The sequence below is a fragment of the Mugil cephalus genome, chromosome 11 (assembly GCF_022458985.1).
Source record: "Mugil cephalus isolate CIBA_MC_2020 chromosome 11, CIBA_Mcephalus_1.1, whole genome shotgun sequence".
Classification (NCBI taxonomy): domain Eukaryota; kingdom Metazoa; phylum Chordata; class Actinopteri; order Mugiliformes; family Mugilidae; genus Mugil; species Mugil cephalus.
Genome location: NC_061780.1, coordinates 1,968,021 through 2,040,109, shown reverse-complemented (window position 1 = coordinate 2,040,109; position 72,089 = coordinate 1,968,021). Strand labels below are relative to the sequence as shown.

General features: G+C 38.7%; 2 protein-coding genes across 3 annotated transcripts; both read right to left on the bottom strand.

The window, feature by feature from the left end:
* Positions 1-51,081: 51,081 nt before the first annotated feature.
* Positions 51,082-54,480, bottom strand: s100a1 (S100 calcium binding protein A1). The gene is made up of 3 exons (XM_047599823.1): positions 54,355-54,480; positions 52,904-53,053; positions 51,082-51,459 (listed from the first exon to the last, which is right to left on the bottom strand). The coding sequence occupies exons 2-3, from the start codon at positions 53,042-53,044 to the stop codon at positions 51,277-51,279; spliced, it is 324 nt and encodes a 107-aa protein (XP_047455779.1). The 5' UTR covers positions 53,045-53,053; positions 54,355-54,480; the 3' UTR covers positions 51,082-51,276.
* An 897-nt stretch (positions 54,481-55,377) lies between these two features.
* Positions 55,378-71,722, bottom strand: tlr18 (toll-like receptor 18). 2 transcript variants are annotated; one of them, XM_047599821.1, is made up of 4 exons: positions 71,546-71,722; positions 63,174-64,169; positions 57,887-59,069; positions 55,378-57,312 (listed from the first exon to the last, which is right to left on the bottom strand). In XM_047599821.1, the coding sequence occupies exons 2-4, from the start codon at positions 64,157-64,159 to the stop codon at positions 56,860-56,862; spliced, it is 2,622 nt and encodes an 873-aa protein (XP_047455777.1). In that variant the 5' UTR covers positions 64,160-64,169; positions 71,546-71,722; the 3' UTR covers positions 55,378-56,859. The 2 variants fall into 2 exon arrangements, with proteins under 2 accessions (XP_047455777.1, XP_047455778.1); XM_047599822.1 differs by lacking the exon at positions 71,546-71,722 and adding an exon at positions 65,816-65,887.
* Between the last annotated feature and the right edge of the window lie 367 nt (positions 71,723-72,089).

Below are 72,089 nucleotides of genomic sequence, written 5' to 3'. Positions count from 1 at the left end.
GACTTCAGAGGGAGGCCAAGAGTAGGAGCAGCAGAGCAGAACACTGAATATTATGAATTTGGAGGTAATCTGCTATGGTCTGTATGTTTCACACATATTATTCCCATCTGCAGTGCCGCAGTAAAGCATAAGCACCCACTCAGTTACAAGTCTGCATTGAATTGTATTATAACACATTTGATTTCTACTCAGTAGTTATGAGCATCAGGCAAGGGTCGATTACTTTATCATGATGTGTTCAAATGTAGCCTTTTTGTTATTGGTGGGACATTTGAATAACCTAAATACTAAAAAGTAAGTAAAAAGACAATTTAGAATTTTGGACCATTTGTAATGATTTTGGGAGGATTTAAATACTTTTTGCCTGACATGGGTCACATGACTCAAATGAGCTTGCCCTCCATTTCTGTGTATTCAGAAATTTTGTACTGCAAGACTAGTCAGTTCTTCATCGTTTTTTTCCACGAACCATAATATTTAATGTTGACAAAATGAAATACATTATGGTACAATAAACCTTTATGCTGTGGCTGCTTCATCTGAGTTTGACCCTGCAGCAGACCCTAACCCAGTTATGGATACTATAGCATGCAAAGCAGACTAATGATACATAATTTACCTAATAATACTCTGACTCATAGGTTTGGTTAATCCTAAAAAGTAAAACAAATTGGGTGTATTACATCAGGCACCTACAAGAAAAATAAAAAACTGAAAAAAGAAAAACATCATAATAAACAGATGTAAAAAAAGTGGCAATGAAAAATCCTGGGGTATAGTGGCCCACGTCGATATTCTTTCAGGGGACCCAGAATTCCTGTCAACTGCCCTGTCTACTACTGTTTTATAATGCTAGAGTGTTCAAAGCCAATTGAATCTGTTAAATGACAGCCTACTGCGTTAATACAGCGCACTGAGCTGTTATTAATCAGGTTTAGCAGTCACAATGTATAAAGTGCCTTGCTGACAGTGAAAGGGCTCGCTCAGCACTCAGGCCACATTTGCGCACACACACACACACACACACACACACACACACACACACACACACACACACACACACACACACATTCACAGCAATCTGACTTCCTCTGTTCAGGCCACTGTCTCTTTCAGCTTCCTGCGCGCCTGACAAAATGAGTGAAAAACATTCACTTTCAACACATTTTCACTTCATCTTCCTGCAAGATTTTGTGTGCTGAACGAGCACACGCAGCTTAAAAAATGGAGAGAACGCATGAGAAAGAGGAATTAAGAATAGATGGGTCATCTGCAAATCTACAAAGTCATGTTCGCCATACTCGCATTTATTCAGAGAACAGTTCAACCTGCCTGTTGGTTTTAAACTATAATAACATGCAATAATTATTCAAACACTGAAAAACCTGAAACCACTGAACATAATGCAACCTGACTTTTGAAGTAGAAAGCAAATCTGATAAATGTGTAATTCAATACAGAGATGTGCATTCAATGTTGCAACATGGAGCCCAGCTAATGCCACCAAACTATGTGTGAAACATATCTCAGATTCTTAGCAGGAGACATGTGGAACATTTGTCTGCTATCCTTTAATGTTTCAGTCTTGCATTGTCATGACCAGTCTCCATCTTTTCACAAAAGTTTGATAGATGATGTTTACATAAATTATGTGATTTAGATATGGAAAGCCTCAATAAGAACTTTTGCAAGTAGCATGTTTGTTTACTTAAAACTCCCCCCTATGGTTTTTTTATATATTAAAACAAATGGTCCTAGTCCTAGTCTAGCTGGGGCGTATGTTTCCATTCCACACTGTTCACTAACACACACACACACACACACACACACACACACACACACACACACACACACAAAACACACACACACACACACACACACACACACACACTCACACACAGACACTCACACATCGGTGGTAGAAGCAGCCATCTGAAGTGGTGCCATTCAAAACAATTTCAGATTCAGTGTCTTGCTCAGGGACACTCTGGCATGTACTGGGGCCGACTACAAAACAGTGGACAATCTGCTCAACCAGCAAATCAAAATTTTAGAAAAGTAGAAGCATTACTTCATGTTTCTCCATTGTGGTCGATCTCTGCATTGTTAGATGACTAGATGAATGCAGGGTCCAAAGAGTGACATGACCATGGCCCTTGCAGCAGAATGACAGGACCTCACACTCAAGATGACAGTGCAAATAATATGACAGACAGAAGACAGTACATACAACTATAAACATGCATTCAGTAGCATCATCTGTGTGAGTGGCAAGTAAGTAGTCAGAGAAGACAAGATCAGAGAGTGTGGACCAGATGACCACACTATTGCTATCACAATGAGATCCTTATGGCACGACTCTTACTGACAAATCAATTATGATCTGCAAAAATATGATAGAAAAGAATGTAACATTATTTTTAAATCTTGATTTTGAATCTTCATTTCCTTCTTTTGGTAAATAATCACTTGAAAAAATCACTTGATATTCACAAATTGCAGTGCACCATTTCTCCATCCAATTACAGAAATCCATAGGTGGCTTCATTTTTTAAATAAATTTTGAATACAAAAATACTTAAATGAAGTGACTGAGTTCAATTCATATTCCCATAAGAGAAGTGGCTTCAATCGAAGCTAAATAACAATTCGCATCCTCTGACAAATCTCCTGTTAGCCATATGTCTTCTTTATTTTGAATTGATTAACTTTAGCGTTATAGTGCAGACAACTGTAACTGTAAACCCCAGTCTATTTTGATGCATGGAAGCAGCAAACAGCTTTTGCAGTGAGAGGAAGTTTGACAATCATTATGCAAAAGTGAAAAGTGTTGGATTGCAACTGCGTGTGGCATCTGGTTGGCTAACACAGTGTTGAAAGTGAGTGAAGACACAACCAATAGTGAAAGACAACACAAGCTGGGTTACAGTTGACACACACAGCCCTTTACACAAACATCATAGGGTCCCTCGCTGTTTCCTGCTCAGGGCCCACAGGAAGTGGGTCAGTTGTCCGCTTTCGCGTGCGAAGAAGAAGGAACTCTTTTCAGTGACGTTATTCTCACGCAGACAAACTGAAATAACACGAGTTGTATTTTTGCTTTTTTTCTCACACTCTCCATCCTCCACACACCATTAAAAGCAGAAGTGTTTTAAAGAAGATGTTAGTGACTCAATGTCTGCATGGTTAGTGCTGTCTAGCATTCGCTCTCCCATTAGTCAGTAAGATTTAGTGTTATTTTCAGTCTTGAATATTTTTGCTGTTACTATGGAAAACTGTTCACGGCAGGAGACGGATGAGTTACTCTCTAAGGTTATACCAGAAATTATACTATTAAGATATGAGAATTTTATGATCTTACTTTTATTTCATGTGAAACTGCATCCTATAAATTATAAATCAATAAATGAAGCTTCATCTATGTTGTGGATCAGATATGTTTTGCTCATTTACTGGACCAAACATTAACTTTATGTTAATCTATATTCTATGAGTCATTGACACACCTGATGCTCTGCTAATCAAGCTAAATGCTAAATTGATCCTCATCATCTAATCCCTAGATGAAGTCATAAGGGTGGCTTATGCCTTGCTAATTGCTAATTGAGCTAAGTGCTAAATTCATGCTAATCCTCGCTGAGGAGTTTAATGAGTCACTTTCAGGCGCCGCGCAAAATCTACGTTGGTTAATCCGTGAGAAGCAAATTAAGAAATTCTTCTGCAGCTGCTCTGTGCGTCTTAATGTCAGTGTGTGTGTGTGTGGGAGACCATTGTGAAATAATCACCGCAGATTACAGACGTACGCTGGGTCATCATCATTTTCAGTGCTAATCGGTGTTAAGTTCTTATCAGCAGTGACAATGACGTAATGAAACAGAAGATGTGTCTCACCCATGGAAAATTACCTACCAGTCCATTTGACACAGTGCAGATTTTTATGGTGTAAAAATGGCCTTATTTGCGAATTGTCACTGTGTTTTTGTCTAAACACTATAATGATCATGATGTTAGTTAGATGCTCTGGGTCTAACTGACTGGTGAGACTCAACCAGCACATTATGTTTCATATCAGTACTATTACACATTATGACCAATTTGTCCAAAATATATCAGTCAATCAAACTTTATATAGGCTGGAAAACTAAGCATGGGTAGAGTAGTCCGTTTGCTCAGGTACATTTGTTAATAATTTGCCCACATTTCTAACTTTGATTTAATAGGTTTAATCCTGTCTTCAGGTTAATGTCAGTAATTCAAACCCTACACATTTTTCAAGCAGTACATGAAGTAGACCGAACCTATATATACGGTATTCAAATGTCGTGAAATGTACTGTTCTCAAACTATCCACATATGTTACACTGAAGAAGACTATACATTCTGCACAAATGTATGCACAAAAGAATTACCATCAGATTTACCATCACCAAATATCCTCTCATGGTTGTCTGTAAGAACCACAGTATATCTGGGTTAAGTGGTACTGCAGTGAACGTTTACCATCGGCCTCTTGTGAGAGTGGGATTAGAGCTAACAACAGGCTAACAATGACCCATGTGAGAGTGATTTAGCTGCACACCAACTCGCACATGTTTGTGTCTGTTTTGTAATCTGTATTTTAAAAGACGCACAGAAAAGGAACTAGACAGTGTTGCACACACCACATGCCAGTCACTCACTGCTTTCTCCTTTTTCGGCCTCTACGGGCCTTTTGGGCTGTTGTGGTTCGCAGATCTGAGGAGGAGGGAAATCCCCCTTAACTGCAACCAGGTTATTGATGGTAAAATGGGTGGCAGATTAGAGAAAAAAAAGATTAGACAAAAAAGAGAGGAAGCGACATATAGCTCTTTGATGGCAGTGTCGACGATAGTCTCTGCGTGTGGCATGTATATTGTTTGTCTGTCAGTGTGTGTATATGATGCTGTGTGTGTCTGCATCAGTGTGGGTGAATGTGACTATATTGTATATATGTGTCTTTGCACGGCTTGTTGTCTGTCATTCCGCCCATGAGCAACCACAGTTTATATACACAAAGCTGAGCAGGGGTGGTACTGTATGTGTGTGTCTGTTAGTGCTGGTGGGGAAGCAGGGGTGTTAGCAGTCATTGGGTTTCAGCGGTTAACCCCTAAACTTTTTATTTTTCAGTGGAGTTAGAGAACGGTGGGGGGCACTTTAGCATTGGCGCTGGTGTGTGGGCACGTTATGTTCTTTATGGGCCAGGAACAACCGGGAGGGAAGGAAGTGGAGGGAAAATGAGAGTGGGAGGAGAGCATACGAGGAAGTAACTGCCACCAGCCCCCCAATACCCAACATGTACCCCCTTCCCTTTAACCCCCTCCCAAAAAAACACCCTCATACCACCACCGGAGGGAGAAGAGGAGGCTGCTGGACCACAGACCACCCAGAGAGATGGAGACAGACATCTATACAGACCTAAAGACAGACAGACATGAAGATATAAGATGACCAGACAGTCAGTGGGAATCTGAAGAATGAGAGCAAACACAAAGATTAAAAATGAACAAAAAAGAGAAGACTGAGAGAGAATTAAAGAACAAAAAAAAAGACTTAGATACAGGCAGTGAAAGCCAGTGAGCATCGGTTCTTATCTCAAGCAGATCTCTCTGCGAGACCTTCATGTTTACTTTCTTCCTGGACAGGTTTCATACACAATTAGGTCACTCAGAAGATTTTCAGGTCTTTCTAAACCAGACATTAACAGATGATGATGATTAACACTGGAACCACCAGTATTTTATACACACATATTTTGGAAAACAAAAAACAACAAAACAAAACAAAACAAAGAAAAAACAAGAGAAAAATTATTATTGTCCAACCTTCAGCTCCAAATGTCTGAGCTCAAACCCAGGGTTAAAAAGTGAGCTATCGCTGAGAGAAGGGGGGGATTCAGTAAACAGATGTAGGAATTACAACACACAGATTCTCTCACAGTCTTTGCAGGAAGGCATTAGTAAAATATTAATGAAATAGTTAAGGAAATCTAAAAAAGAGAGAGCTTAAAGATGAAGTTAAGTGTAAATGTCATATATTCACCAAAAGCTTGAAAGGTTCGTGGGGTTGGCGGGTAGTTCTGGTGAAGTGCACAGGTGCATTAAAACTGCTGCAATCACCAGTATTTCTGGTGTGAGGTGTGAGATTAATATTTGACATTAAGGTGCAGGCCCATAACATCTAGCCAAAGCAATGCAGTTTTTGACTTTGAGGAGAGGAAGAGTGGCCCTCATTAATGAGGTAATACATTCCCTTACACGGTAACAGCTCCATCATTTTTTTTTTTTTTCCCCTCAGGGGAAAATGTAGATGGTCTGCATGACCACTCAAGATTTTCCCTCACATGCAAATACAACTGTGCTCAATGTTAAACATAGGTCTTAAATAAATGAAAATACTAAAAAGATAGCTTGGAGAAAAATTGCATGAAGGAATAATAAAAGAAAAAAATATAAAAGGAACACTGTAAAAAGAGAGACAAAGAGACGCCAGAAAGAAATTAGATGCACACACTGACTCTAAATGGACGGGGGATCAGGACTGTGACTTTGTTTCCATGCTCTGTATGTCCCAGGAGGAATAACAAAATCTGTATTGTTGTCCTTTATTTCAAACATGTTCAGGAACAATAGATGACTGTCTGTCCACCAGGCCTGTTTTCATTCTCTGCTCATTCTGGACGAAAGCTGCACTTCAGGATGGAGACAGAGCTTCACAACAGAAGAAGACGCAACAACAGGATCAGATTTATCCTGCTGTATATTTGACATTGTACCTGTCAGACATTAAAGGCCTACCCATCCTCCTTCACTTCTTGCACAAGCAAAAACAAGTACAGATGACTTCACAAAGGCGTTTTGTCTAAGAAAAGTACGTTTTTAGGACTCAATAACCCAAACAAAAAAAAACTATTCACACCTGTGACCTTTCAAGTGCTCGGGTTGGAGTTCATTATTTTTTAATATTGTAACTATTAAGGTAATTATACAAAACTCTATGCATACTGATGTCTCTACACTGTATGTATATGTGGGTGGATGACAGAGTTCTGTGTTAACCACATCAGTGTTCCCTCTGCTGCATGCGTGTATGGTTTGCTTCTACTGCAACACCACCTACTCCACTCAGCCTTTTCCCTCCTATGTTTTCACTCTTTGCTTGATGTTGTTAATATATATATTTTTTTTTCCATTGCGGGTGAAATCAAATAGTATAATGATGCTGTCACTCATTGCATTCTGCTGCTTGGCATTTTGACTCAGCTGAGGATTTTACTCATGATCTGAGAGTCTTTTAGTACTTCAAGAGGCCTTTCGTACTCATTTTACTACGCAATGTTTCCATCAAGCTACTCTACCCATGACAGTCAAATAATAAAAATAAAATATCACAGTATAACATTTCGATCCTGACATGTATTGTTAATCCGCCTTTCTAAATGTCAAATGCAATTCAGTTTATTGCAGAAAAACTCAATGTAAATTAATGTGTGTATGTGCCACATACTGAACAGCTATACTAAATATAGAGGTTCTATAGCAATAGGTTCTAGCAAATAAAGGCAAAGATTGGGAGAATGAAGATGGAGACTGATGTACGTAATGTTAAGAGTCCATAGTCTGTCTGTTCTCAAAAGAACTTTAGGAAAAGTGGGCAACTTTGAGTCACGTAACAGAAACAAAATGTAAAGTGTTCAATAAACTCTGTGCATCTATCATGTTACATTGTTACCAGACAGAAGAAGTCAACATCATCTGGAAAGAAATTATATTCATAAGCCACAATAACAAGCCATGGAAAATACTTTCCAAGCTTCATCTCTATACTGCAAACACCTTCTTCTCCTCGCTTTCTTCTCACTCTTCTCTGTCTGGCAGGAATGCAAAAAATCTTTTTTTGGGCAAGGGAAAGGAGGAAGGAGTGAGGGAGGAAGAGGAGAGCTGGAAATTCCCTCTGTGGATCCAGGTCAGTTACTTCCACATGTCCAGCTGTCTGACTGTCTGATTCACACTGCTGTCGTACAGCAGACACAGGTCACATGGTCAGTTACATAAATGCAAGTAGAGAAGCTAAATTTGAAATATGTGCATTTGCTGGCAGTGATATAATGTATACACACACACACACACACACACACACACACACACACACACACACACACACACATATATATAATATAATATAACTAGTGAAGCAGTACCCACAACAGTCGTGGGTTTATGCATAATTATTTAGATTTTTTAAGTGCATGTTCCGGCATACTGCATATATTATACTATATGTCAAAGCCCCAATGAAAGCTGGGATATCACTTAACTTTTGTCTCATGTGGAGATAAAATTACACGTTTGTTGGATTACTTTGAAGTGTGATCCCCAAGATGTGAACTGTCATACTGTCAAGCACTGGACTTAGACTACTGCAACTCCCTTCTTGCTTTAAGCTTGCATACTTCTACAGCTGTTCTCTGATGCTTTGCAAATCTCAAACATAACTCCAACTCCCCATTCAAAACTTGTAAAAAGAAAAAAAAAAAAAAAACATTATATGAAGCGTAAAGGTCTCCTTGTGTGATATCATTTAACATCTGCTAAGTTTATGGGCTGTTAAACTAGATCCAATTCAGTAGTGATTATTGTCCCTGCTTGGAAACCTAAATGTATACATTACTTAGTGATAGACAACCTCCTTGTTTCTGTGACATTAACAGACTGAGCAAAACATCTGGTAGAACAGATCAGCATTGGTTTTCAATTGTCCAGGTTTCTTGTAAATTTGCTTTATTCTCTTGAAAATAGCTCTTTTAGAGAGCAGCCAATTTCAGCAAATGATGGTGTGTGTGCAGACTTACTGTGAGAGAGAGTTCCAGCATATAGATCCAGTTCTGGATCTGTTTGTGGGCCTGAGTTGCATGTGATTGTGTGTGTATGTGCACAGACACATGTTTGTGGTTCTTCTGTGTGTGTGGGCTTCACCCTGCTGTAAGTGATTGTTGCACATGATCTCTACGCCCCCCCTTCCCCCACCTCAGGAGTGCGCTTTTAAGTCATTGTAATCTTTAAATCCTGTCTTTTAAGTCAGTTCAACAATTTCAAATATACATGTACAGTATGTCCTAGGAGCCAATGTGGCGACAGAGGGTTTGCTTGTCAGTTGTGGTACCAAACAGATGTAATGAATAGGGATGAAGGACAAAGGCAATTCCTGTGATCCAGATCAACAGAGAGTATGTGTGTATGTATCACACAGAGCAAATGATAAATGTTATTATTTTAAACCTTAAATGAATTTGTATCTCTTTAAGTAAGCAACTATCCATTACTACGGCTCCTGAATTAGTATTAAGCAATTTTTGGGGATTTATTTTCTATATGAGCTTATTGTCTGAATTTTTTATTTTTATTTTATTTATTTATTTTATTTTTTTTAAATAAAGCATTCATAGTTTAGGAAACAAGAGCTCTCAGGTCAAGACTAGGAGAATATTAAATGTCCTCCTTGAGTCTTATTGTGTTATTTAGTTTCAACAACTTGCTAAATATATCATTTAACATAATTTGCTCATTGTGTTGATAGAAAACATAATTTCATTTTCTTCAGAACACATATGCTGTTCCAACTAAGTTGGATAATAACAATATTTGCCAAAGACAAGGATGTTTAAGTATAATTTTCATAATTTATCTGATGAATAAATGAAGGTACACAAAGTAACAGCTGTGACAACTTATTATTTTGAATTTGTTTTATTTTATTTTATTTTTTAACATTCTTTCAGACTTTTACCTGCCATACCTGGGCAGTATGGGTGTGTGTGTGTGTGTGTGTGTGTGTGTGTGTGTGTGTGTGTGTGTGTGTGTGTGTGTGTGTGTGTGTGTGTGTGTGTGTTAGCCTGTCTTTGCCTGTCTGTCTTTCAGTCTGTCTGTGTCTGTTTTTTTTCTTGTAACGGCAACACACCTACTCAGGGTGTGTTTTACTTTGTTGGCCCTTGCTCATTCCGATTTCTGTCTGAAGAGTAGCTTTGTCAGTGTGTGTGCATGGAGGCTGGAGAGCAGGTTATTAGTGCCAAAATCCCTCTTGCTTTCGATTGTGTCTGTCTCTTCATGACTCATCGTTCGCCATTGTACCTGGCTAATACCTGTAGCATTAAATGTGATTAGTCCTCATTGTAGCTCTGGTTGGGCAATAGTCGGCGGTTTTGATAGGGAAAGGAGACGCAGCGTGCCAGACAGACGGCTGCGGTGCTATGGTTACAGAAATATGTGATTTTTAACCCCGTCTGACTCCCGTTTTAGTGTTTCTCAATAGGACTGCAAACACAATTTATTGCAAAAACGTATGTGATGGTGATGCTGGTATGCCCACAAAAGAAGAAATCACTTTTAATTTTGGTATTGATGAAGTTTTGACGATAGAAGCAGGTTTAGGTTTTATGCTCCTCACAGAATTTTTAAAAGAATCACATGAAACTATGTCAGTACTAGGGGTTAAGTGTCTTATGTGGTGAAAGTCTAGTCAACATCGACTAGTTGTCAATGTTTTCACTGATAAAATCACAGTAGAAAGTAGTATTTGGCAACAATGAAATCTATATTATTGACCTAAATTCATATTGTAGCGTCTCAAAGGAAGCTATGGAGGGTTTTCTGCAAGGTTTTTTTAAAGCTTGAACATGGGCTACTGTTGGCCCACGGCACCACCGTAAACACCATCAGTCTGACACTTCTAATATGTGGCTCTGACTCAGCAAACTCCCAAACTACCATAGCTTCCATCTCTCTTTCGTGCATTCACTGACATCACACTCTACAACCACAGCAACAATGTTAACAAATACATCATATGAATTTATCAACACTATGCACTACAGATAAGTATAACATGTATAAATTAGCATCATCAATAGCATTTAATAATAATTCACAGCATGTTGTAAAATAGGATAATGATGCCATGATAAAAAAAAAAAAGCGGTATATCCTTTTCCGTGTATAGGACTTGACTACTGTCAAGGGGATTTAGACAAATTGGTCTGTTAGAGGATGCCTTTTCAGATTATTGTGCATTGGCACAACCACTAGTCAGTATTGACAATGGCTCAAAATACTATCCTTTATTTCAAAGGGGAAATTACTTGGGATTAGTAAGTATTTTTGATCTCAAGTGAAGTGTGTTTCATTTGTTTTTGTTTGTTTGTTTGTTTGTTTAAATGTCTATTACTGTCAAAAAGTACGTAATGTTCACGCTACTTCTGGTGCAGGTAAGATATGCGCTATCCCTCAGACAGTTCTTCTAGCATCTCCGTTCCTCTTCTTCTTCTGTGACTGGCTTTCTTGGAAGTTTTTGTTCTGGGGCCACACACCAATGCAGTGGTTGTGGAGCATGCATGAAAGCTCCAATTCCAATCACATTATCTGGGTGTCTCAATCGGATAATGAGAACTCTTTTAATTGGAGTAACGTGTCATTTGCAAGCTGTGCTAAATGGATTTAGATTGATAAAAACTGGACAGAGGTGTGGAGATCTTCAGCAAAATATATACTCAGACGCAAGATTCAAGTATTTTTTGTTTGTTTGTTTGCTTTTTGGTATTTTTCTCTTGTATTTTGTTATGTAACTTGAGAGAGCATAGTAAATACTAGCCAAGACTTTGTGGTGACTTTTGGGTGCTAAAAATGTGGGAGTTTCCCACATTATTCTGATTTATGCCACAAGCAAAGCTTGTCTGGAGTTGATGGACAGGATTTTACGACCATATCTTTCCAAAGAACTGAAAGGATTACTTGCGTTCAGATAAAACTCTGGGATCAAGATTAGCAGCACCGCATGAGTTGCTCAGAGATCTGTTTGTGTTCTCAGATGGATGCTGTTTAGTATCTTATAGCAACATTCATTGGGTAATTCAAGGGGGGAATCTACCTGAGATAAACTTCTGAAGAAAACCCACAGCACAGTTGGTACATCCAAAAGATTAACTTAGTCTTAATGCACCTTCCACACCCAAACACAGAGCAACGCTCAACTCAACAACTCTGGATTGTGTCGGGGTATTTTTTCCATGTATGTGTATATGGGTAAATACAATATGTCACTCTGATCTGTACAGATAATGTCTGTCCATCCTGGAACAGATAGCAATGCTGTGTTTTATGTGATCCATATCATGAATAGAAAGTATGAGTCTGTAATATTGAGCTGTACAAATGACAATTGTAGGTAATTGAAGCAAAACTTTCCCAGCTCTTCTGTAATCTCTGTAGGGTTTGGACACTTATTTGCTTTTTAATACATTTGCACAACGTGCTGCCTCAGTTTGGAGAGTGGTTTGTGCGCACCATCAGAAATAAATAAAGAAATAAAAATCCAAGGCCATGTCTGCAATACGATGCGTAATTGCACAAATACACATTTCAGCTGTCAGAAGATGAGTTGATGCTTGGTCTAAGTTCTCTCAGTACAACAGAGGTAAGTATGCAAACAACTACAAAAGAATGTGGTTGGTTATCTAGAAAGCATGTGGTGAAGAAGCGAGGAGATCTCTGGTTTCCAAAGAAATGTTTGGAGAGACTTTAGCACAACAGTGAACGTTAAACAACGAGGGAGGAGCTGTGTCCCATTCCATGTGGAAATAATGCCCTCGCCTAATCATTTCAAGAATCTCTGACAAACTTTTATGAGAGGCTATCAGTTTTTAGTTCTTGCCCAGGGGATAAAACTTTGAATTCAATTTTGATTTGATTACTTATGTGTGATTCATTTTATACATGCATACTTATATTGTATTTTATATGTACATTTTCCACCACTGCTTTTCTTTCCTTTTCATTGACAAACCTGACAGATCTCTGTAGTCAGTGGGCAGATGAGTTAACGGATGATTAAAACCTGATTAAAAATTTGAAAATTTTATTCATCATTTTGATTCAATAGATAACGATCAGAAACTTGATGTAGTTTCAATCACTAATGAAAATCATAAGATGGGATTGTACAACCAGAAAAACACATATATATATATATCAGTGACCATAAGGTCAGATAATTCATGTCCACCTTTTCATTTGTATTTCTGTCATTTGTGCTATGATCCTCTTCTAACATGCTTTTTTCCTTCTTTCCTTCCCCTCTTTAATTCAGTCAGTGCCACCACACTCCCGACCCCCCTGATCACCTTCCTTCTCTTTCTCTGTCTGTGTTATGTCTTCCTAGTTCGTCCTTTCATCCATCAGAGGATGAAGAGGAGAAATAGGACAAAGGCCTGTTTGAAGTTGGCATCTGTCCCAAAGTCAGTGGGCACACCTGGAGGCCAAATTGGTGGTGTTGTCCTCTGGTGGCACAAGCACACACACAGAAAGTCCCCTAGTGATTTTCTCGCACACACACATACACTCTCTCTCTCTCTCTCTCTCTCTCTCTCTCCTTCTCTCACATATACACACCCACAGACATTTCCATTCTCACATCAAAGCCCCATGACTATAGGGCTCAGAAAGACTAAATACCGTTTACCTTCAACTCTACTGACTGATCGACTTCCTCCACACGGACACACTAACGGAAACACATGTGTGCGCACGCATTCACACACAAAATAAAACTTGATGATGTTTTTCCAGATATCAGAAACAATTGCATCTTGCTTTACTGTGTCTGTGTTTACACTTGTCTCTGTGTCATTTCACACATATGTACCTTTCACAGCAGGGTGTCCAGTTCCTCTGGTTGGAGTCAGAGGTCAGCGTATGGATGTCACCATCACCATTATACCCTGACTCCCCTGACAGTGCTCATCTTACCTGTGTTTACATTTGGTCACATGCACATGTGATCCTCCACTTCACAAGCAACAAGGCCGAGTAGTGTATTCTGACTGCTGCAGTGCTCTTAACTGAATGTGCGACAAAATCTGACTTCAGCTGGTAACAAAGGCATTCCTAAACAAAATAAGCAAATTAAAACATATTATACACACCTTTACTTCAACTACAATCACTGATTGAGTGCATATTAAATTTTCATTTGTGGGCTACAATGGCATAATGACTTAACACCTCCACTCCACATAACAACTGTCCACATATGTACCTTTCAACAAACATCTTAAAAACTATAATGTTAATAGTTGTCAGGTATTAGTAATATAATCATGAAAGGTTGCATGGAATTAGATTTCCAATGTGACCAAAAAAGACCAATTTCCAGCTCATATTTAAACAAATGAACAATTGACACATGTGAGTGATCGTTCAGTTACATTAATTGAAGGCCTTTCTATAAATTTCCTTGAACTTCCACATGTTTTTCTTAGGTAGTACACTGTACATTATGTACGTGATATAGACATTCTATACATGCTATTGTGTCTCAGTACAAATCCTTTACATTGCAACGCTAAAAAATATATAAAATTGGATGCAGGAATAACAATGATCTCTACTCCTTTCTGACCTGTGTACTGCTGACTTTTCTGCTTATATTTGCAGATGTCTTCATATCATTCAGAGCTGCAGGATCACAGATAAAATCATAAATAGTTGTTTTGTGTGACAATGCTAAACCAATATTTCCATCCGTTCCATAGTAAAGAAGACATGAAAATAAGTTGTTGTGCCAAAGTCAGTATTAAGTTGTAAATGTGCATTTTGTTTTGTGTCACCTGAAGTTGTCAGATTCACAGTTTCCACTTGCGTTGCATGACTCACATCCACACTTGTGACAGACAGACTTATAATATGTGACATAAAGATTCATTCACACTAGAAAAATAAATGTTTTAGAAGTTATCATTTTTAAGACACTAAATCATCTGACATAATGTTGGTATATCTTCCACATGTGATGACTTCATTTGTTGTTGCTTGTGCTCCAAAGGAACAACAGTCTACTTGTGAAAATCCAGACAGTAAAGTCTTGTCTGCTTCTCTGTGGTGAGAGAGATCCTCTTACAGTTCATACTACATCTTATGTGTCACTTCTCTTTTGTACAGCAACCCTGAAATGTGTGTCAGTCAATCGGGTCACATGACATGGACTCGATGAACTTCCAGATAGGGAGGGCTACTGATTCGGATTCAGGAAAATAAATAAAATAGTGTACCAGATCATGTGCGTTTCACCAGTGAAATAATGGGAACTTAAGCACGTTTAGTGGAGGGTAATTCTCAGTTGCTCAACTGACAACAATCAGCAGTGGCTCTCAAAGGGTATCACCACAGCATCACAGGTTCACTTCTCATTCATGATGCCTGTCACCAGTCATCCATCACTCATCTGTCAACCCAACATATGCACAGCTTATAGCATTATCAACAATAGAAATCCAAGAAGATCGTATACAAATATCAAATCAGTAATTAATTATAATTATAGGGACTGAACACATTTTAAAAAATTAACAAGAATTTTAGAATATAATAGGTGTTTGATCATAATGTCATATACCAATACCAATATCGGATCCCAAAACATTTTTTTCTAATAAATAAATTCCTACTTCTAGCTACCTTTTCTCTTTTTGTTATCTCCTCTTGGTGTTTTACTTGACTCAGGTTGGTGGGAGGTGTATTCTGTGCTCTCGGCTAATGGTCTCTGTCTTGCCTTTTATTTATTCAAACCATAAATGCATCCACTTTTGGAAAATTAACTGAATGAAAAAAAGTCCACAAACCCCACAGATGTACCACAATGATGGAATCAGTGCCTTACAGCAACAAATGTCTTTGAATCCACTTAAAGAATTGTGCCCAACAAATTAAGCTGTGACCCAGCGGTTTGAGCAGCAGCGCTTTCTCCCTTAAACATCCGTGACTGAAGTGCCCTTGAGCAATGCATTAAACACCCCAGACTATGGCCACCGAGAACAGTCAATGCACTGTAACTTGAAAAAAGTGCCTGCAAAAACACAAAACACAAGCAAATTCAGAAAATGCCCTTATTCATTTGACAACAGGTCTACTGCAAAAACTCACAACACTGGCATACACACTGCAACAACAACAGAGTTGTTCCCAGGACCCTTGAAACACTTACTGGTTGCCAATTCAAATAATCTGACAGAATACACAACTCAGTTTGCAAAGTTATGCTAACGTTGTCTCAGCTGTCTATTATATTAATAGTTATTTTCAGACCTGTTAAGTTCATAGGGGATAAGAAAGTTAAATGACTAACTAATGACTTTGGTCCATTTTTTATGGGTAATCAGTTCAATAAAGTTAATTTTCCATTCTTAAATTCACTCATTTCCACGTAGAGGATGGAACAATAGTCAAATAACACTGCATTGGAAGCTGCATAGAGTATTATGAAGGAATGGTGACATACAGACTGTACTGTATAGTGTAGTTTATTTGAACTGGCAGCCAGTACAGCAAAATGCTTCTTATAAATCAGATTGTTACAAATAATAATAATAAGAGGAAAAGCAACTTATGTTCTTGCTTATTTCCACTCACCATTAGCAAACATTAACAAGTCAAAAAGGCAACAAGGCGACAAGTGCTTCTAGTACCATGCAGTTCTCCACTCTATGGTCCTGGGAACAATTCTGTTGTCATTTAAGTTTGTTACAGCACAGTTTTGTGCTTGCTGGTGTCATGAGTTTTTACAGTGCATTTCTGTTTTCGTTTCTGTTGTAGTGCACTTGTTGCCAAATGGATGAAAACGTATTCTTAATTTCCTGGTGTTTTGTATATTTGTACATGCTTTAACAAGTTACAGAAGGTTGAGCTCTATCAGCCACTGTACCAAACTGCCCCCAGGCCACTGCTAATGGAAACTCCTCATGCCTATTTGTGAACTGCTTTTAAACATTTATGGTTTCAGGTGAATTTGGGATGGAGCGAGTTTCAGTGCCCTTCCAATCCCCTTTTTTTCCAAAAAGGAAAATACAGCCTCCTATAGTTTTGGCCTTATCCCACAAAGTATTTAACTATCATAGGTTGTCTGCTCTAAGAATCATAAGAAAAGATACAATAAGGACTCCCTTTCAAGTTTCAGTCTGATGGAACGTTGTGTGTTTCTAATTCCTTCAAATTCATTGATATCACACAAACTGGTCCAACTGTTCCAACAACATTTCAATACAGCTTACTTTAGAAGTGATTTAATGATATTTAATAATAAAACATGCATGTGAGGTGATGAAATCATTCCATAGTCAGACATTCCAGGATTTCTGAGGGGGTGTGTTGCATCACATGAAAGGCAACTAATAAGTATACATTTTGTGAGTCACATGTTGAGGTTTTGGGTCAAATGTCAGATTGTGAATTCCCAACAGTATCACGAGACAATTCTCTATGACCTTACACGGGATGTTTGTTTGTGTCTGTTCTGTTGGTGTTTTCTTCTCACACCACACACACACGCACACACACACACACACACACACACACACACACACACACACACACACACACAAATGTACAAACTCAAAGCAGACAGTGCTGTAGGAAATAGCTGGCTGACTGCCTTTTATTTTGTAAACATGTTGATGTTCAGACAGCCAATCAGAGAACAAGTCTGTCACACACAGATGTACAGACATGTCTTTGTGTACTTTGTATCTCACAGACACAGAGATGTAGGCATACACATATTATGTATGCACGTTCAAATGTGTATTGGTATATGCGTGTCTACAAACCAATCCACCGCTCTCTCCCTCTTTCTCTCATGCACACAGACTCACTCAAAACAGTTAGTCACCATTTGTTCCCAGAAATCACACCCAATCACAAAGAGATGACAGCCAAGGCCCTCGGGACCCACAACACGCATTTGAGCTAACTGCAACTAATCAACAGACAAACCTGTGCTCTTGGTATAATTATTTTTAAATAGATCTGTCCTAAGAGCTTGATTGTGACTTTCGCAAGCTGCTCTTCATCATATTTTCCTTTTTTCCATCAGTGGCCACTGTAACATTCATTTGGTTTACCTGAGATGGAAAAGAAGGATCACATACAGCGAGAGATGGTAGCATTTTCTAATAACTTCCAGTAACGGAAAGGATTATTTTATCACCTGTTGAGATTTCTTGATCTCTTTCAAAAGCTTTACAGCTCAAGGTGTCAAAACAGCCCGACCTTTTTTCCAGGATCCCACACACGCCACACCCCCAAAACGGTACAACGCAATCTTGCTTCCGGAGGTTCCAGACATAGGTTCACTCCCTAAGTTGACTTCAGCACAAAAGCACTCAAGTCTGTAGTTGTGATGTGTTGTTAGTGGCAAAGCTACACAATGGGATTATCTCTTTTTTTGAATAACTAAATACAGTCTTCTGTCTGAGGTGGAGATCCCCAGACTTGGGAGAATTTCTTGTATTTCACAACAAATTAAACGCGTCCACAGTAGTAGTTTTGCATGCTTTTGAGTACATGATCTGATCTAAAATATGATGTGCCTCATTCACATCATGCTTGGAAGAGGAGGACAACACATTGAAGGAATTTAGTAACAAAAGCATCAGTTAAACTAAATTTACTTTGACATTACTTCATCTGCCATTATACTTATTAGAAGGAGAAGGCCTGATTCTTGCCACTGTAGTAATAGTAAAAAGCTTGTACCCTGTGAACATGAGTGTATGTTTTTGCATGCGCATACTAACAACAAGGGAGCGTGTGCATGGGTCTCTTTTGCAAAGTACACTGGTGACTCATTTAACCTCATATGGAATCTTATGTGGTTTTACCTTGTTGGATGATAACATCATCATGCCATCATTTGACCCAGTCTACAGATATCTTTCTATTGTGTTGTACAGTAGGATTTTCATAAATCTCTGCTATTACTTAGATCGGGTTCCTTTTACACATTTTTATTTAAATATGAAAGTTAACACTTATTTTCAGAAAATCTACACCAGCAGTAAATCTACAAATTTTCTCAACGCACACTCTGAGACTGAATAACTCCAACTCTACTGGCCTCAATTTCATTTTCAGTTAATTTAGCAAAGGAAACGACAGAAAATAAAGACAGAAAAAAAACATCACACTCAAAGAAAACTGCTGTTTTTTTTTTTTTTTTGAGAGCCTGTAGTTTAAGGGTTGGCATGTTTACCTATGTGTGATTGTGCCTTACTTGACTGTGTATCACAGCAATGAGTTATGTCCATCTCTGCCCGGGTGTGTGTCAGCATGTCCTTGGTGGGAGATGAGTTGCAAGAAAAGGGGGGGATTTCAGCCCAATCCTCATCGACACTGGCAACTGTTAAATCACTCAACTCTTTTGGTCCTGGGGTCATGGCAAAATCAGGACCAGCAGATTAAAAGGAAACCAACTCTCTCTATCTGTCTCTTTATCAGTCTCTGCTTACACCAAGAGGGAAAGGTGAGCGGGAGATGGATTGGAAATCAGACAGGTAAAAAAGTAGGGAGGGGATGAGGAAATGAAGAAAAAGGAGGATGAGATGGCAAGAGAGGGAAGGTAAGGCAGATGGAGGACGGAAGGGAGAAAGGAAGGAGCAGGAAAGAGGCTGGGTGAAAATATGACAGAGGAAAGAAATGAATGAAAAGGAAAAGGATGGCAGGAAGGGGGAAAAGGAGGTGTTCAGAAATACTGGACTGATTACAGAAGAGAGGGAAGGTCATGCTCACATGCATGCACTGATGTGTTGTTTTACACCCATCCCATTTAATTTGAAACCTTTTAATGCTGTTTTCCAAAGCCATATATTTATTTGCATTTACAGAAATATTTTTTATGATGATTTTGATAAACATTACCTGGATTAAGAGAGTCTAAATGTTTGATAAAATGGGCTCCAGTTACAACTGTTGTGCCACCAAACTGGCACGTCAAAAAAGCCAAGCTGCTGAACTCGCAAAGAATCCATGTTTTTCTCAAGAAAGGTGGAGCTGATATCTGATAACAACACACGCCCAACTACCGCTGCATTTGGTCAGAACGATTCATTTGCAATCTGATTAATATTGTCAGGCTTTAATGATTCAGTTTTGTTTTTTTTGCTAATCCTTACAGTAAATGTTGAGATGTTTTACAGGTGAACAAAGTTTTGGATAAAGAGAGTCATCAGCATTACAGGAATGTATTCTCCAGACACCATGCACATCTGTATCAAATTCGAAGCGGTCTTTGTTGAGAAATTTCCATCTGGACCAGTGTAGACGACCAGTCAACAAACTGCCACTAATTTTGCAAGTGTGGATAAAAATTATGAATATACTGTTTATACAGATTTTGCATGTCAGTAACACCTTAGTTTATATTGTGTTCTACATCACAATATCTCACATCTGAAAATTGTAGAGGGGCCCTATGTCAAAATCAGTTAAAATCTAGTACTTACATGACAGGATTTGTTTCTCCATCTTGTGCAGTGACCAAAAAAATAACACTGCTATTACAATGTGTTTGTTTGATGCTTACAGGTCTAATCATGTTCATTCCCTTGCACTGAGGAGCACTTTTGTGCATGCCAGTGTGCAAATAAGAACTAAGGGAAAAAAAGCATATTGCTTTCAATTTTAAAAGTGGAGCTTTTGCCATCATACTCTACTGTACTCCAAGTAGTTGAGGGTAACTTGATCTGTGTTGCCATGGTTTCTTTCCCTTTACAGCTTTGGCAAGTCAATCATTGCTAGTTGACACAAAATACATCAGGTGTGACTCTACTGCGAAACACACATTAGGTTTGGCTGTGTGCACTGTTCATTGTGTGAACTGCAAGTGCCCAAGAATATTGCTGTATAATAGGGGTAGAGCCTAACCTGAACACGGTATTCGTAAAAGCATAAATAACGTGTTTTTTACAAATACATATTTCAAACAAATCATTTTCAAATTATTTGTATCCAAGAACAAGACCAACATCCTATCAAAAAGCTGTCTTTTCTCATGTGACCACAATGAATACTTGTCTGCCTGCCTGGATTGAGTGAAAAGCCTCAACTCCGTAACAGAGGAGGCTCTGACTGGACTAAATATGACGTAACTGCATCACTATTTTTGTAGAATGCATTTATTTTCAACCTCTTGGTACTCAAAGCACCAAATCATCATCATAGTCATGTTCTGCCCCTTCAAGTCAGCCTAAATCACCTCTATTAGCTGCATTTAATGCAAAACATCAGCCAATATTGCATATACATCCATAATTATTATAATGGCTAATTAAAGAATACTCATTTTTATACTAAATTAGAAGTGTAACTCAACTTTTTACACTTATTTTATTCAAATACAAATACCTATTCCTTCTACAAGTACAAATACAAATACAAATACTAGATGGTTTGCACAACCCTACTGTATACTAATATGTGTTTGTCCAGAATCACTGTAACTGGCCTTAGCTGGTGGAACATGTATCCAAAAAAGAGACTTATATTTCTGTTAGGGTTGAACATCAGAGACAGTATATTAAACTAGCAGAAAGACAAAAAATAAAATTAAAAAAATAAGAGGCCTGCACTTTGTGTTTGATCTGATCTACAGTGTGATTTCTTTATTTGCAGTTCTGCTGTTGGTGGCCTGTTTACGTCTTGGTTCCAAGTGTCTCCAGGTGTGGCTATCAGCGAAAGCTCTATTGATGCCAGTAGCCTTTGGCTCTTATTATCAGCTGTCAGACTGACTGACTCACCTGATACATGTCTGGCTATTAATGACTCACACACACACATGCAGGGATGTACAGTATACACTTAGCTTCGCCCACGCACAAGGAAATTATTAGCTAATTGCTGCATGCTGAAAAAAACACACACACACAGACACACAAACACAAATACATAGGCCAAGGGCATTCCCATGTGTGAGTGACTCAGCGTCTGCGAGCGACAGACACAGACTCAGGAATGTAAACAGCAGCGATTGCTGGTTCCAATCCCTGCAGAATGCATCAGGACACGGTGTGGCTCTGTGGCTTTTGCCCTACATGCTCATGGCCGATACCAGCTGCTGTTTACTGTTTACTCTCTATTTACCCTTGAACGCTTTTGCCGATCGTCTTCCATTTCGACAACACCCAACTGCACATTCTTCTCTAGCTAGGATCAGAGAGATTGAGAGAATTGAGAAATCAAACCTGGCTCACAAACAATAAGCAAACAATCATGTTGTGAAGACGCTGCACTCTATTTATGGGGTTCCATGATTTCCGAGTGGCTTTCTTGGACGGTTGCTAGAAACAACCGTGACACATACCTTTGGAAAACAAGCAGAGCTCATATGAAGAGCCTACACCTATTTTTTATTATTCAGAATGCGGATGTAGGAGTGCTCAGCCATTGACTCAGGTGACTAGATTTTACTAAACACAGAACGTCAGTCAATAGTGTAGCATGCCCTGTGGTACCTACAACCTACATAAAATATATAAAGAAAATATAACATAGAGATTTATACATTACCCACAGGACTACACAGAGAGTATTCATGTATATTTTATTACAAGGATGACTGATTTTTTAATGACAAAACGTTTTTTCTGGCCTAGCACACTAGCTCAAAAGTTGTTATTGACTAAATGAAGGATCCAGATTTGCTTTAAGCCACATCAGCACACTCAGTCTCCATTTGATTAATTAGAACAAGATGAAAATAAGTTGAGTAATGGGTAAAAGTGCAAGCTTTGAGAACACAAAAGAGGAAGAATTCAGATTGTCAGTGCATAGTAAAGACACTACTCTTCCATAAAGCGTATTGTACAGTTGTGTAGAGATTCTACTATACATACAGTATTTATAGAAACAAATCTAATCTCATATACAAAATTGGCAGATTTATTTGTAGAGTCCTCGCAAGAGGTTCTAATAAAAATACCCACATTGTGTTCATCCCTTTCTGGGAGGTTGATCAAAATTGGAATATGATTATTTGATTAGCCTCTATAAATGACTTGCAGGCTTTTGTTTTCTTAGATTTTGCCTCTTGAGCAACAGGCAGACTGGAATAGTTTCTGGGAGGAGGCCTGACAGAAGGCTCTCCAGACACTACTCAATGAAGAAAATGGTGATAATCTTTTTTGTTTTTGTTCAAATATTAGTTCCATACAGTATTGTATAGTATACAGTAAATTACACAACAGGATTTCCATACCTATACTTATTTTGGTTGAGCTGACCTTAATCTTACTCGGCACTAGTGGAAGTACAGGCTCACCAGTATAATACTAACAAGTAGCTGTATTTACAGAAGTAAGAGTGATGTGTAGTGCTACTGAACAGACGAATCAACAGTTGTTGTCATGAAGTAGAGATTTTCAAGTTGATTGTTTTTTTTCTCCTTATTTCCTGTGTGCATGCTCAAACACCTGTGTGTGTTCCCACTCATTCATTCACTTGTTCATTCCCATCGGTGCTACTGTTGCAGGTGCTTCATTCAGTGCAACCCTTCATTCATAAAAAACAGCTTGTGGTGGAAAAACAAAAGGAAGGATGTTGCACTTCAGCGCGGCAAAGAATGGACGCATTGTGTCGTCGCAGTGCCACATCCACATCACATTTCTCACACTTTTCATTTTAATGTGGACTTGAGGCTCAAGTTCACAATGTTGGGAAACAATCGCTCAGTCCATTTCCACAGCACGCACTGTTTTTGTTTTTGAGAGACACAAATCTTGATTCACATTTTGTGGTGAGCAGCTAGAAACGTGTAGCCAGTTTACACTCCCATACAATAACTCATCATTGTTGGCTATAAGTGGTTCTCAACCTGGGGATCAGGAAATGTATTTGAGTATTTAACACAAGATCTTACCAACTCAAATATGCAAGTTCTCATTGCATTATAATTTGTGGTAGAAAAGTACAATCATTTGCATTTGTCAGTATTTCAAGTATGCCTTATTAATTTGGTGCCAGACTACACCCATGAGAGAGCAGAGATGTTTTCAGTTGGTGAGTGACAGTTAGTGTGGTACGCATCAACAAAATAATTTGACTGGTTTCAGATTTAAGAGTCATTTAGCCACATGGTATTCCAGCGTAATTTGTGAAAAACCTAAGTTTAACTAAATAGTTAAACTTGTATAGATGGTGAGAGCGTATCATATTTTTGAGTTTGTAACTCATACAGCCTCTGGTGCTGCTACTGAAACTGTCATGGTGGCTTATCAAGTGTGTTATATAACATCACAGCTGCCAATACTCCTGCACAAGACTGTCTGAGAAAGACATATTCATAACTTACATTACCATTACCAACACTTACGGGTAAAGACTCACACAGATTAAAATGCTAAAGTAGGTCAATAATGACTGCACAGTGAGCCACAGAAGCCTTGTCTGTTTCAGACAAACTTATGGGCAAACACAAAGTGTAACAGTTACCTAATTTCACCTAGATATTTTTCTATTTGCCCTTCGATTATTTAAAAATGACTCATAGATGTCCCAATCAGAAACCAGGTGCACTTAGCTAATTCCCCCGGTCTCCCTTTCTCCACACCCTAGGACAGTCATGACCACATCAGCCGCCCTAAAACCCCAGACTGAGTCAACTTGCCCTGCACCGACCACTGCTCCGGCCCCGGCTTAGTGGCCTTGGCCCGCCGGATTGCCAAACGTTGAGTCGCAGGCGTGCTACCTTAAGCTATGCTAAGCTAACAATACCGTTGAGGATTACTGTGTGATGAAACAGTGGTTTGGAAAGGTATTGGTATTTCTGGCAATATTAACCTCTTTTAATGCACAAGGATTTTTTTTGAATAGTTTCAACTTGCTGATGTGCAGGTCGAATTACATGCGGTTAGATTCCACAGAAAGCAGCACTAGCAATTAAGTGACTCGGGTTTCATTGTTGCTCGTTTGTTAGCGGTGGAGTGATTTGATGCGCCATCTCCTTCACAAACACAGTTACTGACTAACACTCACACACACAGACATGGAAACTAAAAACAAAAATGATTCATGGTTATTTAAGGCATCAGTTCCACTGGAGTCGCATCGTATCAGCTTGTGAAGTAAGGCTATCAATTTATGAATATTGCTAACATGGCTACTGAAGACAAGACCAAATTGGATAGCGGGTCCACGAGATATCAGTTCAAGTATGAATAAAATTTGATCACCTCATTAGCTTGAGACATAATATTAAACAACTCTATCAGCATACAAATAATACAGCTGCTTGAATACTTTTTTTATGTGTTTTGCTGATGTTTTTATACATACAGACACATGTCCCTCAGAAAACCTCACTGCAGAAGTTATGGGAAAAACAATTAGCCTGACAAAATGTCTGACCTTGGGCTTTTAAATGTGGGTGCAAAGGCTAAATAAATCTACAATATAAGTAACATTTGGGTATATGTGGTGAAGACTGGTGTGTAAATATAACACATCTAATATCAGAATCTGTGTTCCATTTCAGTCCAAAAATGTGGAAAAAGAATGGTGCCAATATCGTTGCGCTTTCACAAATGTAAACAACTGATTTCAGAACGCATTCACCCAAACTGACATATTTAAACAATTTGACTTACCATAGAATAAATCAAACAAGAACACAAACAGTTGCAGGGAAGGATGTTATCACACAAACACACACTCACACAAGTAGTCTATCTGTAATGACAGAGCAGTTGGTTGGCAGCATCCGTTCTGTCCGGCTGTCCTCCTTCATCCAGAGTGAGGAGCACCCGTTAGAACTTCAGATGTTGAGTAATGATTCATATGGAAAGTGACATTTTGTCATGGGCAAACTTCTTCAAAGGGCTGCTTGAGGGTTCTTTGGGAAGACTTGGTTATAGGGTTAAGGTTTAAAGTTAGGATCAGGGTTAAAAGCTATGATGTGTTTTGTGAATGAGAGTTCCCACAACTATAGAAACACAAATGCGCTTCCGTGTGTGTGTGTTGTGTGTGTGTGTGTGGGGGGGGGGGGGGGGGGGGGGGGGGGGGGGGGGGGGGGGCAGGATGTCTGAATCTTTCTTTCTACTTTTTGCTTTGAAGTTTCAGCAAAATCATCCCACTTCTCTGCTACACCAACACACCAAAACATGCAGATGTTGTGAACATAATCATTCATCAGGCCGATCAAAAGACGTGCACGCACGCGCACATGTTCATACAAACATGCACTAAACTCATCATGCAGCAGAACGGCTCACAGCAGAAACGTCTGTGTGTGTGTCTAATATGCAAGCCTATAAATAACACACGAGGAGGAGACACACAGCGTTTCTGTTGTGGTTTGATGTTTTGTCGCTGGAAGATCCTGCAGACACACAAACATCCCCAAGAGTAATTACCGTCTCCATGGACAACGATGACTGATGAGCCCTCCCATTGGCCAATCACAGGCCTAGGAGGTGACGGGCGGGCTCTAACTCCGCCTGTTGCCTGTGCATGTACATCACACCATCCTGAACAGTCTGCCAGCCAGTTCAGGTGAAAGTCATCTCAAACCCCCAGTCATTGAAGAAAACTGAACGTCACACACAAAATGGGCTATTACTAATTCTCCTCCTATTTGTTAAATCAAAACAGTTGTGACAAATCAGAGAATGGACATGGTTAGTGGGGGTCTTTGGGTCTTATGGGTTGAGAGGAGGGGCCTCTGTGGATCATCCCACAGATACTTGATCAGTTTGGGATTGAGGTATATGGAGCGTACATTTCACCATCTGCCCAAGAATGCACGGTCAGTGTGGACCATGAGCAAATGAACACATGTACTCCAAAATCTGAGACTACGTGAACTGTCTGCACAGTCAAACTAATCATTGCAGCTTTAATCCACACATTACTGCTTCAGTCCAAATGCAGCATATGTGAGTTTAATAGAGGAGAGAGTGGCTATGGGATAGGGTGACCTGAGGAAGGGAGAGCTCTTTGTTTATGAAGCTAAACAGGAGACACGCACATACACAATGAAAAGGATTAATTCCTTTGATTGTCAAGGCTGTGTGAAAAACTAGCTTGGTGTGTGTGTGTGCACTGTTTACTGTTGCCAGGAGACACCTGCTGCCGCTTTAAAATGTGATCATTTAAAGGTTTACATTCTGATAGTTTGATCACGTTTGATAAATGTAAGCACACACACGTGAACGTGCGTTTCTGAATGTGTGAGTGTGTAAGAGAGTGTGCGTTCTGAGAATAGCTCTTAACAGGAAGTCTAAATCTAGCCTGGACCAGGAAGAAAAGTGTGTGAGAGGAACAAACAAATCAGGAAACCCTAACCCTCCAACCAGACCCCCCAGGCCCCCAGCCCCCCACCCCCGCTCTGAAACATGTTATCACATACAAGAAAAGTAAATCTCCCCTGACTTTTAACATCTGCCCTTTGTGAACTGAATGTCTTGAAACCAATCTATTATATCTGTTTCATATTTAAATTATTCCAGTCTGTATGACTGTCTTCAGATGAACATTCAGCAGTAGCTTACTGACAATTTTCCTCAAAGCTGCATTAGAATAAAGCCTTTTGTTGGTCATGAAAATGTATGATGCAGATGACTGCTATGTGTGAGTCAAAGGGTGTTTTCAGACAAACTGTAAAAGATGTAAAAGTGATTCTAAAAACAGCACAATTGCATAAATGAGTTGAAAGAAATATGAATATATGAAGAGTAGGATGTCAATTTACCCACTAGAGTGTACTTGTTTCAGCCTATGAACAGTAAGATTCACAGCTGTTCTGGGCATAGAGTTCCCAGTGTGTCCCGAGATGAGTTTGAGGATGCGAGGATGTTTGATTTAGCGGTATCAAATAGTCAAGATACCGGGTGTCTAAAATAGGTCCAAGGAAACACACCTGATATGAAACTCAGCAATCCACACATTAGTGAAGGTAATGTTTTTATTCAAATTTTGTGTCATGTATCTTAAGACCTGCACAAATAAATTAACTAAAACAAAACACACACACACACACACACACACACACACACACACACACACACACACACACACACACACACACACACAGGAGGAAGTAGGATTCTTTTTTTCCCTGAGGAAGTCAGCATGTGTGTATGACACAGGTTCTCAGGCTGGCCAGTACTTCCTCCTTCTCCTCCTCCTCCTCCTCCTCTTCGTCTTCTTCTTTTGTCATTTGTTCCACCTCCAGCTGGACCCCAGACAGGAAACAGATGCTGTCCCCCTCTCTTCCCTCTTTCTCCCTTTTCTCTTCCTCCTCTTCATTTTAATCTCCTCTCCTCACTTTTTTCTCTCCTCTCCCTCCATCACTGCTGATATTTCTGCCTTTTCCTTCATAGGTGTTTCTTATCTGTCCATCTTCACATTTTCTTCCTGTCTCTATTCCATGCTGCCAACACTCTTCCTAGCATGCTCTTCCTTTCTCTTTTACCACACCCCTCCGTTTTGGCTCTTTCTCCTTCTTTCTTTCCTTTCCAACCTGCTTTGGGGTTATCTTTTTCTCATCTGCATTTTTTGTCTCTTCTTTCCATCTCTTCCTCACTCCTTTTCTTGCTTCCCTTTCTTTCTGTTCTTGTATTACTGTTCTTCTCACTGCTGTTACACTTGTTTAGTCTTACAATTTTATGTATTCTGTAAGTACTTGTACCGTTTGCAGTAAGTAACAAAGACTTCAGTTGGTCCATTTGTCTGTGTGTGCGAGAGAGAGAGAGAGAGAGAGAGAGAGAGAGAGAGAGAGAGAGAGAGAGAGGTACTCTGTTTTTGGCAGTTTATTGCCACCTAGTGTTCACTAGAAGATAGCTCATACATTTTGTCTTGACACAGCAGAAACACACTGGTATGGTAATAAGCGTTAATGATAATTAAGTTGTTCTGTGTCCAAGTAATTTGTGCTAGTGAGCCAAAACAGGAATCTGAGATTCCAATGTCGTATTAAAGTGTCACCAATGGCTTAACCCACAATGTAACCACGGGACATGCTTGACAGTACCAGATCATGTTGTCCGTCTCTTAATGTTAAAATGACAGACTGAAAAAAAAAACACCCCTGCAACACACTTAGCTCTCCAAGTTACAGAATAAACCAAAAGCAAACTCAGTGTCCTGAGCCGTAATCTTCCATACCGCTTATCCTCACTAAGGTCACGGGGGCTGCTGAAGCCTATCCCAGCTGGCATTGGGTGAGAGGTGGGGTACATCCTGCACAGGTGCTTGAAAACATCATTTGCTGATTAAGTAAAGACTCAGAAGCAGCTGCTGTACATGGAGATATCTGAAGCAATATTGATGCAATAAGTCATATTGTGAATAGTGGGCAATTTAAAGTCTACATGTAATCTCCTTTTCCATAAATATCATAGACTAGGCTCACTCATGGCCTGAAACTACTGAAAATGGTAGCTACGGCTCACTTTTTTCAGAACTTCCTGCCCAGATCTGTACTGTGCACGCCATTATTGTTTTTGTTCTTTTACTGTCTGCCTTTCAGCTAAAGGAATCTTGCTCCAGATCCATATCATCTGATGAAGAAAGGTTTGATCAAAGCCAACTTTTATTCACCGAGCATCTGGATCTGCCTCTCTCTATCAAGGTAAACAGAGGTCAGATAACACACTCTGTTTGTTTACAGTTGAATATAGCCTAAAGTGAACATGGAACACAACGCTGTGAAATGTGGGGGGCGTTTTCTGGTTTTATGATGCCATGTAATCCTTCCAGTAAAACTAGTCCACTCTAACTGCTGCAACTCTGCTCAGTCTGAATGAATCAGAGTTTCCGAGCATCCTGCTCAAATGACCCCCCTCCTCTGCTTTCACACAAACACGCACTTATGTCCTCTCCTGAAGCCACCACAGCAGTCAGAGGTTCAGTCAGTGAGCTGCATAATACGCTGTAGCTCTTGGCTGCTCATGTCTGGAGCGAATTATCGTCGAACGGTGGCTGGGCTCGGCCGGAGGTTCTCCCAGGACGCTGCTCTGCTGCCTCCTTCCTGAACTTTCCAATGTCTTTAATTCATACTTGCCCTTTCTCTCGTTTTATTCTTATTTATTATTCCAGTCCCCCTCACCTCTTTTACCACCTCACTTTTTCTCATTAAATAGAAAAATCTAACCTTGCTGCACATTAAGCAGTGCTTATTGTTGCAGACACTTAAAACTGATGCAAAAAATATATAAAACATTGAGACACGTGTGTCTTCCGTCTATAGTCAGCAACCAGGATTTTGTCACTAACATTGGTGGTTCTTGAAAAACTATACAATATAATTATTAATCTGTTAATGTTAATGTTAATATTCACATTCAGTGTTATCACTAGCCCTATGATAGATTGGTGATCATTTTAAATGACTTTTAAATGATTATTGGGTTCAACCCTGTGTAAGTACCTTTATCTTGACCTCATGATTCTAATGTTAATACAGTAACTTCAGTAACAATGGATAACTTTGGATAGTTTTTAGGTAATTTAAATAATGAGAGCAGTTTTCTAAAATGTATTATTTATGTGTCTAACTGATTGTAACATTTGGATTAGGTGGTTTTCTTCCTTGTGGCTCTCCTACTGTTGGGGTTACCTGCTGGTCATCTCATGGGCTGATCACAGAGCTCATACATCACATCTTTATTAGAAGGAAGTCATTAGGTTTCTGTGGTGACCCAGCCTTGACCCTGTTGGAGCTGCATTAAAATCCCCAGACTCAGGGGTCAGGACAGGGGGGTGGGGCTTATAAAGCCCATCAACCAATCAGAGGTGACTCCGGCATGCATCCAAGGATTTTTGTGTATGTTTTAGTGCTTTTGTACATGTGTGTGTTCTTGTTGTTGTTGCAGGAGTTTGAGCCTTGCTGGCAGTCTGACTATAACTTTCCATTCACAGCCACATAAAACCACCAAGCAGTTTGTCAGAGAACCCAAAACATGAAACACATTCATTCCATTGACAGGAAATCATCCCCAAGTACCACTTACTCTTTCACTTTCTCTGTCCGCAGTTCTGCTTTAACCACGCAGTAAAATTCTGTTTTGAGAGCTCTGTGCATGCAGCAGAGCTAAAGCAAGAGTACAATTTCCAGAAATTATATAAAAAGGGCAGTTGTCTTTTCAAGAGTTTTGTTTTTCTAACTTTGATTATAATGCTCTGGACATAGACACACGTCGGTGTTTTCAATATTATAATAAATTAAACAGGCTCTGGAGACCAGTCTTTGACCTCTGAGCCTCTAGTAGAAGTTAGTTGTCAGCGTCTCTGTTGGGGCTTATTCATACTCACTTTCAGTGGGTTGCAATCATGGGTGGGGCTGCTGGAGTGTTTGTTTGATTGACAGGAGTTATAATGTGGCGCCGGCCATCTCCTTACCCTCCATCTCCCCTCTTCACCTCTCTTCTCAACTTCCTCTATCCGGATCCCCTTTCTGCAGGGCAGAGGTCATTCATTAGGTTGCCCTCCTTCCCTGATACCACACTCATACACTCACGTATACGCAGCATGTGTGACGGTTGTAACCAGTATAGGACTCTGCCATGGGTTGCATGGGCCGGAGAAGGTTGACAGCCACCATCAGTCATTAAACCACCCCCAAAACCATTTCTGTACCCACACACATGCACACACACTTACCAACTTCACCCCCAGGGGTATTAGTGTCCTCACATTGCCCTGAATGAGAGTTGCACTGGCCGGTCACAATGATGACACAAACTCTGTTCCTCCAACCCTACTGACTGAGCTTGTGGAGGTGGTCACAAGTGGTGATTGAAGAGGCAGTCATTTTTGTGCCTACAACAGAAGTTTTGAGGGCGTATTTTAACTCAAACCATGATGTTTTCCTAAACTCAACCAAGTTGTTGGTGAGAACAAAACTGAAGCATAAAGATGGAACTAAAATGTAATGAGGTGAAAATGGAAACATCTGGACAAAACAAAACCAAACCTCCGTCACAGATTCAATGAAATTCTACTTTATTTGTGCAATGAAAAGGAAATTCACAAAGAAATATAAAAATAAAATGACACAGTAAAGTGTACAATTAAATGGGGATATAAACTCAGAGGGGAGTAATACAAAACTAAATAAACAATGGAAAGCAAATTACATTTATGCCACATTTGTTAAATAACTGGTGCTTTTAAATAGCTTGTAAGTCTGATTTCTATAACCCTGTAAATACAGTGGCAAGTATTTGTGCATCTCAAAAGTCCTGAAAGTAGACACACAGAAACCAATTAATATTATAATTGTGATTAATTTATTCAAGAAATGAATAGTTTGTACATATCTTGTTTTTAGTATCTGGTGTGATCCCCTTGGGCACCAATAACAGCAACATATCCTGCAACTTCTGATCACTTGTTTGCAACAGATGAGAGGGATTTTAGCCAGTCTCTCAATACAGAAACTGAACCACTTCATTTCTGAGATGTTAGTGGGTCCTGACGTTTTCTTTTACAATTTGCCTTTATAATTTGAAATTCATTGGTCCATCATCTATGGCAAGTCGTCCTGGCCCAGACACAGCCAATCCGGTGCAACAGTTACCAAAGTGAGAGAGGCTTTTTTGCTTAGGTACACTGAGTTACCCTGCCATCGGCCATCTTAACTCTAACTTTGTTTTCAACATGTCTGACTCTGGATTCATGGATTCATTCAAGGTCTTTAGATGTGTTTTTGTAACCTTTTTCCAGAGAACTACTTCACTACTAAGTAGGGGTGTAACGATTCATTTTAAAAATGTTACGATTTGATTCACGATTCCTGGTTGTTGATACGATTCAAGGACGATTTTAGTTCATTTAGAACGATACGATCCGAAACGATTCAGTGACTTGAAATCGATGCAGTAACTTTTCAGCCAAAAATTTAACCAGTGTGACTGAAATAAACACCTACTCAGTGTTTCCTCTACATTCATTTAGGAGTGGCGGGCCGCCAACAGTATCTACTCTTTGGGGTTCTTAATCTACCGGTGACAGTTACTTTTTAAACTTCCTCAAGAGTCTCGATCCGCTGGACAGCGCTCGGTTTATCAGTAAAGAACGAGGTTATTAAGGCCCCTTGGTTTAACACCACATGCCTGTTTCTGTTTATTATCTCCTCTTCTGAGTGCTGACGTTCTCACTACACACTGGTCTGTTGATAATATCACATGATGGTGGTGACCGACGCTGCACGTTAAATTATCCAACGTTTCATCGAGTTGTTCTCTTTTTGCTCAGGTCACTGTGTGTCACTGGTGGAACGAGGCATTGATGTTAGCCGGAAGCGAACGAATATTTGTATAACGGTGTTTTTGGTATATAAAACTAATTTGTAAATTTTGTTTGTACAGTTTTACAGTGTTTCTCAAGTAAACACTCTAAGCGGATCCTCCGACGTGCTTAATCCAATGCGTTATTTCCTAGTATCGATACAATCGATTGATTACCTTTTAAATCGATATTAGATCAATGTATGTCGTCTGGCCAGCCAACTTGCCGAGCACAGATTGATGTAGTTGGATCGTAAGAAAATAAATCGATTCATCGATGTAGAGGATGAATCGTTACACCCCTACTACTAAGTAATAAAATGCTGTTCTCTACTGGAGTATTATTTTTTTCTTCTACTTCCACTTTTACTTCACTACATATTGTTTATGAGTTTAATACTTATTTACTACTTTTACAAGACCCATCCCCCAAACAGTCACTGTCACAATACATCCTAGCAACCGTTAGTATGTCAACAAGGTTGTCAAGCTGGTAGGGCAATATAGGAATTTTGGTATCGATCCGATATCAAGTATATACCGGGTAATATTGCTGATTTGAACTTTGTAACTTTGCCTTTATTTAGTTGATTATGATTATTATAAAACACAGGACAAATATTTTATTGGTATTGATCTAATACCGATACTAGCCATGGTATTGATACCATCAATGTAGATCGATATGCCCAGCCCTAAGCTGGCTGCCGACCTCCGACAACAGGTACGCCAAGAATTTGGCTGGGGGATTCAGGTTCTTCCCAAAACCGAAAACACAATATATATAATAATATAACTGTGCACTTATAGAACCAAATGAAATGAAAACAATATCAATGTCATGTACAAATCATATGAGAAGTAATGTGGAAAGTGCTGCTTGTTGTAAGCAGCAACTTGTCAGTATTTGTGGGTTTAGGACCAAATGCAGGACTAAAGATGAGGCTGGAATTCAAACAAAAGGTATTTAATAATTAACAGAAGGCGCTGCGTACGGCAGGAAAATCCAAAGACAAAAAATCAAAGAAAGAATCATGGACAAGGCTTGGAGTCAAGGAAAGTGGCGTGGAGACTAGATCAGGGAAGTAACACCAGATAACATCAGGTAACATCATCAACGACGAGACAAGGAACAAAGGGAAGGCAGGGCTCAGAGATGACAAGACACAGGTGAGATAGATCAATGAGACCATGAAACCAATGCACTGGGTCTCAATGGGAGCTCTCTCTAACATTATGTTTCATCAGTTTGAATATAGTGTCCCAACAGGCAATTTAAATTTATTTTGTTTTCGTCTGTCATGTAGCATTTTGCGAATGGACAGCCTACTCCTGAGGCTAGTGGCTGTACATGTACATGTACATGTACTCTATTTTGTACATTCCTGTGCTTGTACTGCTACTAAAGCCAAAGGATTTGTGAGTGTCCCCTAGGCTTAACATTTGAAATAATATAAACAATAATATTCCAACTTTTGAAGGCTTTCTCGTAACTACAAAAAACAGTCCTTGTATTTTTACATTCAGTACTTGAATAGTAAATATTAAAATACTAAATGCATTACTTAAGTACAAAAAATATTGAATAGTTCTTCCACTTGGGCGTGGTGTTTAAAGAACACTTCAACTTCTACTCAAGTCACTTTTTTCATAGATACATAGATACATGTCTGGCTAATATCTGCTTAAAAAGCTGCAGTGCCTACAGTCATCTAATCTGAAATACTGAAGGGAAATAGGTGTGATACCTCAGAATATATATTACTCAGTCTGTCATGACTTCCAGGGCCCTTCCAACTAATAATGACTCTTTAGTGGCTGGTTTACTGCCATAGACAGAGGTGGTTTTATGTTAATATGAAAATCCCTCCATGAGGACAGAGTAGCGTCACGGCAAAAACTATTTTATTTGAGTGTTGAGACTCTGGACATGATTCCAGGGAAAATGTCTGCAGCTGCAATGGTTACTATCATCGGTTTGAAATGTGGATCCAAAAGATCATTGTGTTGTTGTGCCACTGGAGTAATTGCCAAGTGATGATTTTATTTTGCACAGGCCTTCTGGCAATTAACTGCATGACATGGAACTCAAACAATACACAAGGCTACCAGTATAAAGATTAACTCCCCATTACATTATTTCAGGGAAAGCTGTGGGTGAACAACACACTGTAACATTATGAGAGGAAAAGATTTGAAATGTAGGTGGACAAGGAAAAGCAAAGGAAAAGCACTGAAATCAAACAAAGAAAGATAGTAATTAAATCACAAAGATAATGAATTTCATATAGACAATTCTTTAAAAATGTTCTTCCCCTAAATGTTCCCCTAAGGGCAATTTGGTTACAGGATAACAGCCAGGTGCACAACATCAAAAAAGAAACCTTTTTGGCTGGTTCTAAAAGTGTGTCAACGTCCAAAATGTTTACTGTGACAAAAAGTTTTTGTCCATGTATCTAATTTCTTCATTCGTGACAACTGAATGAAAGCATTTTATTTTTAAGTATCATCAGAACTCATCTGTTTAACTTATGCCAAGGCTTAAAGTTGGCAAGGTTTTGAGTAGTCTACCTTACCCGCCTCAGCTCCGCTGATGCTTCACCTCTTTGCCCACTTTTGAATAAGCTGAAGTTAGGCAGAGTTGGTCACTGACAAGATGGCCACGGCCAAGGCCAAGTATCTTGAGAACGAAAAATTGGTCTTCAGGAAACCTATGGCTGACCTATGGCTTTTAAGTAGCCTTCATCTCCAACAAAAGTTGAAAAGAGAACTTTCACTCTACAGACCCAAGCCTTGCAGTCAGAAATGAGGAGCTGAAAATGTGGGTTTAGTAGGGTTAGTTGTACATATTTTTAAGGAAACTACAAAGTATTGTTTTAGAGCACTGGGGCAAAAATAAAATTCACATTTCATGAGGGGGGTTTTATTATGTTCGAGTTGATGTTTAAGCCTTTGTTAAGTCTTAGCGTTGTTTGTAATTTTTCAAACAATATAATGCGTATGCTTTCCATGTTAATTAGAAACAACTAGAATTACTAATGTGCATGTGTGCTCCACGAGGTTCAGAGGCAGAGTCAGGGAAGTTCATTCATCTACACACTTACTGGTTAGAGTGTTACTGGTGTATGCTCACAAGTTGTACAGCTACAGGCAAACTTTACAAACAAGTGTTATACTTCTGAAAAGCTTTCCCCGGCTATTTTATTAGTTTGTAATCAGGCTATACACCCACTGACACACACATTATTCACTCTGCCATGACACAAAGAAGCACTACCTGCACGCTTCCTTTTGAGCAACTCTTAGTGATACACTTCTGACACTTTAAGTATAGTCTTTCCTTCGGTGTCTTCTTCTTATTACTCCACAGTTCAACAGTGTTGCATTGTCTGGACTCAGTGTGACAGTTTGATGAGCCATTAGTCAATATAATTTATCTGTGTGTTCACCCTGCCTGCAGACTCTCTGTCTCCTGTGGGGCGGCGTGCTTTTGCTCTAACTGCTGCAAGGGCCAAGGCCCGAGGTTCGTCATGCACACACACACACACACACACACACACTCATATGCATGCATAAAGATGGAGTCACACACTACTGACGTAAAATATATATTACCGTGTTTGCCAAGCATGACTTGGCATCACAAAGGACAGAGTTTTCAAGTACTAAAAGTTCAAAGATTATGTAAAGTGATGAGCTGGCAGGTCAATCCATCCTCTTTGTGTTTCACCTTTTTTGATTTATGCTTTCCATATCTACAATATACAGTATTCTCTTTATCTGTTGTTTCTGTGTTAATCTAATGCACCAAACAAAAGATCTTGGAGATCTTAGAAACTCTCATAATAATATACAGTAATATCAAACAGTCATGTTTCTGAATAATTTTATGTTGAACATTTCTTCTTACCACAATTCCCTTTCATCTAAAGTCCAGGAAACCTCTGAATGTTTCATATTTACAGTGTTTTAAGGTGGATTCCTCTGTTGGACAATTATGCGTGCATTGAAGAGAAATAAATAAGGGAGTTGCCAAATGGGGCTTAACCCAAAGATAAGAAGCATGTTGTTTGTGCTAGTTACATTTAGGATTAGGCCTAACCTTTCTGAAAAAGGTTAATAGTCATCAACACAATACTCACTCTGTAAAGCTCACAGTGCACATTCTTCTACAGGTACTGCCTTTCTTTTTTGTACACCACCTGCTGTAGAGTTAAACAGAACATCATCAGCATCTTGTGTTTTCAAAGTTTCGCCTCTCATAGGTCTCACTCAGCCTGTGTTGTAATCAGTCAGTTGCTCAACAGCTGAACCTGTTGTAGAGAAGAGAGGAAACACTGAAGGGAGAGGCGAGGGGCTTTCTGTCTGGGTGGCGGGCAAACTTCCAGCTCGATAAGAAAGGTGAGAGGTAAACATTGACCTGAGTCCTATCACTGCTTGTCCAAGTCCATCTTTCACTGGACAAACTATGCAAACAGCAGGGATGCACTGATAACTCTCTTTCACTCCGAGCAGTAAACTTTAAGTATCGTCTGATAAAGAAGGACTGTGCCCCAGGTGTAACAATTTCTACCTTCTTTTAAGGCTTTTTAAGCCAAAATAATTTAAATTTTTTCTTGTAAACGGTCGGTGGGTGAAAAAACTTTATTGTTTGATTTTAGCAAAACACAGACTGCCTCAGCTGTTATAGCCAATGTTTTATTTTTACTTCTCTCTCAAATTAATGTTTCTGCTGAACTGAATTTGTCTTTGCCAAGTATGTATCAGCTGCAAGCCACACTATCTGGGTGTCTTAATCAATCGGTTCAGGAGAACTCTGGTTTTATTTGGAGCAACGTGTTTACGTGCACTTAGGTTGTCCAGCTACAGTCCAATTAAGGCTATAATTCATTTTTTTTCACATGCATGTAAACAGAACCGACTGAGTTTGTGGCCTAGAGAGATGAACGATTTCACAAGAAGTTTCACAAGAAGTTAGTTAATAACTTTTATTGTATTTCTTTTTCTGGTAATTGAAACTTCCAAATCAGCACTGGGCTTATCACCAAGTTGTCTATAAGGACATGGTGGACAGGATGAGCTCAATGGTCACCATTTGGGCAGTAATGATCAAAGTCATCACTGCTGTGGACCACATCTTAATGTGCAAGAAACTGACTTCAGATCTGTATGCTCCATGAAGTGTCTAAATGAAGGAATGAACTATGTCGAAAGACAAAATGTGCTAGGTTTTGCTTCTTCCTTAGGCACTAATGAATCACTTATATTTTAGGCAGTGAAATCATTTAGAAAGTGAAATATATTTTAGAAATGAATCATTTATTTTAGATCAGCAAAGCTTGTGACTTTGCCACTGGAGAACAATGTGCTCAACTAATCATATAAACACAGTCAGTGCGGGTTTTGACCATGTCCACTAACAATGCCAATAACAATCAAGTATTTTTAGCCACTCTTGCGGTGGGGCTGACAACATACAGTTGTGTTTAGTCCAGTCATTCATTCTGTGAAAAAGCAGGTGTCACACAGGTGGCCGAAGGTAGCAATGTTGTACATGCTGGTTACAGTGCATTTCTCTCTGAAAATCTGAGTGAAATGGGTCGTTCCAGAATGCTCAGTGCACTTTGATTAAGAGGCTGATTAAACCAGAAAACATATGAAGTGTAGAAAATGATAGCCCACTCAAATAAAAATAGGAAAGCTGTATAGGAACTTTCCAGTTTATACATCAAATGTAGGACTTTGTAAAGAAAACTGCAGACACTGCTATTTTTTGAGCAGCCTAATATTCCCCTTTCTTCACTTTCTGTAAAGTAAGAACAAATTAAATATATGTATATGTATATTTAAAAAACACATAACTAAAAGGATTACATTTAAAAATCTTCTGAGGTCTATATTGCACCAATAAGAAAATCACCCATTTACTGAAATGTTTATATATGAGTAAGGCTAATATTTGGTACACATTCATTGTCCCTTGAAGGGGAATCTCAATAACCGATGGGCTGTGAATAAGGCAATTCTTAATGAGTAGCTTTAGTCAAGCTTCACAAATCAGCTAGCAGACTTCCATTTCAGTGTATATGAAATACCAGCAACATCACATAAAGAATGTTCTTCAAGAATATTCTTTCAACAGGTGTAACTTATGGCCCCAGTGAAAAGAAAAGAGGGAGGAGGCAAGCAAACGAAAAAGAAAGACTGAAGCAGTAAAACCACAGAAGAACGTTTTACTTCAAACAAGAGCGGTGAGGCAATACAAAACGACCCAATCTGTCTGTTAATGGGTAACTGGATCAGCACACACTCGGCCCTGGCCCTTCTACATAAGCTTAATACAAACCTGTAAGCAAACAGATGAATGTGCACATAAAAATACATTTGTACACAACTATATCACCAGAAGAGTAAAACTGCCACTGCACTATATTCTTTGCCAATTATGTAGCTTCACGATGTAGCTTGCAAATGAAAGGTGGATACAACTGTTGTATCTAAGGTTCGGTTAACGTTGCATAAATAACTACTGTATAATTATAGTAGACATCCAGTCAGAGATATAACGAAGTACAACTACTTCACTACTGTACTTGAGTACTGAATGCTGTATCTATACTCTACCAGAGTATTATTTTTTTGTCCTACTTCTACTTTTTGTCACACCGTGGTGAGGGTGTCTTGTCTTGGGGTTGTTTTGTCCTGTCATTTCCTGTTTTATTTTGAAAAGTAACTCTCCTCTTGTTTCAGGTCACTTGCCCTTCCTCATGTGTCACCAGTCTGATTGTCTTCCCTGATTCCTGATTGTGTCCACCTGTCCCCTATTTCCCTCCATGTGTTTAAGTAGTCTGTGTTCCCCTTGTCTCGTGCCAGAGTGTTATCGTCTTCTACCTGTTCTCGTGCCTTGCTTCATGTCTTCAACCAAAGAAGTTTCAAGTAAGCCTGTGAATCCTCTCGAAGAGAGAGTTTTTGTTTGCTTAGTCTTTTCTTCGTTAAATCCTTAGTCCTGAGGTTTTCCTCCATTCGGAGTGTTTTGTGTTATTTTTTGATTTGTTACTTTGTTTTGAGTTTCCTCCTTCTGGAGAGTTTTTTGTTTTCACTGGTCAGATTAGCGTCTAGTTTTTTTTGTGGCCATTTGTTTGTCCCTCTGTGAGGGATCTCTGAGGAATCCAAATAAAGCCTTTTTGTCATCTCTGCATTCTGAGTCCTGAGTCCTGCTTTGAGTCTCGGCCTGACACTTTTACTTCACCACATATTTTCGATGAGTTTAATACTTTTACACAGATGCATTTTTTTATGTGCTGCATCGTTACAATTGACCTTTCGTGAAACCCTGCTCCTTGTAAACAAGGTCTGTCAAACTGACTGCCAACCTCCGACAAGCTAAATGGGGAAGCGGTGTGATCAGACACTTCGTACTCCAAGAGTTTGAGTTTGCCTCGGGGAGTCGTGTTCTTCCCGAAGCCCACACAATAGGAGCGGTGCCTTAAGTGGATCAAATAGTGTGGAAGGCCCCACTGCCAGTTAAAGCTCAAGAAAATAAACAAGCATACTTGCAAGGTAAGACTAGAATGACCTAAAGCCATAGTGATGGCTAGCTAGTTAAAATTAATTGAGCAAGACTATATGAGCAAGTTGCTCGTATTTATGAATGTAAGTCTAAGTTATGGTTACTATTGGCGAATATATTAGTGCCTAAGTAACATAGGTTAACTTAATGTTAGCTATCTAGCTAGCAAGTTCACATTAACTAGCTAACTTATAAATACTGGGTCTCAATGCTGGGAGCTCTCTGATGTTACATTTCATCAGTTTACATCAAAGTTGAACATAGCGTCAGAGCAGGCAATTTAAACTTATATTGTTTTCATCTTTCATGCAGCATTTTGTGAATGGACAGCCTACTCCTGAGGCTAATGGCTGTTCATGCATATGTACTCTATCTTGTACTTTCCTGCCCTCGTACTGCTGCTACATCCAAAGGAATTCTGAGTGTCCTTTAGGCTTAACACTGGAAATAATGTAAACAAGTATATTACAATAATAAATTCATATAATAACTACATAACATTATACTTGTATTTTCACATTTAGTACTTGAGTAGTAAACAATTAAAATACTACTTGCAATACTTCAGTACAGAAAATGCTGAATACTTTAGTATTTCCACTTAAGTGTGGTGCTTAAGGAACATTTCAACTTCTACTCAAGTCACTTTTTTGACAGAGTACTTGTACTTTTAATCAAGTCTGGGTCTTTTTTTTTGTTTTATACAGGTATGACGATGATTAAAGTCGGATGCTCTGCTGGTTTACTGTGACCCAACAACTACCCCATTGCTCACATTTCTACTTGATGGAAAATAAAGTACTTGTCCCCATAATCCAGGTTGAACACAATTGAACAAATTTAAATATCTGTGTGGGCAACTTTGCATGGGCAACTCTGGTAGTGGGGGCTGATACAACAGGAAAACTATTGGACAGTAGTGATCAAAGTCATCACTGCAAAAAGAGTGAACCATGAAAAATACAGGAAATTCCCTCAGTGGGAAACAGTCATCATAAACACACATGTACTTTCCCTACTGTTATAATTTAATATATCCACTATGAAAAGCGTCTAGAAATACCTCTGGGATAAAATAGAGAATTTCTTTGAAACAGGGTTCTTAATTTACAGAGGGATTTGTGTGCAACTGTTAAATTTTAATTAATCCTTAAGGAACAAAAAGTAGTAATTGAACTTTTTTTTAGACCATTGTGATGATATTGTGAGTAGTGGTACACTTAGTTAAATTTATCCTTAATTACTCTAGAAATATCTATATCTGACCTGTCCAGGGTGTACCCCACCTCTCACCCCATCAGGGCTGCCATTCCCGCAACCCTCTACAGCACAAGTAGTTATAGAGGATGAGATATCTACATCTATGAAGAAAATGATCTGTCCTTTGTTTTTTATATTATTATATATTTTATATTGTTTTATATTGCACATTTATTTTTTTTTATTTGCTGATTGAGTCTTCATTAGGATTGCAATATGCGACAGTCTTATTTGTGCTTACTTATCTGGGTTTCAGTGGATTTGGGGTTTATGTGTGTCTATTGTTTACAATACTGGTACAAGACACGGTTGGCTTCACATATACAACTCCTTTAACACGGTTTTATTTCATAGTCATTGCAGAGTACACACACTCACGTATGCATGTGCAAACACTGTCCACCAACCAAACATGAAGTCAGGATATTGAATTCCTCTTCGACTCAAACTGTTAATAAGGCAGCATGTTTCCTGTAAATCGCAGTTCAAAACTCATCAGCTACCTGCTAATATGTGGCACCACAATGTTTGGCTTGAACTGCAAAGAAAGGCAACTTTTTTGATAAGTTTAAAGACAACTGGTGGCACTGGTTTGTGAATGTGTGTGTACTTGTATGAACGAATGGGAATATGTGTCACTGTGCCTATAATGTGCTTTGAGTACCAGTAGGTAAAACAGCACTATAAAAAATCAAGGCCATTTACCATTCACATTTACAACTGAAGAAATCAACTGAAAAACAGCAAAGGGCCAAATGGATCTTCACTTAAAATGTGACAATCATTATTTTTATTACTTTTATTGACAACGTACCTACATTAGTATGGAAAAACATATAATTTGATTTTATAAATTTCCAAGTCTGGAAAAGTATGGAAACTGAAAACTATTGCATGGAACAAAATTCATGTTTCCAAGACTGTTGCCTCTGTTCAATTTTTGAAAACATAAAATTCAGAATGACTAAAAAATAAATTGGTCTGGTTTTTTAAGGTGCTTCACAGCACAGCTAAAATGTTTGTGTGAGAGCACATTGTAAGTTACACATCCAAAACAGATTGACAAGTTGAATGCCCAGCCCTCTGCTCTTATCCTCCTCCTACCCATTTTAAGACCAGCCCAGGTGTCATCCAGTTTCCCTACTGTTTCGACACACAGGTGATGACCACACACTGTTCGAACCTCGTGAGAAAGCAATTCTAAATGTCTTTTATTATTGCTATTATTTATTAATTTATTTTGTATTTAATTTAATCTAGTCACTAGTTAAAAAGTATTTGAATATGTATTTGAAGTTTAAGAATGGCAGTTAGGCTAAGTCTTTTTTAACATCTGGTAGTTCACATGTTCATGTGTACTCTGTGTGCGTTTGTGCTGTGTTGTATAGGTGCTAGTGAAACTGGTGAATGTTGAAGGGAGAAAATGTGAGATAGGTTAAAAAAAACAAAAACAAAAAAAACAACAAGTGAATACATGAGATAAATAACAACTGCATGAAAGAGAGACAAAAACAATAAAGAAAGAACATTGCTAATTTGTGAAAGATATAGTGGTAATAGTATAATAATAGTGTAATAATAATGGATATATATGGTATAATGCATATTAATGATGGATGATTGACAGACTGTCAGAGAAGTCCCAAAATACATTTTACATGTATACAATTTAGGAGATATTATAAAATCTATGGAACACATGTAGTTCAATATAAAGGTTTACAGAGTTAATTGCATTTAGAATAACAAAACTAAGCCATACGTCTTAATACAAGCAGTGCGCTGGTTAATAAAAAAAACATGTGATTTTGTTTTCTTTGTTGGATTTTTTGTACTACCAAGATTGTTGAAGAGAAGAAAATAAAGTCAATTTTATGAAGCACGTTTTCCTGGAACACTTAAAGTCAGCCCTCTGAGAACAACCAGTCATCATAAAGTCTGTGTCTCCATCTGCTGGGGAGTCACTGTAATCTGGAGAGCTCTGTCATACAGTATAACATAAAATAACTTCAGGTATTGAAGTTACAATGCTATGCTTAGTAATTATGTTTCTGTTGGATATTGTAAAGAGCAAACTTTCAGTGAGTGCAAGAAAGAACTAAAATAAACTGCTAGAATCCTACATTTAAAATATGATTTCTACATTTGGATTGAAGCCAAACTATACATGGTTTTAATGAATCCCATGTCTGACTTCAAATTAAATTACAGAGTGGATTCAGATTTTGTTGAAAATTTATATAAAAAGTTAATGTTTGCATTGTTTGCCACTTTTTTCTTTCCTTTGGGCGTGAACTTCTCACTCAGCCGTACCCTTTCTTTAGCCCTCACCTCACTTTTTCTGGCTCTTTTTTCTGTTCTTTGTATCTTTGTTTTCTTTCTATGTGATATGACATTTTATATACCGCATGTTACCTACAGTATATATTTTTACTTTTCTTTTTTCCTGGCAAGATAGTCAGTTTGCATGTTCTCCCTGTATCTGCATGAGTTTTCTCCAGGTACTCCCATTTCCTCCCACCTTCAAACATATGCTCGTTAGGCTGATTGGTGACCCTGAATTGACCCTAGGTGTGAGTGTGAATGGTCGTGTTAGCCCTGCGGCAGACTGGAGACCTGTCCAGGGTGTACCTGCGTCTTGCCCAATGACAGCTGGGACAGGCCCCTGTGACCCTAGTGAGGATAAGTGGTAGTAGAAGATGACATGAAAGTTTGACAGGAAGTTTTTCAACTTTGCAGTTACATTTCCTCACCTACTGTATTCCACATAATGGATTAAATATATGTGGCACAGGAGTTCTAGATGTTTTTCTTCTGTTTGCATCAGTTAATTAACCAGTTAATTTTAAAAGAGTAATTTAATGTCTCAAATGTTAGCACATCCAAGCCATCATCCCTCCTGATGTTACACAAAATATCTCTTTTTAGGTAATGGCATCTGTTCTTCCACAAGCTAAATAAAAATGTATCTAGTTTCTTAGAAACTGCTGCAGGCATTTCTAGTGCTAGAGACAAATATACCATTCTTGATATACCTTCAGCTTTAGATAACAGTGTGTGACCATATAAGGATAGATCCCTCATTAACCACATATTCAATTTTCTTTGTTCAATTACTGGTTTATCTCTGAGCACCTGTTTACATTTTTCTTAAGCACTACACTCAGGTATGTCACAGTTTGCTTAATCACTCAATTCTACCAGACCACATTATTTAAGGGCAATGTGATTTATTGAGGTTCACTGTCAATCCAAAAACCTCAGAAAAGTCCCTGATGAACCACACAGCTGTGTCCAGTTAGTTTAGATTGAACAGAAAAAATTGTTGTATCATCCGCTAATTGAGCCAATTTGAATTATCTACTTAAAGCCCTTATACCCTGAAAGTTGCTTCTTTTAATATGTGTTGCATGTCCCGTGTGAGCAGCAAAAACAAAAAAGGAATTAGTGGGCATTCATATCTAATTCCACAACTAATATTAAATCTAGGTGTTGTACCATGTGTTACCTTAATTGTGCAATTTCTTCCTTTATAAAGTGTTTGAATTGCACTCAGACACCTATTTCCAAATCCAAAGCACTGAATAACTTTAAAAATAAACTGTATCAAATGCTTTCAACAAAATCAACAAAAATGGAATAAGACTTTCATCTGGTATAAATTCATTATAATCTATCATTTCTAATTACAATATTATTTACAATGTTCCTTCCTGGCATAAACCCAGATTGTTCAACATCACTAACTTTCTTATTTCATATTTCATGAATTCCCAGTATAGTTCAAAATTCTTTAGTTTGCTTGCTTGTCTCCAGTATTTGTCAATGATTTTTTTTTCTTGCCTTTACAAATTTTTTAGAGTTTTTTAGAGTTTGGTTATTTTCCAGTAATCTCTATTCAACTTTTGCCTATTGGTTCCAAGGTGGAATTGAATTGTGTTACAAGTTAAAGTTAAGTGTTTAATTAAATAATAAGAGTGCTCTTGCACAAGGAAATATAACAAAAGGAGGTCACACAGGGCTGACAATAACCAATACACAAAACTAGGTTTAAAAGGATATTATTCAGTCACCAATCAGCCTAACGAGCATGTCTTTGGAGGTAGGAGGAAGCCGGAGTACCCGGAGAAAACCCACGCAAACACAGGGAGAGCATGCAGAAAGTATCAGCCATTGATCTACTTTATTTTCTATTGTTGACAAAATTATATTATTGATATAGTTTACAGTTGGAAGCACATATACTGCACATATACTACAAAATAACAAGATTGGTTGATATCTGCCAACAGAATGATCCATCTGCCATCTTTATCTATCTAGCATATTTTATAATTTTCCTACCAAATTTCCCTTGTAGGATGGCGACCCCTGCTGAGCGATTGCTGCCATAAGAAAACCACACATTTCTTCCCCATTGACTTCTCCAGTGTGAAACATCTACGCATCTACTACTCTACACAGAAAAATGGGTGTCTTGGATTAGATAAAAATCTGCACCTTTATTTTGCAAAAATAAAAATAAGCACTTCCTTTTCACCTCATTCTTAATACGCCTGATGTTGGCAGAAAAAACTAAATTGTCATAAACTTACTTAAAGTTAAACAGTCGCACACCCTCACCAGCACCTTCTCAAAAACCTCTCTGGGTTGAGAGCAGAGATCAGACCATATTCAAATGTAACTGAAAAATTGACCCCTCTTCATTCAGTGCTCCATCATTATGTTCTTGGCTGTGACTCTTTTACCATTGAGATATGCATGTGCTCCTCTGAAGCCAGCTTTCTTTCCCTCTTTCCTGGCCTGACCTGTTAATGGTTGTTTTTTGTCTGATTTGTTGTTATTTTTTCTGTGCCTTGAACCAATCAAAATGTTTTTTGGAGCATTTTTGTCTTTTTGTGTTGTTTTTATTTTGTTTTCCTCTGGACTTTTTGTTTTTTGTCTGTGTTGTTGGTTGTTGGCTGTGGAGTTCTGAGAAGTTGCCGTTGTCTTTGGTGGTGTGTTCCTGCTATCAACTGCTAGTGTTGTCCGTGTCCCCTGAGCTGCCCGGAGTGAGGCCTAAGTGCGTTGGATGCCAGGCTGCGATTCCCGCTAAACCTCCTAAGTGGTCCTGGGGATGCCAAGCTGGAGTTGGCGGAGGAGCAGAGAAGGAGCTTCAGGTCAGCGGTGCCATCTGTCCTCGGGGGGATCGTGAGATCTTCGGCAGCAGGATCAATGGAATGTGTGCGCTTGATGGGACCTACAGGGAGTGTGTCATGAGAAGTTCTTTGAATATCTAGTTCATAGGACCACAGTACATCTGTGCCCAGATTCAGACTCCACGGGCGGACATGCTCCGTTTGAATTTACATCCCTCCCTCACAAGTACAAGTACAAGGAGACATCATTCGACACGATGTTACTGTTGCTATGCAACTGGTCAAATGGCCAAACGCCTCAGACACTGTTTTTGCCAACTTACATATAGGCCTAATGCTAATTCTGTAAATGTTTTGATTACATTGCTTATTTTTCTTTAATTTGATCTCATTTGTTTTTATCTTTCTTGTGTTTTTTGCATTGATTACTTTTATGTGCAATGAAGTTACTGTGACAAAATTATTTCCCTCGTAGATCATTAAAGTCTGTCTAAGTCTAAGTCTAAAATAACATGAACATCTAAAATTTGATGTTTTATTTTATTGTTTCCCCCACAAATCTTTGGGGATCTTTAAATTACACAAAATAATTGTGGTAAAGTAAAAGCCTTTTTTGGTCAGGCAATAACTCTACCAACAAAGTCAATGATCATGATGATCTGTTCATATGTCATGCATCAACATATTCTTGACAAACAGTAGAGAGACTAGAGGAGGAGAGGCCAGAGGAGGTAAAGGAGGAGAGGCTGGAAATTCACAGAGGTGCAGCTTACTCCCTGGACGCAGTCTACCTGAGGCTGCAGTCCACTGCTCCAACTTTACACACCACTGTGTGACGAATAGATGGGTCAAATGCAGAGAAAGAATTTCCCCATGAGGAACAACAAGTGGACACTAATCTGCTTGTTCAAAGCTTCAAATGTTACCTCATTTATATCCCCAGGCTATTCTTTGAAGTTGTCTCCTTGTCTTCATTCATTGCTTTTATAACATTGCAGAATACATTAAATTATTGCATTCTCCTTATATATTCAGATATGAATAAAAAATGTTGATTACTGTTTTTTTCTGACTATGATCATTTGCTTGATTGATCAGCTACATGACACAAAATAATGTTTGCAAATGCAAACAAGCATCAACTTTCAGGAGTGCTGCCTTGGAGAACTTTTGTATCCCCACCATTGTCAAAATACAACCTACTCTCTTGTAATAGGTACAGTCTGAGTACCTTATGCAGCTCTGCTTTCAAGAAACCAAACTATTGCGTCGGTCTTTCTTGAATGTCAGATGGCTTTTAGGTGCCATTTCAACACTTGAGGGCACTGTTGTGTGCGTATATAGCAGCCCCTTACCTGCCCACTGACTTTCTGTTAGGTTTTGCCTTTTTTTATATTTAACAGTGTCTATGACACCAGAGTTTGTGTTTCTGAAATTCTACAGGGAAGTATAAATTCCAAGATTGATCGAACTCCTGAAAGAGTAACGGTCTTCTTTCAATTTATGTTTGAACAGTAGTTTTCAGTTGAGCATTAATAAAACTAACCAGAACAAAATAGAATATGAAACCAAAGAAATGTAGCAACACTTGATAAAATGGTGTCTATGCAACAGTGACTGGCACGCCTTAAATACTGTATTCTGAAGTTTTCCGCAGAAGAAGAGAAATATAGAATGTCCCCTTTCTTTGTGTTCCTTTTGTCAACTTCAGTGAGGATTAGTGGGGGAAGTTTAGGACTTTTTTCTAGTGCAGGTGTTGTTCTATAAAACCTTCTCAAATGTTCTCACAGCTTGTAATTTTCAAGAATGCATCAGGTCACTTGACAAAGCTCAATATCTTGCAAGTTCTGCAAATTGCTAGTTCAGGATAATTCATAAGAACTTCATTGAAAGGACAGTTGCGTTTGCAGCCTTCTCTGCTTCCTCCTTGTGGTAGAAATGCACATGTTGTCGATAAAGTACACAGCTCTGTCCATCATAACACTAAACCATGCACTTTGGAGGGGTATCTTGATAAATAGTGGTCAGGCATGGTGTTCTTCCATAATGGAGCTTTGTGACAGCAAGAACCTGTATAGATTTTCTCCAGACTGTATTGTGAACAGTCTGAGGGCTGCGTTTCTTACACGCTTCATGGCCCAGCTTGTGTAAATGAAGACAGAGATAGTAACCATGTGTGGAAGGTTGCAGGCCCTCGGATGATCTGTCTATGTAAATGCTTTTGATTAAAATATCTTCATTTCTCTTTCACTCAAGAAAAAAAACCCACTATATTCAGTCTGCAACCACTCTGAGTCACTGAGACAAATATAACTGAAAACACTGTCCTTTGCTTTAGTCAAACACAACCCTGGACTGTTGGCATTATATGCACATTAAGTAATCTGTCAAATGATAAGCACTTCTGAAAATAAATTGGTAATTAATCCAGAAAGCTTTTAGTAACTGTAAATAAGACTGAAGACAAAGTGAAACAAAGATTTCTACAAATCCTTCCATATTTCCATTTCACAGGAACTGTGAAAAAGGCATAGTCAAATTTAAGATATATCTGGGTCAAGTGATCTGCAAACTATTTGAATAACTACATCAAAATATTTTTCCTAATTGACTCACTGAATGTCATTTTATGTGTGGCTTTACAGTCTTCTTACTTTGACATGAACAGTCATAACATGTCTGATGAAAGAAAGCTTTCATCCATGAGCCTCTGAATGAGGAGCCCAGTATTGGGTTCAGAGGAAGGAATGATCAGAATCAACAGACTGGCATAATTTACTACCATTACAGACACTGGATGGTGCACAACTGTGCTCTTGCGCTTCTACTTCTTGTATTCTGCATTTTAATGATATTTATTTAAATCACTACAAATTCTGCATCATGGTCTAAACCAGGCATGTCAAACTCAGTTTGGCTCTGGGGCCGGATCCAGACTTTCTGTTCTCAAGTGGGCCGGATCAGCAAAAGAATGTCAACTCCAAATATTTAGCTTTGTTTTTCAGTACTATGCTTTATCATTCAGCCTACATTTGTAGCCTACCCTACATATTATAATCACGGATGACAAGGGATCTTTTCTAAGCACAACACATTTATTCAAAAACAATGGGAAAAAAATGATTTTTCATGTTTGGCCGTGAATGTGCTAACAACTGGTTTATTTTAACAGTTGAGTGAATGCAGTTTTACACCTGAACCAACTCACCACACTAAACAAACTCAAGTGGGAGCTATAAAAAAAATATTTTCGCCTTAATTGTCATACTGCTTTGAAATAAATGAAAAAAGAAATACAAAATAAAATAAAATAAATAAATAAAAAAGTTATAGCAGTGCATGGGCAATAGGATTAGACTACATCAGATCAAACTACTATGCTGGGCCTACTGAAGTTGAGAATATACTGCACAATATTAATTGTCTTTAATATGACATATTTGTCTTTATGATGAGTGGCGCCGAATATTAAACTCTTTGAACACTGCAACTTGCTGATTACATACCAAGCACACTGGTTTTGCATTCACTTCTGTGAATAAATACTTCTCGGTCCATTTCTCCTGGAAAACTCTGCACTCCGTGTCCACTCTTCTTTTTTTTTGACAGTGCCATTTTGGGAAGGGTGTGCTGACCGATAACTTGTTTAGTAGTGGTGATTGGTGAAGCAAGATTGCCGGTTTATTTTTACTTGGACACATCACGTTGCGAATGTTTATTTCCTGTGACTAACTCGTGTCAGTGCCGCATGCTTGACGTGAGCGCTTTTACACATTTACTGCCCTCTAGCGGCCGGAGGGAGCATTTGGTTTGTATTTATTTAAAAAAATCACAACTAATAGAAATTAGCTAGAGACTCGCTTCTTTTTTTGACATACTCAGAAATTTATGCCGGGCCGGATTAAATGACCCAACGGGCCGGGTCCGGCCCGCGGGCCGTATGTTTGACATGCCTGGTCTAAACATTAGAAAATGTTTCACCTCAAACACTGGAAGCATTCTTGTGGGGACATTACATCTTTATTAAGGTGGAGGACATCTGAGGACAAAAGAATAAACATGATATATCTTTTTTTTTTTTCCAACATTACAAACTGTAGTTATTAATGAGGGATTTAAATGTTTGCGTACATAGCCCAAATCCTCTTTTACTATTTAGATTATGGAGTTGTAATTGAACGTCAAATGACAGACTTTCATTCTTTATTACTTCCAGAGTCCCCCCTGTCATTATTCTTTTCAAAGTCCACAAAGAATTCATTGCAGGCAACAGTCAGTGCAGCCACCAGGACAACAAACTCTTGGAAGTCCACCTGACCGTCCTTGTTTTCATCCAAGTCATTCATAATTTTCTCGACCACAGTAGACTCATTGGGACCCTAAAAGAAAAACAGGAAAATTTAATGGGAAGCAGCAAGACATTTAAACTTAATGAAACTACTTATACAAGAAGATTTTAATTCTCAAGTGTCAAATAATGAAGTCATTACTTAGGTTCAGGGACAAGATCAATTCTCATGTCATTCCATTTCCCATGCTTACGTATTAAAAAGGTGTGTCCGATCCCTCTTTTGTTTTTCCTCAGTTCACAGACCGCACCCACATCCCTTTCATTACAAGAATTAGAGACTAGGAGCCAGAGAAATTAAATGTGCCCCCTTCCACGTCTTGCTACTTTCACATCCAAAGACTGCTTCAACCTTACCATCCAATAGTCCAATAGACCTACTGGCAACAACTGAGGTGTGGTCTTTGTTGGAGAAAATTAAAGAATGAACTAAATTGCCTACTCACAGTACACATAATATGCTGACTTTGAGTGATACCATCAGGGTAATGAATGGAGCACTTCATGGGTACCTGTGGCAGAATTAGTTGGTATGGATGATGCCTTTCATCTACCTGCTGCAGTGAGCTCACTCTCACCTGGATGGTGGGGAGGGCACTGTGAGGATTCTTTGATTTCTCCAGTGCTTTTAACATTTTTCAGCCCTTTCTGATGCGTGAGAAGCTGCTCAGGATGGATATCCTCCACTATCTCCTCGATTGTTGATTACTTGTTTGACAGGCCTCAGTTTGTGCGACTGGGGGACTCCCTGTCAGATACTGTTGTGGGGGTATCACAGGGGACTGTCCTATGTCCTATGTCCTTTTCTGTTGAATTCTTTCACCTCGGATTTCCACCTGCAGAAGTCCTCTGATGACTCTGCAGTGGTAGGGTGTGTTAGAGATGGACAGATGGAGTATAGGACACAGATCACAGACTTTGTGGAGTGGTCCCAGGCAATTCACCTACTCCTGAATGTGGACAAAACCAAGGAGTCGTTCATTGACTTCAGGAGGAAGAGGACACCAGTGGAGTCCATCACCATCCAGGGCCTGTAGGTGGAAGCAGTAGACCGCTACAAGTACCTGGGAGTCCATATAAACAATAGACTGGACTGGAGGGACAACAGTCATGCTGTGTCACACTCACACCTATGGCCACTTTAAAATCACTAATGAACAAGTATGCATGTCTTTGGATGGTGAAAAGAAACCCATGCAGACACAGGGAGAACATGCAAACTTCATCCAGAAAGACCCCAGTCGATCGATGGATTCAAACATAGAACACTCTTGCTGTGAGCTATCAGTGCTAACCACCACCACTGTGCCGCCCACCTGACAACCACAACTTTTTTTTAATGTAAAGTTATTTTGATAATTAGTCTGTTGCGTCTAATGTTGGATTACATTGCGTTTTTAGTATTTTGTAAAGAATTTAGTTTTCTTTATGTGAAACCTGAGAAATTTTAATTTGGTCAGTCACTAGGTACTCACCGACAGGAAATCTGAGAGTTCATCCTTTAACAAATTCTTCAGCTCCTGTTTGTTAAGCTTGTACTTGTCCCCTTCTTTTCCAGAGTAACGGTAGAAGACTTTGATGAGGTCCTCCATAGCTCCTTGCAGATTGGCACTCATTTTGAAGTCCTGCACATAAGGCATGAAAGGATAAATTAAGATGGACACTTTTATTTTAATTCTACTACTGACAAGTTTAAGTCATGAGGGGTGTATGAAGATAAGGACTTCATAGAAAATGTTATATAGATTAAATATTTCCAGAAGGAGATTGGATTGAATGAAACTGAAGGTTCAAGTAAAACCAAAACTGGAAAAAGTGAAGACAATAGTACTTTAGCTTTGCGCGTGTCCTGAGCAACTATCAGTAGCTGCACACAACGTTAATCTCTCTCATTGGTTATGGCCGTTATTGTAAAACATGCTAAAAAGGTGGTTGCTCTAATTTCTTTTTCCCCACAAGCTCCAAACCATTGCTTGCGTAGTCTGCCTTGTTAGTGCACCCATAGTCAAGAACCATCCTCTCGGCATAAGTATTTTGCTGACTAAACTACTGTCGAGTTAAACATTCTTTCAGGACTGCAGGACAGGACTGTGACCAACAAGATTAAGCTATTGAAAAAGAATATACTACATGCTTCCTGATCTATTTGGGCTTAAATTTGGATAGATAGTATTATAGTGTATTTGATACTCAGTGACATAAAAAGCTGGCATGCTCACATTTCTTAGGCTACTTTGTGTGTGCGCCACAAATAAATGAAACCAAACTTTGTTGAGTCCTGATGTCTGTTCCAAAACTGGTCTTGAGGCCAGACAGAATGCACATGGAACACTGTCAAGAATGATGGGTTAAAACACTTTAATAGTCTAAACTTACACCTGCCCTTCAACATCAGACACCCGAGAAGCAGATACCAGGACCTGAGTCATTTCACCTCCCACCTCCATGAACTACTGGAGGACAAAGGACTGACCCCCTGCGGTGCAGCTCACACATAAAATAGATTTAGATGGTGGCCTCCATTACATTATATAAATGACCTGATGCACTGAAGCAGAGAATTAACTGTGGAAAGGTCGCTCGTATTTCATCCTTTAGATAGTTTGACAATTCTTTTTAGCCTATAGGAAGCACATCAATAATGCACAGCTACCTGTGTGTGAGAGAAAGTGTGAATAGCTACAGCCTTGGAGCGCGATATGGTGCATTACTTCCCAGACATATTCCCCTAATTATTCCTGATGATTGCAGTTAATCATTTACTCCCAGAGCGATCGGGGAGCTAATTAAAAGACTTTGAATGTCAAATGCAAAGCTGGTGTTAATTAACAGTGGCAGGGACTAAGGCAGTTTTTAGAAACAGACTGTAGCCACCAGTGCACATGAAAATAAGGAAATAATGTGAGGGAAGAAAGTAGGGACTCACCTGGACACTGCTCTGACAGTTGCTGTTGGAAGTGACTTCAGTTCAGCTCTCAGCTCGTTAGTTATGGGCTCCTCTCACCTGTGTGCAAATAAATCTGGATCAGATAGACTCCTCCCTCCCTGCTGCCCAGGTGAACCTCTAGGCCATGTAAGGGCACCACCTTGCTGTTAGAAGAACTACGTAGGTGTCAGTGAGCCTCCCTTTACATTTTATCACCTTATAAAGTTATGCCTCAGGGTTGGTTTGCAGAAACACAACTGGGATCATGTCAAATCAAAGCTCACATCATAACAACTACCGACAATTATAATTGCACTATTAGTCGTTTTTTTGTGATTTGTTTTAACGTGTGCGTCTGCATAAATAATCAAAATATTATATTTTCAAATAAAGAAAAAAAATATAAACACATCTGTGCGATTACTTATTTTTTTAAATTCCCCTTTATCTGTTGCCTGTGTCCTTGTTGTCTCAGAACTTAAATACTTGGCCTAAAATATAAGATTCAAATAAATAAACAAATGATCCAGTAAACTGGATGAAACACTTCTTTCTTTTCTCTCCCATATCTGCTTATCCCTGTGTATTGCATGTGTTCATTTCAGTAGTGTGACTAATGCTTTCCAGTGGTATCATTTGCAAGTATGAGTGATTATGCTGGGATGATGGTGCAACTTGAATAGCAATACAGGTCAAGTACAGGTTAGTCAGTTGATTTGCATTCATATCTTCAGGTAGGCTGTAATGTGAAGGCTTGACGGATATTTGCATGTTTCAGTTAAACATTTAACTGACAGCAAATGTACATTTGATATCCAACAGTGCTGCAAGAAAGTCTTGTGGCAGGTGAGATTATTTATGTTCCACACACTCTTCAGTGTTTTGTGTGTTCACTGCAAAACATGTTATGTTCATAATGAAAATCCCATTAATAGGATCAAACCATTTTGATTAAAATACATATTTTTGTGGGATTACATTGAAACAATGTAAAATTTAATATTTAGGCAAAATTAAATCATCTCAGACCAGACACATTTATTTTTATTTATTTGTTTTAAAAAGAACCTTTCATGTGAGAAACTCAATCATCCAATGAGTTGTTGACAGTGAAGACGTTTTTGATCAATTGTGACTAAAGCAGTTTCATTCAAGTACACAACGATACTGTAGTAAGAATGATGAATTATTGTTTGCCTTATATGAAGGAAAAAAAACATTTGTTACATATTACAGTTGACATATTCAGTGGCAATATTAATCATGAATGTAAATACTTTTTACACACACAAAAAAACACATTTCAAACACAAATCAGAGGGAACAGGTCTTCACATCTAGCAGTGATTTTCAAGTTTTAAACATTTCTTTTTATGTACTGTTTACAAGATAAAGAACTAGAAGAAGGATTTACATGGAGCCAAATATTACAGTTAAAATCAGTTTAGAAACCCAGATCAAATGAAAATGCTCCATATAAATACCTCAATCGGAATAAACAGGCCCAAATGGAATGAAATTCCATTTGGTTTCATATAGGTAGAATATTATTTTTCCAAAACCAATTGAAAGTCATGTAAATGCATTCTGATTGAAGATTTCATTGATTGAAGGTGCCATAGACCAGTTGAGAAAATGTCACTCGAACGTCACTGCGCATTTACATAAATACAGAGTATTCTCAGACAGAATGGAGCCTGACTTCATTCTGATTCACTGAAAATAGTCTCCATGTAAACCCATCTAGTCAGTGCAGTGTGGCGTGTTTCCTGCCCCCTAGTGGTCACATATGTCTCCATGCAAATCCCATGTATAATTTTTCACAAACTTGTGAGATGGGTTATGTGCTCATGTCAAAAGGGGTTTATGGAAAAAAGAAAATAAGAAAAACATAGGAAATTCTGTTATTGGCCTATTGTAAGCACTGACTTATAAGTATAAGCATCACAGTCACAGATAATTAAAGATTTGGCTGCAGTCAACTTGGTGACTGCCTGGCCATGTAAGCTTGTTAAGGGCACATACAAAAACAAATTGCTGGAGCAATCTAACATTTGTTAACCCTTGCTTTGCTCCTATATAGCCAGTGTGGCCTTTGACTCGGTCATGGAACATTCATGATCCTATCTGAGGACCAAGAGAATAACAGAGTGTTGTCCTTCCACAGTAGCACCTGTCATCACATCTTTTAGGGACCTTGCTTGTTATCCAGAGTGCGACATGGGAGATCTCATTTGAGCCAGCCTTTCAGCGCCTGTCAGTTGGGCACCCGGCCTGAAACACTCAGGGAGAAAGTGGAGCAGAGGGCATCAGCTCAGCCCTTGAGGATACCATAACAAAATGCCATGGGTAGGGAGGGATTGTGTTGTTCCCTTTCATCATAATGAGATGTTGGTTTTTGCTCTGAGGTTGGCAAAACACTCCTGCAAAAATTTTAAGTTACTGTAAGACAGACCTTCACTGAGACAACACTGGAGGAATGTACTGTTGTTTTTGGTCTTTTGGTCAAGATACCACCACAGGTATTTGTCTTTGATTGAGCAGATCATCATCATTCCCAATAATATCATTTTTGGCCTCGGTTTCATTGTTCACATTGGGTTTATTTAAATCTGGTATCCCATTTTCTATCAAAGAAACTCCACCCACTGATGAGGTTCTGCTCTTAACACTTTGCCGTCCCTCCTGGATTATTGTTGGCTTGCCTAGAACACTCCTCAGCTGCGACCAGAAAAATGCTTGCTGGTTAACCTGCTGTGGCCACTCCAGGTACGTCTTGGTACTTAGCATCTTCTTAAGCTTGCAGTACTTGCTGGGTAAAGAGTTTGGATCAATGGGCTCCTTCACCACTAGAATGACATCACTGAAGGTCTTACCCATTGCTCTTTGCTGAGCAAAGTACAGCTCATAGTTGCACCACTCGCTGTTAACAAAGTGCCGGGAGAGGACAAATATTACCTAAGAAAGATGACAGAAAAGAAAAGACATTAAATGTTTTAGTACCAGTGTAATATAAATATTTATTCGAGAAAAAGATGAGCAGGGGTAATGCTACTTAGAGAAGCTGTTGAAAACCTATTTAAAAGCATAGATATTAGTCAATGAAATTCTACTGGTGCTAATGTAAACTATTGTGTTAATGATAGGATATTGTGCCTCTAAAGAGAATTCACACCTTTGGGTGGAACACTTATGGAATCATTGTCAATATAACTTAAAAGTATTAACCAAAAAATTGTTTATTCTCATAGTGAAAATGGATATTTGCAAAGCAATATCAGTTAATAAAAAATAATAAAACAAGTGATCGCATTAATACTGATCAGCTGGTTTAGTTGGTCATGTTTCTGTAGCCAGTCACTTGACACATCAGCTGACTGAAAAAAAAAAGGTGTTCAAAAAAAAAAACTACCTCCTAGGTTTTGCACAGTTTTCCACAAAACTTATTTGATAAAAAGTACTGTTATGTGTATTTAGATAGTGTAACTGTATCTATAACTAATGCTTCAACTACAAAACATAATTTCGGTACCTTTCGACTGCTTTCAATGTTCTCTATGATGTTATCGATGATCCACCTTCCGGGCATGAAATCCCTCTCGTGAATACACAGACGATAGGGATTCCGGTTGTCCTCCAAACAGGGCAAGAGTTGGTCCCTCACCCAGTCAGCATCTGAGTGGCTATAGGATATGAAGGCATGATAGGTGAAAGTCTCTATCTCTCCTGCTGCTTTTTCCTTGTGAGCTCTGTATTTGGCCCTTATGATCTGATATGTGGCCTTGGTGTACCATGGGAGGTCAAAAATATAGCAAATCAGCATTAATATTAAGATCACCACTGCAGTGGTTGCAACACAGATGATGATAACTAGCCTGATGTCACACGCTACTTGACCTGGAAGGTATTTTGATATCACTGTGTTGAGCAAGGCCTCTGGGTGGTAACACTTGTAGTTCAAAGGCCAGTCTGTAAGATTGACCTTTCCTTTTGACATTGTGTCCTGGACAAAAGCATGAAGCTCACAAGTGCAATGGTAAGGATTGTTTCCTGCCCTGAGTTGAGACAATCGAGGCATGTCTTGAAAGGATTCTTTACTTATGAGGCCAAAAGAATTCCCATCCAAAGCTAAGGACTGCAGCGATGGGCTTTCCCACTTAGAAGGGATGAACTTAATTTTATTCCCACTCAGTAGGAGATATTTGAGGTTGGTGGCTTTCTTGAAGTACGTCATGTCCAGTTGGTCCAGGCCACAGTAAGACAGATCCAAGTAGTCCACTGTAGTAGGGAGACAATTGAGGGCTTCACTTTCAAACTGATTGTGGTGAGCGATAAGACGAATGATATTTTGCTGCCAAACGCAGTCTCTGCTTTCTTTAGCTGATCCCAGTTTATTGTAGCTGAAATCCAACACGCGCAGCTTCTGGAACTCCCTTGTTAGACTGGACAAGTCTTTTAAGCTTGTTAACTCATTGGTGCTTATGTTGAAAGTGTGAAGGTTTTGCATGGTGCCTTTGTAATCACATCGTTGGTTGAAGATAAACTCATTGTTTAGTCGATTATTGCCCACATGCAGAAGCTCCACACCTTCCATCTCCACCCAGGCATCACAAGGTACGGAGTTAAAATAGACATATTGTATAGACAAGTGCTTAATTTTGTTGAACCAGGTGAAACGCCAGTCAAATCGCAGCACATCTGGATTGCTGATATACCTACAAAAAATGGAGATCTTTAGTGTCACATGTATGCAAATGAAATGCTAATACACTACGTTCCTCAACAATCTTTTCAACGCTTTACAGATCAAGGAACCATATTTGGTAACTACCGCACACATTTCAAATTGTATCCTGGTGCCTCTCAGTGAGGTTTACGGTGGCCGACAAGGGCCTAGTGGAAGGCAATGAAACAAGAATGTCTCAGTTCGAGAAAAAAGCTTTGAATGTACGGAAATGATGCAAAATCACAAACTCTAAATGAGGTATAAAAAAGAGGAACATGGTGCAAACGAAAAATCGTGCTGCAAAAAACAACATGCATCATAATAAAATGCGCTGCAGATAGAGAAATGATGCAAACCATGAGACGGTCTGCAAACTAGCTGGAAACAGGTGGAACTGATGCCGTTATTAAAATGCGTCAGGAAACAGACTCACTTCTGTGGTGGAAAATGAATGAGCCAATATTTCCCTCTCTGTGCAGTTTTTAATATTTGTTATTACATTGTTGCTTTTGTTTACTTATTTGCTCAACTAACTACTATTACTGACTTCATTTTCCATTGTTGTTGTGTTGTTGACATTGTTATATTTTATATTTTTGTATCTTATGCAATTTTGTCAATAATTCAATTCAATTCAATTCAGTTTTATTTATATAGCGCCATAACAATACAAATCGTCTCAAGACGCTTCACAAAACCAGCCTGCAACCTCCAGAGCAAGCCTGAAAAACTCCCTTTTAACAGAAAGAAACCTTGAGCAGAACCCAGCTCATATGGAGGGACTCATCTGCCGAAGGCTAGCTGGGTAGAGACAGAGAAGATAGAAAGAAAAGAAGAGCAGGAGAAACAAGATAAACAAACTTATCTCATAGATACATACATCAAGCGGAAGGAAACATGTAGGGTCTAGTAATATAACACATAGCTGATGATCTGTGACAGTTTGAGTATAACAGGAATCATGGGCAGTTTGGTGAATTGTTCATCTAGGTAGCAGTGGACAACTAGAGGAGGCCATGAAGACTGGGGCAGATGCAATTTATGGAGCTCCACAGGTCTGATACACAGCACTCAAGACCATGAAGACTGGGCTGGTTAATGATGCAAACCATTGTGAGTTACATTATTTAAAAAACCACGTACTTCAACAGATCGCTGAAGATCCGCTGGGTTCTGAAGGGCTAAAAAAGGTTAGAACAAGGCGCTCATGAATACTGGTAAATTCAAGTAATTCAGATACACACAATATCAGCCTGTCCTCTATTTTACCTTTCGTGCTGGGCTGCACACACGCTCTCAGCTGACGGTTAAAACAATTGTATGTCATAAAAGGTGAATTATTTAAATTTTGTACTGTTAAGTTGTTTTATACTGTAATTAGTTAAGAAAAATGGTTTATTTGCCTAAATATTTGTCCTGTATTTTATCATAATCATAATCAACTAATTAAGGGCAAAATTACACCTGATCAAAATTACGTTTCAAGAAAAGTATCGGTATCTGTATCGGCGATATTAGCGTAGTATTTACTTGGATTGATATCAAAATTCCCACTAAAACCACCCACTGAACTCCCACTGAACCAATGTGCGTGAAAATACAGCGAAATGTTCATGGTTTGCAGATCATTTCATGGTTTGCATCGTTTCTCAATTTGCAGCGCGTTTCATGATGATGCATCAGTCTTTGTTTTTTGCAGCACATTTTTCATTTGCACCACGTTCCTCTTTTTGTACCTCATTTAGAGTTTGGGATTTTGCATCGTTTCTGTATTTGAAGCTGTTTTCTTGAACTGAGATGTGTTGGGTTATTGCTGTCCATTTGGCTCTTGTTGGCCGCCATAGCATAATTGCTTTATTAGCTACCACAAAGAAGTAGCTCAATGTTGTCGAATGTGATAATATGTACATATGTATGTGTATTGCCAAACGTATTTGCTCACCCATCCAAATAATTAAATTCAGGTTCTCCAATCACTTCCATGGCCACAGGTGTATAAAATCAAGGAGCTAGGCATTCGGACTGCTTCTATCAACATTTGTGGAAGAATGGGTCGCTCTCAGCATAGGATGCCACCCGTGTAACAAATCCAGTCTACTAAATATTCCAAAGCTTACTGTCAGTGGTATGATAGTGTTATAATAGAAGTGATTAGGAATGACAGCAATGCAGTTATGAAGTGACAGCCCACAGATAATAACAAAGTGGGGTCATGGGATGCTGAGGCGCATAGTGCACAGAGGTCACCAACTTTCTGCAGAGTCAGTCAAACTTCATATGTGACCTTCAGATTAGCTCAAGAACAGTGCATAGAGAGCTCCATGGAATGGGTTTCCAAGGCTGAGCAGCTGCATCCAAGCCACACATCATCACGTGCAATGCAAAGCATTGAGCCAGTGACACGCTGCCACTGGACTAGAGCAGTGAAGCATCATTCTCTGGAGTGACCAACCACAATCCTTCATCTGGCAACGGACAAATGTGTGTATGGATGAATCTGGGTTTGGCATTTGCCATAAAGACATGGATTAGTGTATTTGGTGTTGAAGATATTGACTGGCCTGTACACATTCCTGAACACCTTTAGGATGAATTAGATGAAGACTGAAAGCCAGGCCTTCTTATCCAACATCCGTTTCTGACCTCACAAATAAGGCTTCTGGAAGTATGGTCAAAAATTCCCATAAACACATGTGGAAAGCCTTCCCAGTTGAGTTAAAGCTGTTAAAGCAGCAAAGGGTGGGCCAATGTCATATTAAACCCTATGGGTTAAGAAAGGGATGTCACTGATTGAGAGAATACTTTCTGCAATATAGTGTATGTTGACAAGTAAATAATTCATCACTTCCGTTCAAATGGTTTAAATACATTGTTTATATTTTTTTAGAACTTAAGGCCAAGGAACCATATATGGTAACTTAACTGACCCTAATTAATTAGAGGCTTTGTAATTAATTAATCAAAATTAGTCACATTTTTAATCATATATAAATATTTGACCTGAGAACAGTGAGAAGCATTTTTTTTTCACATGGATTTTGGTATCTACCATTGAGTAATGATTAAATACATAAGTTTAAGCAACAAAACATTGTTTACTTTTTTTCCAAGGTGGTACTTAACCAAGACCAACAGACTAGGGATGCATATCACAGTAGCATAAACTGATTTTGAACTCAGCTTGATGTAAACATTAATAAAATTCAGTAACCAATCACACAGGCAGCTCCATGTTGTCCCTGTGTGATGTTCTTGGACAGGCCAGGACAGTCTGAAGACAGAGAGCTCTGTGACAGTGACAGGTCTGTACCTATGTCTGACCACATGTCAGCTGTTCAGCTGCAGCAGAGGAAACTCCGCCACTGCAACGAGCGCTGTTTTTTTTTCTTTTTTCTTTTTTAAATGAAGCTCCGGTAGCGAGCGGCTAGAATACGGGAGTGTTTATCAAGGCTTGGTTGGTTTGAGTTGTGTTCGGGCTACACTGAAACTCCTCAGGCAGTGGTCAGTGTCGGCGGCTATTTTTGTGCGGTTCGCCTGAAACTCGTCGAGTGAGAAACGTTCCGCGGCACAAAAATAAGTGCGATTAAAATGCGTTAATTTTTTTTTAACTCGTTATTTTTTGTGTAGATAATTAATCTTAATTAACGCGTTAAAGTCCCAGCTCTAATGAAAGTGAAACATTTTGAAAAATGTCACAAAAAAATGCCCTACAATAACACTCAAGGGTTGAGATTTAGAATTTCCATGTATTTTATTGAGTGCCATATAAAGACTTTTACACTATACAATATGGTCAGCATGCCAGCATGTAGTGATTATAGTGCTTCTTGTCTTTATAAACCGACTAATTATTTCTAACCACATGCCAAAACTGAATTGAATTGAATGTCATTTCCTATGCCAACATTGAATTCTGTTACCACCAAATCACTCTTCATTCCAGGAGACTAAATACTTACAAAAACGTTAATTTATAATATGCAACAGCAATGATTAATACTGTAATTGGCATTGTAAAACAACTTTACTACAAAAAAGTGCCCCATTTCACACTAATTGCTTATTTTACACTTGTAAATGAAATGATACTCACCAAAGGTCCAGGTTATCCAATGCCAAGTCTGTGATGCTGGAACCTGCTCCGCTATCAACAAATGTTGGTGAACGGGCAAAGTCAATATACTGGAGTCTCAACTTTTTGATTGGGGCCACTTGTAAGTTCATTAAAGCCATCCTCAGTAGATTCTCATTGAATTTACCTCTGTGAAAGATGAGCTGATTTGCTGTGATGTATTTTAAACCTTGGAAAATATCAACCTCACCCATGAAGTACATGAATTCAAAGAGGTTGCGGAACTGAATGTCTGTAAAAGTCTTGTTGGCTAGGTCATGTAGAATGTGGAAGAGAGCATTTGGCCGTTGATCTATGGCCATATCAAAGCCCATCTGACTTGTCTGAATAACTTTTAGACTTCCAGGCTCATAGTAACTTAGATTAGAGGAACACTTGATAGCAAAAACTTGTAACCTGATATTTTTCAGGGGTTGAAAATCTGCTTTCTTCAGACCCATCACCAAAGGTCCGCCCATTGATAGAACCCGCAGTTGGGTAAAACTGGAGAAGCTATCAGCCAAAGTGGCGTGCCTATAAAGGTTATTGGACATGTAGAGAATTTTTAGATTCAAGAGAGGTGTCAGAGCTGTGGCAGGAATATCCTGCAGGGAGTTATTGAAGATGTCAAGATGCTCCAGTAGCTTGTTGTTTTTAAATGCATCGTTATCAATGTGTGAAATGTTATTGTATCTCAGAAGAAGGATGCGAAGTCGAGGTAGATGAAGGAAGTCATCTGATTGGACAGCTTCAAGCTTATTGTAAGAGAGATCAATTTCTTCCAGTGTGGATGGCAGTTGTCTCCATGGAACACTGCTGAACTGTCTTCCCAGACAGTCTGCCAACCGGCCAGACTTGTGAATTTGACAGGGTCCTTCATCAGTGTTAGTGGTGGCGGGTGAAGGTGTAGTCGGGGATGTGAGAGCTCCAAACAGGAGAGCACTGAAATGAATCAATCTCCAAATCATTGTGAGAGATCTGAAAAGAAACAAGAGTGGGAAACATTACCTTTGAACATTCACCTTTGAAGTGCATGTATGAATTATAATACTCTGAAAGGCACAAATAACGTGTTTTTTTTTTTGTTGTTTTTTTTTTTTACAAATACCTATTTTGAACAAATACTTTTAAAATTACATGTAAAACAAGACCAACATCCTATCAAAATGCTTTTCCTCATGTCTGTGAAGGTTCTCAGTCATCCAGGTTATGGTAATCCAAAAAAGCGTTGAATAAGGTCAGCTGGACTTGTAGAATTTCTTGAAGACGTTTTGCACTCATCCGAGTAGCTTCTTCTGTTCTGATAAACTAGTGGGAAATTGAGGTTTAAATAGGAAAACTCTGTGTGAAGGTTCTCAGTCATCCAGGTCATGGTAATCCAAAACTGTGAAAGAGTTTTCCTATTCTACAAGTCCAGCTGATCTTATTCAACGCTTTTTTGGAGCTTTTACTCATGTTACTGCAGTGAATATTAGTGCACCTTCTGGATTGAGTGACATTCAGGAGTCAGGGTGAAAAGTCTCGACTCCGTAACAGAGGAGGCTCTGACTGGACGAAACAGGAATTAACTGTATCACTAGTTTTGTTGAACAGATCTTTTTTTTTCTTAACTGGGTTGCAGAGGCACCATGTAACTTTCGGGAAGCAGAGTTTGACCAGGAGTTTATTCCGTCATGTTACATTAGTATTGAGATGTCTGCAGTCAGGTTTTCTCATGTTAGCATTCGTCTGTTAGCTCAACTGTGACTATGAGACTATCGTCTGCTGGTCATGGCAAATGGCACTTTACAGTCACTGACACATCTTCCCATTCACTCACACAAGCACACACACATTCACACACCAGTGCCACACAATGGGAGCAACTGGAGGTTCAGTGTTTTGCTCAAGGACACTTTGGCATGTGGCACATTGCAAGGATCGAACCGCTAACCGCTCTACCTACTGAGTCACAGTCACTACTATTGTCACCCACAAGCACCAAACCATCTTCACAGTCATGTTCTGCTCCTTCAAATCACTCTAAAGCACCTAGATTAGCTGCATTTAAAGCAAAACATCAGCCAATATTGAATATACATCCATAATTATAATGGCCACTTTAAGAATACTTATTTTTACACTTGGATACCCTAAATTAGAAGTGTAACTGAAAAAAAAAATTACAACTATTTTGAATTTTATTCAAATACAAATACTTTTTCCCCTTTTTCTCCAATACATATTAAAATACTGTACATTTTATGACACTAGATACCAGTACATTGCGCATTACACACACACGACGGAAGAGGATGTTACTTTTAAAATTGCATCATCTGCACTGCACAAAAACAAATTGTGACACAAAGCTGTAACTTCTCAGAAATACACCTTTTTCCTGAAAACATAAACTTAAGTTAGACAAAAGAATCTGAAAGAGGTATAAAGAGGTATAAAATGTCATGACAAAGGAATGTCATGACAGAAGAAAGAATCTAATCTGTATCTGTACCTTTTCAATGTCACCAGACACATCGATGTCATTAATTTCACAATATTAAGCTCCAAAAAAGACACTTGTTCATTTAAGGCACACATTTTCATTAGTTGCTCAGTGTGCATCAACCCTGCACTACACTTACCCTCTTAAGGCAAGTCTCCCTCTTGAGGCTGTAAAGGCAGACTAACTGCAGCTCCCCTCTCTTCAAGGATTGACACAGTTTTGACTCTCACGTGCAGGAAGCTTTATAACATCCGTTAAACAAACAGCATCAGTCTTATCTATTCCGGAGGGGGGTATGACTTGAATAAATATTTCTGTACGGATATGGATAGTGCAGAAAAACATTGTTCCCCTATTTATATTAGGTTATTATAGGTCATTAAACTGGACTAGTCTCTTAATCTGTGAAAGTTAGTTAGTTTGGGATTTCAGACAAAATGGTCAATAATCTCTGCTGCAACTAGTTGATTAATCCTAATCTTATCAAGATAAAATAATATGGATTTAAATTCCCTGTAGTTGCACACATCACAATGTTTCATAGTAATTTCTCATTTACAAGCAACTTAATTTCTGAACTTATTTGTTTTGGTTTCTTTCTATATATGGATTACTTGGGTTGTTACCAACACCTGGTGAAAATTTCATGTCAATAGCACCTTTAGAAATGTGTTTACTATGAAAATTGTGATGTGTTCAATACTTATTTTACCCGCTATATATGGTGAAAATCATCGTATTATTGTTTCAAAGCATGTTATGTTCCGTAATAATTATTTTTTTTATGCTTTTTCTTAAGATAAATACAAATTGGCGCATAAGAGATTGTATGTCACACTGTCATCAGCTTACTTCTTCATCTCGTAAATATTTCTCACAGAGCGTAAACAAAAGAAGCTCTTTGAGGAAACCAGGAACACTCCTTGGCTATCTGACCTTGTCCACAATGGACAGCTGGTCCTGGAAATTGACAGCAGATTAGATGAACATCAATAATATTGACTTAGTAGAATTCTTCACAAAAAAGGGTGGTATTGCAAAGTGAAGCTGTAGTAATATCACCTGGAAATAACACTGAAGCGCTGTTTCTGCGCTGTTTGTCTGAAGCGTATAGGAGCAAATCCACGTCTAGTCCGTGAGCCAGGTCAAAATACTTCAGAGCTCCAAATACTGGCCATACATATAATGTAGTGGTATGCTATCTGAAAAAGTTACTTTCAAACCAGGTTAGCTGAATTCAGCTGAGTTTCGGTTCACATGGTTAATAATTAAATATTAAATATGCATGCAGGTCTCACCAGTTTATTTTTGTTGTCACCTAACCTCAGATAAGAACAACACAGTTACCAGTTATTCCGTTGCAACGTAGGGTTGTTGTCTGACCTGAACCAAGTTTTTGTGCTATCTTATCACTGACTAATTCTGTTGTGATTTGATCCAACTTCAGTGACCAGGCCTAGTGCAATCAAGCAAGCCCCTTTGAGTGTTTCTCTCATTGCATTTGACCACCTTGTGAAGAAATGTTTTGTGTTTGTGAGGCTTGTATTGTTGTCTCTTAGACATCTAAATCATCACATGAGTTACTGTAAAAGCACAGAAACTTTATTAGCAACAAAACTCAACTTTCTCTCTGAATGATGGACATTTAACAAAGTTTAACAGAAAGTCTAAGTGGTGGTGGTGGTGTTTTTAAAGTTTATTTTTAAAGTTTATGACCCTCAACTGGTTTTAAATTAACCTGGGTGGCTCAAGTTTCTGTGGCAGGATCTGTTGTAGAGATTTTTGTAGTTGACTTATAAGTGCACCTCTCACACATGGAAAAACCTTCCAGTTCTGTGGTGTTCAGCCTTATCTGTGAAAGGAATGTGCACAAATATGTTGGCACTACAGCCTGTCCTCTGTTCGATCCAATTTTCTTCTGCTTCAATCGTTATGTGTCGCAATCATAGCTGTGTCAACAGATTCAGATGCACGTGTTTAAATATCAAAACACCTAGACACAATACCATAATCTCTCATTGTGTATATATACAAAACATGGTCCTTTTCTGAGTCAGTGTTTTTCAAACACATGCTGGCTCACTGCCAGGTTCATATATGCATTGAAAATACGACCAGGGAACCCCCTGACAGCATGATAGGAAGGAAAATATATGTTTTCTATGCATCCTGGAAATAGCCTTCACAAATCCTGCTTTGTTTACATCTATAGAATTACACTGCCTGGCAATAATGACACTGTTCATCTTTGAACCGAAATGAAGGATGTGCTTAAGTCATGTTGCAAGATGGAGTAAACAATAGACAATATTACTGGATATAGAGTATTTCAGTATATGAGTTTGGTGCGTCCTTCCAGGGTAAACAGTGTGGCATCACTCAGTAAAAAGGCTCTTCAATGTTGTACTTTTAAGTTGCAGAGAAAGTATTTTTATATTAACCAAAGATATGTGACAAAATCCTCTTTACCCTCTCAACCATAATCATTAGCAAGGCAAAAACCTGGGTCAAACTGAAAAAACAGTTCATGTCTGGAATGGTTTAAATGTAAATCCCTCAGTAGCAGAAAGGGATGCTGCTTGAAGCAGGACTTCTACTGTATGTGCCCTTGGCAGATCGTGTTGTTTAGTTTGTCTTCATTAATATGAATGAAACAGGACAAAATAATGTAAATACAGTAGTTGAACAGAATCACAAGCCACATGTTACAAGATGGTCAGCTAACTAACACCTCTCTCTAAAAAACTGAAGAAGATAAATAAATAAGCCTGATTTACAGACTTCTTTTTGGACTACATTAGTTTTTTATACCATTCCATCATCTTCGTTCAGTCTTTTCACTAAAGATGGCCAGTCAATATTTGACCAATAATCCCACACATTTTTCCTTTAAAATCTGCATCGACAAACCTTGAGCTAAAAGGGTCAAAACAGCAACGATAGTAATACAAAAATATTGAATTAATGTTTTTTTCAAGTGTTAAAGGTATTAGGTGATGCATTGGAGTAGGTGAAGTGATACTTCATTGCTAGCAATACACAGTATGTGGCCCATAGCAACTCAAGACTTCTGTACACTAGGCTTCCCAGTGTGAGACCTGTGCATAATTACCAACCTGGCTGTGGAATAAATGGTTTCTATCGCTGATTAAACTGTGGTATCTCTCAGATATGTCATGAATAGCGTCATCCAGCAAGCCCAGAGCTCAATTACTGCATCTGATATTTACTCAGCAATCAATAGGTTTCTGGCAAACAGTTCTTTCATTGACATGTGTTAGCAGCCCACTGCCCCCGTACGGCAAATTAATCTGGCAGCAGACCTGTTTCACCAGCCAGTGTTTTGTACTCCTGGTTAATGAGGCTCCGTGCTTACATGCTGTGCACAAACACAGCTGCACTTGTGCTCGAGCTGTAAACATCCTACTTCCAGGTCAATATGTTCTTCAAACCCAGCATCAGATGTTGAAGTACACTTTATGTGCTGATGTTTGTATATGTTTTGTACAGGACTATGGCCTTAAATAGACAACAAATGCTAAATATATTCAGTTGCAATTAATTACTCATATTTTTGTTTTTTTCTTCTCTGAGAGAAGCGAAGTGTGTGAATGTGTGTGTGCTTGTGTGTCTCTGACTGTAAAAGCGCTTTTTGTACCTTTGAGTAGGTAGAAAAGCGCAAAATAAGATCAAGACCATTAACCATTTAGCTGTCCTGGGGAAGGAAGGAAATTCTACAAGTCCAGTTGCCTTTCTTCCTTGTGGACTACCATGACCTTGATGTCTGAGAACCATCACAGACTGTTTGTTTCAAATATTTCAACAGAAGTTTGCAAAGCATGTAGCATGTATAGTTTAGAGAATGAATGGATAGAGAAGATTATGGTGGTCTGTCTTACTCCAAAAAACATAAAAGTCTACTTCATAAATGATCATTGCTCAGGAAAGAACAATGTGTACTGTGTCAGTGTGATCTGACCCCCTTACATGCCATTGTCTTGTGCTCTGTGCTATATTGGTGGAATGAGTAACAAAATAATGAATAACTGGAGTCAGTGGCCTAATTCTTAATATCAAACTAATAACGAACTTGACAAAGGCACCAGTTTTTTCTTTTTTATGATGCAGCTGTTATTGACCGTGGTCCAGAAAATCACTGATATAAACTGTAATGGGAGTCTGGGTGTGGAGCCATACAACCATCACCACCCGTGCTTATAGCACTGCAGCATCAGTTTACAACCGTAAATCCAATGCATGAGAGTATGGGTATTGTCAGCAGTGCCCCACAGATTGGCACAAATGTCTCTAACAGCACAAGATGAAAAGGGAAAGCTTGTTTTTAACACTTATCTTAAAAATTAACTGACACTGGACCAGTGAAAAAGGGTTTTAATAGATTTAAGGAGCCACAACAGCAACATGGATCTAGAGATACAGTATAAAAACAAATCCCCAAGAAACCAGAGTACTGTGGACCAAAGCTTGAGGTGCTCTCAATAAAACCCAGCTTGTAATCTTCTAAAAAGGGCTGAGCCTCTCAGAATTGTAGGTGACACTGCCCGCAGGAAATAGGTGTTTAAAAGCATACAGTAAACTTTATGTTAGTCTTCTCAAAACCTTCAAAAACTCCTATAAAAAATGGCAATGATCTGATCCTTCTACCAAGTACTACTGCAGGAAAAACCTGAAATAGCTCCAGTCTCATGGGACCATATTCAATCTAATGCTGAGTATGGCTATTTTGGGATTTAAATAAAGAGAAGTTCTTCAACAACCATGCATCAAGCTTCAGCTTCAGAGACAAAACTGAAAGTTCCACACTGTACACAGTAGCAGCTTGGTAAGCAAAACAGAGCTTTACATAATAATGTAATTACATAATAAACATAATAGTACAAGGTAAATTTAGCTAAGCTGGAAGTAAGTGAATAACATATTGGACAAAATGTACCATTAGAAAAAAAAAAAAAAAAATTATCTTAACGCCTGTATTAAATGAGGTAGCAGTACATCTGGTATTTGTCACAATATGTTAGTATCTGTGTTAGATCGACAGCTGATTAGCAGACAAACCATCCACCTCTCCTTAGAGGTATATATAGCTAACAACAGTGTAAAATAGCCCTAGCCTAAATCTGACAAAATAGTGTGTCTCAAGAATGTGTGGTAGTTTGTTCCCTTAAGCAGCAGAATGCAAATGGGCAGAGGAAGTGAAAGAGGCAGCTTTACCATCACTGAGGTTTTACTTAAGCAATTCTGACTTTTATCCCCCAGTTAACTTGAAGTAGCTGCCCAGTTTCCACTGGGCATTAGTAAGTTGAGTAGTCAGGGTTAACTTGATCTATTCAAGCTAATTCTGAATGAATATGGAATTACTGATCAACAACATATTAATACCATGCTTCAAAACATCTGGGGAAACTGTTTTATTAACTGTCTTATTTTGGCAGGAATATTCATGTGTCATGTGTGGACTCACTCAGCAAAGTAGACAGACTTAGCATGAATTTGATCTGTGGCTTCAGTGACACGTTTTAAGAAATATTCATATATATAATACTAATAACTGAAATGGGTTTTAAGATATACTGATTACTTAGGGCAATTACCTCATCTTGACTGATGAATTAGGCTTTAATATCTGTGTTTAGGCACTGAGGGTGCTGTAACATAACCATATGATAATATCTCATATGTTAATAATACACTCATTTACTCACAACCTGATTGACATATTTGTAATTAAAGAGTGCCATCTGTGTCACAATCCACTTAAGATTGTTTTGAATACAACAGATTTGATTTAAGTAAAGCTAAAGTAGAATTCTTCTGTATGTTAAGAAGAAGAAAAATATCTTAAACTTACCTTGAGAGGGGCAGTCAGACTCAACTCGTCTCTCAGTTGGTATTTTCAAAACACATTTTAACCTGTGCTCTGTGCCAGACGCTGAGAAGGAGTGACTCAATGCTGGATAAGTTAGCCTGTGGCAATTCTGTCAGCTCAGATCATTTCTACATCGCTTTTCCTCCCTCTGTGTCTCCCTCTGTGTCTCCCTTCTGTCTGAGTGTGTCTGTGTGTGAGTGTGTTGCTCAGGAATGTGGAAGATATCATGGAAAGCATTTTCTCCTCCCTAAATCAGACATTTCTGCCTTGAGTAATAAAACAGTTTGATAAAACACAAGACCATTAGTTTTTGGTACTGTGGTTCAAAAAATACAAAATGCTACAAAAAAAAGTCCAACAAGTAGATTAATCATGGTTTTTGAACAGAATTGATGACAACAAATTTTCAGGCATTCCACATTAAAACCCAAAGACTCCAGCAGATTTATGAAGAGTTCGAGTGAACAGTTTCCACTTACATCTGCAGGTCATCAGGACAGTGGTCATGCCTTCTGTAAAAAAAAAA

Bases quoted from the DNA above. Each gene is read 5' to 3' on its own strand.
- s100a1 (XM_047599823.1), bottom strand. From the start codon at position 53,044: ATGAGTGCCAATCTGCAAGGAGCTATGGAGGACCTCATCAAAGTCTTC. The intron at 51,460-52,903 runs GTGAGTACCTAG...TTTTTCTTTTAG, and splicing joins AACTCTCAGATTTCCTGTCG to GGTCCCAATGAGTCTACTGT.
- tlr18 (XM_047599821.1), bottom strand. From the start codon at position 64,159: ATGATTTGGAGATTGATTCATTTCAGTGCTCTCCTGTTTGGAGCTCTC. The intron at 59,070-63,173 runs GTGAGTATCATT...CATTTTTTGTAG, and splicing joins TTGGATAACCTGGACCTTTG to GTATATCAGCAATCCAGATG. The intron at 57,313-57,886 runs GTACCGAAATTA...CATCTTTCTTAG, and splicing joins ACATTGAAAGCAGTCGAAAG to GTAATATTTGTCCTCTCCCG.